Here is a 67,615-nt window from a genome sequence, read left to right as displayed (position 1 = left end):
CCAGCGATTTCTCATTTTTTCAACAAAATTTACAAAACCTTTTTTATAGGGACCACCTCACATTTCAAGTGAGTTTGGAGGGTCAATATAACAGAAAATGCCAAAAAGTGACACGATTCTAAAAACTGCACCCCTCAAGGTGTGCAAAAACACATTCAAGAAGTTTATTAACCCTCTAGGTGCTTCACAAAAACTAAAGCAATGTGGAAGGAAAAAATTAACATTTTACTTTTTTCACAAAAAAATTAATTTGGAACCAATTTTTTTTCACAAGGGTATCAGGAGAAAATGTACCACAAAACTTGTTGTGCAATTCCTCCTGAGTACATCAATATCCCATTTGTGGGGGAAAGCCACTGTTTGGGCACATGGCAGGGTTTAGAAGGGAGAGAGCACCATTTGACTTTTTGAACGCAAAATTGGCTGGAATCAATGGTAGCGCCATGTCGCGTTTGGAGACCCCCTGATGTAACTAAACAGTGCAATCCCCCCAATTCTAACTCCAACCCTAACCCCAACACACCCCAACCTTAATCCCAACCCTAACTATAACCCTAACTTCAACACACCCCTAACCGTAATCCCAACCATAACCACAACCCTAACCCTAGCCCAACCCTATCTTTAGCCCAACCCTAATATTAGCCCAACCCTAACTTTAGCCCAACCCTAACTTTAGCCCAACTCTAACCCTAATGGAAAAATAGAAAATAAATACTTTTTTTAAAATTTATTATTTTTTACCTAACTAAGCGGGTGATAAAGGGGGGTTTGATTTACTATTTTTTTTAATTTGATCACTGTGATAGGATGCGCCTGCCATTTTCTTCCCGGGAGAAGACACCAGTGGGCGGGGACAACACAGGGGGATGCAGGAGGATACAGGGACACCGGGGGTACCAGGGGGCTCGGGGGACCTCATTTCTCTCACCTCTGATGTGCGATCAATCAATTTCCTGAATCCCTAAATGTAATTTTCTTATTATACTGTTATTTATAGGCAAAGGCAGGTCCAGGTATCTATCCAGATAGAAGCGCTTGTCTTGCTCAACTGAGTATGCTCTCGTGTTCTCCTGAGTATCAAAGATGTGGTCTTTGGGGGATATACTGCAGTCCATTGTTTAGATATAGATTGTTCTGCTTTGTGATTGATCAGGAAAAGTGGAACCACTGAGAAAAAGTGGTTTGGGGTCGCTTTCCAATTACTAGCAATCATGGAGAATTCCTTGAAGTTTGGGATCTTTATTATCCGTTAAAGATACCTGCTTTGATATTTGCTCCAGATATCTAAGGGAAAAGTTCTGATGGTACTTTAAAGCGGTAACAATTCGCTATAAAGTGGTGATATATACTGTTTTCTAGGGTCAACCAATGACTCCTGCTTGAAGTAGCTCTTTCTCACAAGAACTTGGTTTGCTTTGGGCAGGCCTGCTACCGCTTCTTTGTGTCTTTACTGTTTTAAAGAAAAGATAGCATGGAAGCTTGACAAAACTACATTAAAGACCAGTAGAATACCATTGTTTTCAAATTTGCTATTATTTTTCAGCCATACCCAGGAATTTTATTTCAATTTGTTTTTGTGACTTTATGTGAATGTTATCTATCATTCAAACTGGCTCCAGTGTTGGGCTCTTCATCCTACTCTTGCCACTGCTAACTCCCTGTACTTATTTGCAAGTCTTCTTACTATGGTAACCTGGAGCACACCCATAATGTCTCTTACTAAAGCCTCCTAAGTCAGCCAAGGTGTCAGAACTCTGCCTGAGTGTTCAGGTAGATAGCATACCTTCCAGTTGAGTACCACCATCTCCCACTAAATTGCCTCCTGACAACTCAGCTGTGCTATACCTGTTGAACACTGTTATATTTTCTAAACGACTCGCCTAACAAACTCAATTTTGCTACAACGAGGGGGCTCTGCTAGATTTACTTAGTGAATCCTCTGATAAACCCAGCTCTGCTACAATTGCTGGACTCTGGACTCTGCTACATTCACAATATGAGTGTCCTGACAATCCCAGTTGTTACATACACTGGACTCTATTGCAGATTCTGACTACACTGGACTCAATAGAGTCCAGTGTAGCCAGAATCTGCATATAACAGCAGGTAGAGGATCTGAGCTCCTATCACTGATGTTAACCTCTAATATTAGCTTCTGAAATGCCGATCAGTCTCTTAATTTAAAGCGTAGATTCCAGGTGTACACCATTAAGAGTGCCCATTGCTGCCATTTCAAGTGTTCACGATTGCTGGATACTGAGGTGTTGTCTGCAGCCTTGTTGATACTTCTGTAAAGCATGCTGTTTCACCAAATGTTGTAACTAACTCCACCGGCATGGCAGTACCATAATTGGAGAGGCAAGTACTGCCATAGGAGAGAAGAGCATTGAGGCTTATTCTTGAATTGAAAGGGCGCAGTTGCTCCCTATGCAAGAGATTAACCACCAAAAGGGGAGAGGTGTCATCAGATCAGAGCAGTCTATAAACTGGTGAATAAGGGTACTGTCACACAGTGCAATTTTGATCGCTACGACGGCACGATTCGTGACGTTACATCGTCGCTCAATTATCGCTCCAACGTCGTAGATTGCGGTCACACTTCGCGATGCACGGCGCTGGAGCGATAATTTCATGACGTATTTGCGATGTAGAAGTCGTATGGGACAGTCGTACGGTCATGTCACACAAGACGATTCAGAGCACATTTTGCATAATCTGTGCGTGACGTTGTTCACTAGGGGCGTGATAGGCCATAGGTTCTGTGCACACAATTGGTTGGAAAATTTGTCACCTAGGCGCTATTGTCCCAGACACCACCTCACAGCTTTTAAAATTTCCTTTTTTCACTTTGTACTTGGACACTTGGTGGACCTGGACGTCGGATTTTGTTTCTCCTAGACCATTCCACGCTTTGCACCGCAGCTTCGAGGTATGTAAAACCGCTTGGGCGTGGTGGATGGAACGCCGTATGGTCGGCATGAGCGCTTCGTTCCGCCGCTGAAGCGAAGCGGATTGTACACTGTTGTGACTGGTTGTGACTGGTGGGCTAGAGCGTGGTAGATGGAACGCTGTATGGTCCACATGAGCACTTCGTTCCGACGCTGAAGCGAAGCGGATGGTACGCTGTTGTGACTGGTGGACTACAGCGTGGTAGATGGAACGCTGTATGGTCCGCATGAGCACTTCGTTCCGACGCTGAAGCGAAGCGGATGCTACTCTGTTGTGACTGGTTGTGACTGGTGGACTACAGCGTGGCAGATGGTACAATGTATGGTCGGCATGAGTGCTTTGTGCGGCTGTTGTACTGAAGCGGGTGGTTGTTTTGGGTTATGGTGGCCTAGGGCGTGGCAGATGGAACAATGTATGGTCGGCATGAGTGCTTTGTGTGGCTGCTGTAGTGAAGCGGGTGGGACACTGGTAAAAGTAGTGTTTAAAGGACTCTTTGTCAAACGCCTAACTTTTTTTAATTTTTTTTTATTTTGTTCCATATGTCAAATCGCGTAGAATTTATCCGGGATTTCATCGAAATCTACCAGTCTTTTCCCTGCCTCTGGAAGATTAAATCTCCAGAGTACTGCAACAGGGAAAAGAGGAAGGAGGGTTATTCTAAGCTCATTGACTTTTACAAGCTCCATGCTCCAGAAGAGCTAGCAAACAAAGCGGTTATAAAGAAGAAAATACAAGCGCTACGCACAGTGTGGAGGAAGGAGCTTAATAAGGTCCTTCACACTACAAAGTCCGGAGCTTCCACCGAAGATGTTTACGTGCCTAAGCTTTGGTACTTTGAAAATATGAATTTTCTAAGGGACCAAGAGGTGCCACGAACATCCACGTGTTTACGCTTGTTGGCACCTGCACCTGTGGAAGAGACTGTAACAGCGAACCTCGTCGAGCAGGACTCTCAAGGGCAACAAGTAAGTACCTCTTTTCACAACAGGTTCACCAATGTGTCGTATAATTACATATAATTTATCTGCATTTTCGGTTTTATCTTTCTGATTATCCCATCAATTTGGAGTTATTACAAAATCATGTACACATAAGTTACCCTGTCGCATTACAGTATTATATCGCAACCTTCATAAGTATCTAATGGCGACCTTCATAAACCATACCATCTAAGCAATATCTAAAATAGTATCGCTTCCTGCTGCAGATAAGTATTCTTGGTGAGATTATTCGGCAATTACAAATACATCAGGTTCCCCTAGCAGTCAGAAGAGTGTAGTTCAAAGTAATAAATAAATGGGAATGTTAAATAATATTACTAAGCTAAAAATCTATTAAAACATTATTGCATGAATACGAATATATAGTTTGGATGCGGTTAGGGTGTTAAGACTTTTGGTTTCCGGGTTAATAACTTCATTTTGTATTCTCCCCAGGAGGACAGTGCACAGGACAGCTCGACGACTGAATTTGTGGAGGCTGCACCTGCCAGGACACAATGGAGGCAAGGTTCTAGGAAACGTAAAACCACCTCAGACGTCTCCCATGAACTGGTGAGCCTGGCAAAACAGGCGTTAACAAACAATAGCAGCCCTGCGTTGCAGGGTTTTGGACACTATATAGTTGACAAACTGGCCAAAATGGACGACCGGCAAAGAACACTAACGGAGCGTCTAATTTTGGAAGCTGTTCACAAGGGTTCAGATGGCAATTTGGACGAGCACACTCGTTTGGTATCTTCCCGGCCAATGCAGCGGGCAGAGTCCTCATATTTCAATCGTTGGTCACAGTCACAGACACCAATACGCCAAAATGTACCCGTGTCCCACCTTGGCCCGTCAACCCCAAACTCCTACCCTTTCCGCTTATAAGGTAAAGTTAACATTGGCGTTGCGTATGGTGCTTACGCGGCGATATATGTGTTTCTTGTGCCCCGTATTTTCAAGATGGGGCCCGCATGGACATGTGTTGCCCTAGCGTTTTGTGACACATGCGTCAGGGTGCAGAGGACGCCGCTTGACGCTGTTTTTTGGTGCCCCTAAAAACATTTAAAAAGTTAATGCATGTGTCACAAAACGCTGCAGAGGTAATGCGTTTACATTTGCATTCTGTGTTGCGTGTGTCCAAAGCTGCACCGCACAACAAAAAAGTAAACATTAGATTTTAAGGTTCAATACATGTACATGTCAAATAAACAGTGTTGACACAACAGCCGTACCCCATGGATGCCCAAGCCACTGAAACACTGAAACAAGGACGATGAGCGCTGCGGCTTGATAACGAGAACGCCAAAAAGGTATTTCTGGAGTCGGCGTCACAATTGTGACGCTGTGCTGAAACGCAGACGCTATAGCGATGTTGATCGCGTGGCATGAGTCAAGGACCTCCTCTGGGCGTGGTTAGGTGGTTAAGCATCTTTGCACTCAAAATGGCGGCGCGACAGCGTTCAGCTCCTCTGGGGCGGCCAGAGATGGCATTTTTTGTACAGAGGATGTATGCCCTGGACTATGAGGGCCTGGAGAGTCGACCTGCGCACCCGAATCTCCACAAGCAGGAGGTGCTGCGCCGCATTGGGCGCATGATGGAGAGGAGGTTTGAGCATCCGACGCAGTGCGCAGCAGCTGCGGAAAAAGTGGGCAGACCTCCGCTATAAGACCCCGCAGCTTCTGGCAGAGTTGCGTGCGGAGCCAAGGCGTGGTAAGTACCAGTATGGGGGAATCGGGAGACGCACGCTGCCGGGAGGTTTGTAATGTGAAACATGCTCTGGTCAGGGGTTCCAGAATCTCCACCGAGATATACAATTTAGTGATTGCCGGGAGGGGGAGAATCAGGAGATGCGCGTTGCCGTGAGGCGCTTCCTTGTTATGCAAAAATACGTGTCTCAGGCCAGGCCGACCATTAAACACCAGAGCCCCCACACAATGCATAGTCTAGCATCACAGGGAAGAGTGATCTCTATTTTCTATATATGTACGTTGATTTGGCGACTAAAAATTTCATTTGGCTCCAAACTTTTGCCGCCAATGATGCCTAGGTATTTTTTGGTAATTCTGGAGCCCTGTACTTTTGGTGTCTACATATTAAGGTTCTTTAATGTTTGTGTAGGGAGACGGCGCCGGCAACAGCCACCAGCACCAGCATCCTCCACCAGCGGCAGCCCACAGCCCGGGACATCACGTATGTTAACCATCATTGATTGCAATTTGCAATTTTATTACTGCATACGGGACATTAGAGGGGAACATTTCTTTTGGCTCCTATTTTTTCCCGCCAATGGTGCATAGGTATTTTTATTAATTCTGGAGCCCTGTACTTTTGGTGTGTAAATATTACCGTTCTTTAATGTTTGTGTAGGGAGAAGGCGCCGGCAACAGCCACCAGCACCAGCAGGCACGCCTTCATCCACCACCCGCGGCAGACCTCAGCCCGGGATATCACGTATGTTAAACATCATTCATTGCAATTTTATTACTGCATACGGGAAATTAGAGGGCAGCTGAAATACTGTATACATTACAGACGCTGTAAGGACCAGTCGCGCTAGCACCCCACCGCAGGCCACAACACCACCCTTCCGCCACTCATCTTCCTCCCCCGGGACGGCGGCATTCTCACCAGAGGCCACCCTTCGTAAGTGACCAAAACTGCGAGCGCTTACCCACAGCGTGTTCAACTGTTAACCATATATGTATTTGCTTCCTTTTAGCTGCGGCAGCTGGTGCACAAACGAGGGGATGGGAGGTGAGCAGCTCTTCCACCTCTTCCGGGGATGACCAACGGGCGTCCCTTCTCCGTAAGTATACAGACAGTGTGAGGGGTTATCGGTGGGATGTCACATTTGACAACGACAAGAACCACAAAAAAAAAAAAAATAAAAAAAAAAAGGGCTCGACCTCTGGGACAGGACCAAATTGAGTGTATAGTAAATCTCGGGGTATGTTCACACATCCCGTATTTGCAGAGTAATCACCGTCCGTTCTCCGACCTCTTCTATCCACAGAATCGACCACCGTGAGAGACCTGCTGGCCAAGCAGAGGCGGCTGGAGGGGACAGCAGCGCGCCTTCAGGGGACAGCAGCGCGCCTGCAGGAGCAGGTTAAAGATCAGGGACGCATGCTGCGCCAACTGCTAGCCCACCGCCGTGGGACAATGTAAATAGTTTTTTGGGTTAAAAAAAAAATAAAAAAAAAAATAAAAAGTTTGTAGTTAAAAACACAGTTATTTTTAGCTTTATTTTGTGTTCTGTTTTAATGTACTAGCGGAGCAGGCCTGGGCCAGCCGAGCCAAGGCACACACAAAAGAGAAAAAAATGTAGACAGCGCAAAAGAGTTTGCAAAACACATCCTAAAGTGCCTCCATCTTGTACGTCCGCTTGCCAGATGCACAAGATGGCTGCCAGAGATGTTTTATACATGGGGGGGGGGGGGCATACCTGCAACCAAATCCCAATCACAACATGGTCAATGCACGTATCATAGAAATCAGTGAGATATATTGGCGGTCAGGCCTGTGTTCTTTTGTGTGATGTCCTTTGTTTCAGTGATAAGGCAGAGGTGCATCTACATACTAAATGAATATTGGCCATTGAGATAATGGAGGATATAGGTGTACACTGTCAAAATCTTGAATGAATAGCCTCTGTCCTGTTTGTGACCCATCATTATCTACATATGTACACAACTCATGTGGGTTTCCATTGTAAGCCAGTGGTCCTGAGATAGACATCATGTCTCTGACCTATGGATATGTATATTGATAAACAATGCCTTGTGTAGGACAGGTTTAACTCAATTAGGGCAGGCTCCAACATGTCCATTCAAAGAACAATGGTTTGCTACCCAAACACCACAGGCCACCACCACCACCTTAAAGTCATTAGACTTTGAAATGCAAAATTGATCGTTTGCCATGACATACTATCCCGTTACAGGAAATGTAGTCACAGGTCACTTTGACGTGATAGTACGTCATATGGGATGACAAGAAACAAGAAGCAAAGCGAAGGTCATAAATGGGGATCACCACACTATGTTTTAAATATGAATTCAGCTTTTATTAGTGAAAATTAACACACATGAAACATGCATTTGGAAAAAACACACCATTAAATGAGGCCGTTCACATACAATACCATGAACGCGTGTCGCCAGACTATGGTGGCCCCTGACGAAGCCACCTTAGTGTGGCGACACACGTTGGGTCTCCGCTTCACCTGCGCTCATGCTATCAGGCTATGCACGGCTAGGGATGGGTTCATGGTATTGTATGTGAACGGCCTCATACAGGGCACCTTGCACTTTGTTCGTATTTAGCCCATGTGGGGAGGTGAATCAGGAGTATCTATCCTGTGCACACCCACTTGGGGTACCCCGTTAGTAAGGGTTGTGTTATATTGGTTGGATTGATAAGTAGAGTGTTAATATATATTAGGGTACATCGTGTTACAACTGTGTTTTCCACTCTGTCCACCCTTAGGGATTATTTATTGGTTTGCCCTGTTACATTTATAGTGCATAGATAGTGATGTTCATATAGGTACCCTTTGATAGGGGATGGCCCTGTTTGGTTTTGGCGCAGGTATTAGCCTCATTATGGGCTGTGTGTATAAGGAACAAGTATGTTACCTTTAATTGTTTTTAATGGTGTGTTTTTTCCAAATGCATGTTTCATGTGTGTTAATTTTCACTAATAAAAGCTGAATTCATATTTAAAACATAGTGTGGTGATCCCCATTTATGACCTTCATTTTGCTTCTTGTTTCTTGTCATACACATTTGTTGGTCAGGGTTATGATCCCACTTTGCAGACCGTGGTGCCCCCTCATACATATATGATTATACGTCATATGGGATTTAACCACTGTATATAAAAAAACCAGCCGTGAATAACGGGAGTAATGCAAAACAATTTTATTAAACAAAAGAGAGTTGCCTATTAAAACAATGTCATTGTGGAGACCAAAAGCATAAAATATCGATTGTTCAGTTTACGCTAAACATACAAGTTTGTTTTTACACGGCGTGATCCTGCCAGGGCACAGCTCCAGAACCATTAAAGTACAGGCAGTATTTTTCTCTACAGTCCCTTGCATCGTCTGCCTGTCTGCCAGATCCCAGCGCTTGAAGACCTGCTAAATTTTCCTCTTGTTCCCGCCATTCCCCGGGCACAATATCTCCGGTTATTGGGTCCACAGAATCTACAAATGAAGGAGGAGAGTAGGAGCTGGTGTCGTGGCGTCTCAGGAAGTTATGCAGCACACAGCATGCCAAAACCACAAAGTCTATAGACGGCAGCTTCAAGTTGATAGCTGTGTGGAGAACTCTAAACCGATTCGCCATAATCCCAAAGGCATTTTCGACCACACGACGGGCCCTAGACAACCGGTAGTTAAAGATTCTCCGCTCCGCTGTGAGTGTTCTCTGCGCAAATGGCTTCAGCAGATGTGGATGAAGAGGGAAAGCTTCATCAGCGATGAAAACATAATTGAGGTTTCCCTTTGTGTCTTCATTTCGTGGCAACTGCAGTTGATTGTTCCTCAAGGCTTCCCCAAATGAAGTGTGGTCAAAAACACCACCATCGGACACTCGACCGTTCATGCCAACATCCACATCCACGAGCTCATAGTTCGCATTCACAAGGGCCATGAGGATCACACTGAAATATCCTTTGTAGTTATAGAAAAAGGATCCTGAGTTGGCTGGTTGCGTGATGCGCACATGCTTGCCATCCAAGGCGCCACCGCAGTTTGGAAACTGCCACAGCAGCTCAAAATCGCAAGAAATCTTCTTCCAGTCATCCGCCGTCTTGGGAAACTGCAAGATAAAAAGGAAACATGTACAAATTAGGAAAAATAAATTAATAAATAGACAGATTGACGCGCAGTATGGAGTAGTGAAACAAAGTGAACAATCCAGAGTATGCAGCCAGCCATTGTATCAGACTGCTTCACTGACTGAGAGGGTTGCTGAACACTATATGGACATAACATAACAGCATTCAAAACCAATAGTAGGAAAAAAATAGTCACCTCCATATAATGCCTTAAGCTCTGCACAATGGCGTCGCATGTCTCCGGAATCAGGACACTCAGTAAAGGCCTGGAAACAGCAGCGGAAAATCGCAAATCTTGAAGAGACCTTCCTGTGGCCAGAAACCGCAGTGTCACCGCCAACCTTTCATCCACGGGCACGGCTGCACGCATCTGCGTATCCCGCCTTTGTATGAGTGGCGTAACAGCAGCAAGTATTAACTTGAAGGATTCCTCTGACATCCGAAGGTAGTTTCGGAAATCCTGAGGGTTGTTATCACGTAACTCTCTTATCAGACCCATGTGTGACAATGTACACCTTTTCAGCAGCCAGCTCCTGGTCCACATGCGACGTTTTCGTTTTGGACGTCTCTTTTGTAACCGTGCTGCCTCAAACACCAGGGCAGCAGCAACAACAGATCTCTCACCGGAAGTCAGCATACGTGCTAAAAAGAAAACAAACATACAATTAATACATGTGCTATTAATACATGTGCTTAAAACACACAAAATGCTTTGACGATTTATCTAAATATAAATGGTGCTACTGGCATTAACTGGGCAGTCCACCACACAACAGCTAGATCTGTAAAAAGATACAATAAGCCACGCTACAACTCACTGCTTGAGACGCTCTGGCCTACCCTACTCTCAATAAGGAACAATCGTCAACGCTCCAGCGCTAAACATGAGGTAAAATCCACGTTGAAGGGTACTATCTGCTACGCTGAAGCGTTGTATATACCTCTTGCGGTAAAATTCTGTAGTTTAAAGTCCAGGGAATCCAGGTGATTTAGGAGTTCTGGTTCAAAGAACGTGCTTCAGAGTACAGCGCTCGACAGCTCCGATCTTATCGGCAGGGAACAAAAGTACTAGAGAAAGAAACGTGCTCCAGAGAGAAAATAATACAGCGCTCGACAGTTCCGGTTTTATTGGCAGGGAACAATGGTAGTACGTCTGGCGAATGAGCGCACAATATTGTACCCTCCAATCAGCACACAGGAGGTGGAGAATTTGACGCTCCTACGTATCACTCCTCTCCACCCATTACATCGTATACAATATCGTGCACACCTATGTCACACGATGCAAACGTGCCGCCACAGCGGGATACTAGACGACGAAAGAAAGTTTCAAACATTCTGCTACGACGTACGATTCTCAGCGGGGGTGTCTGATCGCAGTAGCTGTCAGACACAACGATATCGTAACGATATCGCTAGAACGTCACGAATCGTGCCGTCGTAGCGATCAAAATTGCACTGTGTGACAGTACCCTAAGTGAAAAGAGGAGGGACTGTACGTGGTAGCTATGCAGGCTGCAAACGTGTGCAAAGTGTCAGGCAAGCTAGTGCAGGACATTACTGCCAAGAGAGGTGACTATGGAAGAGTTAGGAGGAGTACTGTGAGTGTGCACTTAGCTGCCTGTTAAGTGACACAGAAACTGTGCCAAAATAAATGAGTGAATTGCCCAAGTGTCAGCCACCATTATGGAAGACGAGCATAACACAGTCTCGAGTATATCAGGTGTATATATATCATATTGAGCTTATCATGTGTATTGAGAGATGATTTTGTGGTAATATGTAAATGAAGAAATGATGAACTGTATGGAGTATAGAAATGGATGAAAATCTCAATCTGATGAACATTGAACTTAAGCGACCTTACGTCATTTCCTGAACATTTCAGACCAGACTTGGCTTTTACATGCCTTCTAATTACTAAATTGTGTATGTCAGCAGGTATGTATGCTTCCACAATATCCTACACATTTGGACACAGTATTACTATAGCTGAACCTCTCCTTGATCACTCAGCAGCTCAAGATAGAGATCTGAAACTCACTAAGCTTTAATCCCTTAATACAATTAGTATGTCTTGTTTTACCTTTCTAGACATCTAATGATTTCATCTTGACCAATTACGTATGTCAACATCTTCAAGAATGTGAGAGATTACGATGTGGCCTACCTGTTATTGAGGTCAACCTATTCTAGCAGTCCTAGCACCCAAATGACCCTAAAGGCCCCGTCTCACATAGCGAGATTGCTAGCGAGATCGCTGCTGAGTCACAAGTTTTGTGACGCAACAGCGACCTCAGTAGCGATCTCGCTATGTGTGACACGTACCAGCGATCAGGCCCCTGCTGCGAGATCGCTGGTCGTGTCGGAATGGCCTGGACCTTTTTTTGGTCGTTGAGGTCCCGCTGGCATCGCTGAATCGGTGTGTGTGACACCGATCCAGCGATGTCTTCACTGGTAACCAGGGTAAACATCGGGTTACTAAGCGCAGGGCCGCGCTTAGTAACCCGATGTTTACCCTGGTTACCAGCGTAAATGTAAAAAATAACAAACAGTACATACTCGCCTTCTGATGTCCGTCAGGTCCCTTGCCGTCTGCTTCCTGCTCTGAGTGCCGCCGTAAAGTGAGAGCACAGCAGTGACGTCACCGCTGCGCTCTGCTCTCACTGTACGGCGGCACACAGTCAGAGCGGGAAGCAGACGCCAAGGGACCTGACGGACATCAGATGGTGAGTATGTACTGTTTTTTTTTTTTGGTAACCAGGGTAAACATCGGGTTACTAAGCGCGGCCCTGCGCTTAGTAACCCGATGTTTACCCTGGTTACCCGGGTGCTGCAGGGGGACTTCGGCATCGTTGAAGACAGTTTCAACGATGCCGAAGTCGTTCCCCTGATCGTTGGTCGCTGGAGAGAGCTGTCTGTGTGACAGCTCCCCAGCGACCACACAGCGACAAAACAGCGACGCTGCAGCGATCAGCATCGTTGTCTGTATCGCTGCAGCGTCGCTGTGTGAGACGGGGCCTTAATGAAGATAGGCTCTCCTGTTCATACCACCATGCTGCCTATGTACTGATAATAATCAGATAGGATTGTTACTGGTGAGAGGACCCCAATGATCCTTCATTTCTGGCATTTCTTTCCACTTGATTTCCCAACGCCCACATTATAGCAGTGACAATTGGTAAGAAGCTACGCTGCATTATGTATCATTTCACATATATTGACTTACTATGTTTAATTTAATGTTAATGCCTAAAATATAAAAATTGAGGTCAGTTCAATCGCTATATAAATCACTGAACGCAACACGACATACCTTGACCCTTCAAGAGCTATATTTTGGCTCCAAAAGTTGCCCATAGAGGAAAGCTCTGAAGACCCACAAATGAAGTAATTCTTTTAATGCAGTGTTCCCCAACTCCGGTCTTCAAGAGCCACCATCAGGTCATGTTTTCAGTATTTCCTTAGTATTGCCCAGGTGATGGAATTATTGCCTGTGCAGGTGATGCAATTAACACCCGTGCAATACCAAGGAAACACTAAAAACATGACCTGTTGGTGGATCTTGAGGACCGGACTTGGGGAACACTGTTTTAGTGTAAAGGGGTTGTCCAGTACTTAGATATTGATGACCTTTCCTAACTATAGGTCATTAATATTAGTTTCCAGGTCCTGTGGAAACCAGATGTACAAAGTACAGAGCTGGAACTGCGCCACACAGTGTAGTGGCAATTCTCAGGTGCTGCAGATCAGATCCTATTGACGGGGGCAGATTCAGATTTTTATAGCAAATGTAATCATTTGAATGTATAGGTTGAAATTTACAGTTAATTCATGATGAAATGTGCATGGGATAATGAATGTGAAACAAAACTTTTTGTCTCTACCTTTTTTTTGTCTCTACCTTGTTAAATGTGAAGGTTCAGCTGTAATATTTTTCTTCAAAAAGCAACCAGCCAAAATATTTCACAAGTTGCTATTATTTCTTGGCATCATTAGTTAGGCCAGTTTCACATGTCAGTGGCTCGGGACGTGTAGTGACAGTTTTCTCACATACCGGAGACACTGACACACGAAGACCCATTCAAATGAACACACGTGCACATGGAGAACAGTGTGCACTCTCCTCCGTGTGCACGTCCCGCCACAGGAGAAACAGCGCTACAGTTAAGCGCTGTCCCCAGCGTGTGGTGCTGAAGCCGGCATTCATCCCTTCTGTCCTGCTCGGCTGAAAGCAGCGCTTGCAGGAGAGAAGGGATGAAAGATCAAGTTTTTTTCTGTTAAAAATAAAGTTTGGGGTCACCTTCCGCGTCCCACCCTCCCCACGCGCACCCGGCCGCTTGCAGAGAAATACCCAGCTCCACCCATAGGGGTGGAGCCGCATATTCATCACTGTAATGAGCGGTACCACGTGACCGCTCACACAGGACAAGCTGCTGGCGCTGAGAGGAGGCATCACGGGAGCTGGGTATTTCGTCTGCAAGTGGGCAGGCGCACGGGGGGTGGGAGGCGGGAGGCGACCCCAAACTTTATTTTTAACAAAAAAAAATACATTGATTTTTCATCTCTTTTCTCCTGCGAGCGCTGCAGGGTACAAGAGATGAATGCCGCCTTCAGCACCACACGCTGGGGACAGCGCTTACTGTAGTGCTGTCTCTCCCTGCACAGTCCGTGTGGTCCTCAGGCGGCACACGGGCGGCACACGGCTGCCGCACGTGTGCCACACTGATGTGCCACGTGAGCACATGGACACACGGACATGGATAACTCCAGTACCGTTTTCTCCGGTACCGGAATTATCTGGACGTGTGAGACTGGCCTTATAGGTAGTGAGAAAATTGATTGATTTTTAAGTTTACTCACCCTCCCTGCTCCAGGGACCTGTTATTGTCTGCAGCACCAACATCACGTCGGCAGTGTTGCAACCAATCAGTCAGCTCAGCAGCTCTAAGCAGCTTGTACCATCAACTTGGGCAATGATGCTGTACTCGTTTATTGGTTGCAGAACTGTCAACATGACATAAGGGATGGAGACAATAACAGACAGCAGATACAGTTGCAGAGACTCAGAGATGGACCAGAGGAGAGTGAGTAAGAAAAGTTTATTTGCTTTTTCTTATTAAAAAAATGCAGCTGGGAACATAGGATTTCCAAAATTAGAAACCCCTTTAAGATTCTTGAATCAAAACCAGCCAATCAGGGCCTAGCAGTCATGGCCTCCTGCTGACCACAGTCTTTTTTTCATCTCTGTAGTGTAACATCAGTGTGATTGTTACCTCTGTACTGAGAAATATTACAATTTGAGAGTCCTCAGTGGTTGACACCTTTTAATGTGTAACTGAAGAGATGGTAACAATCAGCAAGCTTACAAGACTACTCGGGTCTCTTCATCAGGCATACTATAACACAAAATCTGAAGTATCACATATTTATACACAAGAGGGCACAGAATAGTGCAGTAAATAAGACTAGCGACGTGAAGCAGAACTATCAATATGGGAAGCGGAGAAACAGGTCTGGCTGTAAATATTAGTGAAGTTCATAGATAAGGAGTGTAAAAGTTTTACTGCCCTCTGATTGAGGCCTGGTCCATGGTTCTGATGCCCCCACAAGGTCTGATGAACGTATTCCTTAACTGATGTAGAAATACATAAATCTATGTGACACTTTAATGCCTGTTGAGAGTGTGCCACAGGTTGTCAAAAGTTTGTACTCCATGACTCTTCTATCTCTCTGGGATTTAAAGTTTCCATTCAATACTAAATGTCTCTTCAGAGAAGAAGAAGACTAGAACTCTAGTGCCACCTATAAGAAATAGCAATCCTAAAAGTCAATATCGACCCTTTAATAAGCCTTGCTATGTGACTTAGGATAACAGCCAAACCAGAATCTCAATTTGCAGACACTGTTTTGGGGTACTGCCCCTGGTCAGTGCAAAGTGTGAGATCTGTTTTGGCTGGGTGAAAGGCGTCTGACCGGAATCCAAGGAGTAACATGTCAAGCATACAGAGGTGAGGAGACATTTAAGCCGCAATGATCCTTTGGGAAATATGCAAATTGACTATTCAGAGGGAAAGTTCCTCCACCCAGGTGATTGATCACATATTTTAAAACATTAGGAAGCATCATGGATTATGAAATTAAATACGAGAACGCCAAATGGCATGAATGTTAGAACAGATTTAATGTATATTTATGAAAAGAATTATCTTGAAAAACAATAAATGTAAGATATAATTAATGAGTGTTAGTGAATGGTGATCTATTCACGTAATTTCCTGTAGCACTACCATTTAAAACAACACCTAATACTGGGATATCATGCCATGCTATGATTAAGAACATTTGAAACACATCAGTTTTCGCATACACCAGGGAACTGCTTTTTTTTTTTACCATGACTAATTTTGAATTACTTTTCTAATAAATTGTTTTCATATAATATTTTTTCCCGGATCTGTTGCTGGATACACCCACGCCCGGGAACTTTCCAGCTGGAGTTACCCCAGTAATGCAGGTACATAGGAGGAGAAGGAATGCGTCTTTAAAAACAATCATACAAATCATATCCCTTTATCTGTTTAGTTTCCCTTAGGGCATCTGTCAAATTATGGAACCGTTAATTGAAACAAAACAGCCCCAATTCCTGTTGAGCCTCACCACTAAAGTACATAACTTTTTTTTTACTTTTGCTGGTATTTTTTGGTGAAAAAGAGGGGTATTTTAGGGTAATTTCACTTAGTCTCTGACCCATTTCTTTACTGTCAGTTCATCGGGGGGGGTGCGCCGTCAGCTTCATCTGCCTAGGGCACCAAAATACCCTGTCCCGGTAATGGTAGGGAGAACCTTACAATGCAAAGGTCTTTGTATTACCTTTACTAGCAGTTGTTTTATACAATGGGTGTCCTTGTCTTTATGACTGGAGGTGGATTCTGATTTACTCTAAGCTCCACCTCTGTACCCGCTGAAGACTCATGCTGTTTCATTTGACTTCTCACATATCTGGTATTTGGCTTGTTTTCTTCCTAAAACTCGGCTGTAAAATTCTGTTGTCTCTTAACTACCTTTCCAGTTTAATAGCGGTCTATTTCACTTTTAGCGCTGCAATTGTAGCTCTACTTCAAGAACGACAACAGATAATTCTCCGTCTTCAGGCTGCTCCGTCTCTCTGCCCATCTCATACTTACCAAAACTTAGAAAATCACAAGTTTCTGGGTGTACTTTAACAGGACTCCACCATTTTCAGGACAGATCATGGAATTTTCCCAAGAAAATAAAGACTATTGTCAAGTATGCCATCCACTTCGATAATCGACTATCTCTTATGGTAACTGTAAGGCTACTTTCACACTAGCGTCGTTCGACGCACGTCGCAATGCGTCGTTTTGGAGATAAAACGCATCCTGCAAAGTTGTCTGCAGGATGCTTTTTTTCCCCATAGACTTACATTAGCGACGCATTGCGACGTATGGCCACACGTCGCATCCGTCGTGCGACGGATGCGTCGTGTTTTGGCGGACCGTCGGCACAAAAAAAGTTCCATGTAACTTTTTTTGTGAGTCAAGTCCGTCATTTTCGACCATGCATGCACGGCTGAAACTATGCCCCCTCCTCCCCACTCATCACACTGGGCAGCGGATGCGTCGTAAGACTGCATCCGCTGCCCACGTTGTGATTAATTAGCACACTGTCCGTCGGTACGTCGGGCCAATGGTTTGCGACGGCCCGTACCGACGGACTAGTGTGAAATTAGCCTAAGCTACAATATTACAAAGTGATGCAGTATTATTTTTTATCATTGGTGTCTCTGAGTTGTTTAACCCTTTAACGACCGTCGATACGCCATTTACCAGCTGCAGTTAAAGGTACTTAAACCACAGCGCCGTTAATTAACGGCGCTGTCGAAAAAGTGAATAGCGCCCCCCAGAGTCGGATTTTCTCTGGAGTCTCGGTTACCGGGGGTAGCCGGGACCCCAGAGAACATGATTCGGGGTTTTTTTACCGACCCCCGAGTTGCGATTGCCGGTAATTAACCGATTACCGGCGGTCGCAAAAAAAAAAACAAAACCGCGATTTCCCATTTAATTTCTCTGTCCTCCGATGTGATCGCACATCAGAGGACAGAGAAATGGGGTCCCCGATCGCCCCCCGATACTCACCTGTGTCCCCCGGTGCTCCTCGTGGCTCCCGATGGGCGCCGCCATCTTCTTCCAGCCAAAAACTGGTGGGCTCATGCGCAGTGCGCCCGCCGGCCGGCACCAGGGAGATCTTTGGGGTCTCGGCTGCCGGGGGTAGCCGAGAACCCAAAGAACATGATCGGGGTTGGTATTTACCGACCCCTGTTTTGCGATCGCCGGTAATTAACTGTTTACCGGCGACCGCAAAAAAAAAAAAAAAAGAGCGATGTGTAATTCTCTGTCCTCTGATGTGATCGCACATCGGAGGACAGAGAAATAGGGGGATTCGGGGACACCTGTTATACTTACCAGTGTCCCTGGGTCCTCCTGTGTCCCCTCCTGGCCGCCGGCTTCTTTCTTTGGTAAGAAAATGGCGGGCGCATGCGCAGTGCGCCTGCCATGATCTGCCGGCCGGCAGCTAGAGGAGTTGGGGCTAAAATTAGGGTTAGGGTTGGGGCTAAAGTTAGGGTTAGGGTTGGGGCTAAATTTAGGGTTAGGGTTAGGGTTGGGGCTAAAGTTAGGGTTAGGGTTGGGGCTAAATTTAGGGTTAGGGTTGGGGCTAAATTTATGGTTAGGGTTGGGGCTAAATTTAGGGTTAGGGTTGGGGCTAAATTTAGGGTTAGGCTTGGGGTTGAGGCTAAAGTTAGGGTTAGGGTTGGGGCTAAAGTTAGGGCTAGGGTTGGGGCTAATTATAGGACTAGGGTTGCGGCTAAAGTTAGGGTTTGAGTTGGGATTAGGGTTAGGGTTTGGATTAGGGTTGGCATTAGGGTTACTTTTGGGATCACGGTTAGGTTTGGGATTAGGGTTAAGATTAGGGTTGGGATTAGGGTTAGAGGTGTATTGAGATTAGGGTTATGTTGGAGGTTAGGGTTGAGATTAGGATTAGGGGTGTGTTGGATTTAGGGTTATGGTTGTTTTGGGGTTAGGGTTGCGATTATCGTTAGTGTTGTGATTAGGATTATGGATCGGGTTGGGATTAGGGTTAGGAGTGTGTTAGCGTTAAGGTTGGAGTTAGAATTGGGGGGTTTCCACTGTTTAGGTACATCAGGGGGTCTCTAAACGCCACAGCCAATTTTGCGCTCAAAAAGTCAAATGGTGCTCCTCCCTTCTGAGCTCTGCCGTGCGCCCAAACAGTGGTTTACCCCCACATATGGGGCATCAGCATACTCGGGATAAATTGGACAACAACTTTTGGGGTCCAATTTCTCCTGTTACCCTTGTGAAAATAAAACTTGGGGGCTAAAAAATCTTTTTTGTGGAAAAAAAAAATATATTTTATTTTCACGACTCTGCATTATCAAATTCTGTGAAGCACTTGGGCATTCAAAGTTCTCACCACACATCTAGATAAGTTCCTTGGGGGGTCTAGTTTCCAAAATGGGGTCACTTGTGGGGAGTTTCTACTTCTTTGGGTACATCAGGAGCTCTGCAAATTCAACATGATGCCCGCAGACCATCCCATCAAAGTCTGCATTCCAAGCGGCGCTCCATCCCTTCCGAGCCCCGATTGGTGCCCAAACATCAGCGTACTCAGGACAAACTGGTCAACAGATTTTGGTGTCCAATGTATCCTGTTACCCTTGAGAAAATAAAAAATTGCAGGCTAAAAAAATCATTTTTGAGGAAAAAAAAAGTATTTTTTATTTTCACGTCTCTACGTTATAAATTTCTGTGAAGCACTTGGGGGTTTAAAGTTCTCACCACACATCTAGATAAGCTCCTTAAGGGGTCTAGTTTCCAAAATGGGGTCACTTGTGGGGGGTTTCTACTGTTTAGGCACATCAGGGGCTCTCCAAATGCGACATGGTGTCCGATCTCAATTCCAGCCAATTCTACATTGAAAAAGTAAAAAGGCACTCCTTCACTTCCAAGCTCTGCGGTGCGCCCTAACAGTGGTTTACCCCCACATATGGGGTATCGACATACTCAGGAGAAATTGCACAACAACTTTTGGGGTCTAATTTCTTCTGTAACCCTTGTCAAAATAAAAATTTTGGGCACAATGATCCTTTTTTTTTAGAAAAAAAGGCAATTTTTTATTTTCACGACTCTACGTTATAAACTTCCGTGAAGCACCTGGGGGTTTAAAGTGCTCACCACACATCTAGATAAGTTCCTTAAGGGGTCTAGTTTCCAAAATGGGGTCACTTGTGGGGGGTTTCTACTGTTTAGGCACATCAGGGGCTCTCTAAACGCGACATGGTGTCCGATCTCAATTCCAGCCAATTCTACATTGAAAAAGTAAAAAGTCACTCCTTCACTTCCAAGCTCTGCGGTGCGCCCTAACAGTGGTTTACCCCCACATATGGGGTATCGACATACTCAGGAGAAATTGCACAACAACTTTAGTGGTCTAATTTCTCCTGTTACCCTTGTCAAAATAAGAATTTGTGGGCGAAAAGATCATTTTTGTGTAAACAAATGCGATTTTTTATTTTCACGGCTCTACTTTATAAACTTCTGTGAAGCACTTGGGGGCTCAAAGTTCTCACCACACATCTAGATAAGTTCCATAGGGGGTCTAGTTTCCAAAATGGTGTCACTTGTGGGGGGTTTCCACTGTTTAGGCACATCAGGGGCTCTCCAAACGCGACATGGCATCCGATCTCAATTCCAGCCAATTCTGCATTGAAAAAGTCAAACGGCGCTCCTTCTCTTCCAAGCTCTGCGGTGCATCCAAACAGTGGTTTATCAGCGTATTCAGGAGAAATTGCACAACAAAATGTATGGTTAAATTTCTGTTTTTACACTTGTGAAAATAAAAAAAAATGGTTCTGAAGTAAAATGTTTGCAGAAAAAAGTTAAATGTTCATTTTTGCCTTCCACATTGTTTCAGTTCCTGTGAAGCACGTAAAGGGTTAATAAACTTCTTGAATGTGGTTTTGAGCACCTTGAGGGGTGCAGTTTTTAGAATGGTGTCACACCTGGTTATTTTCTATAATATAGACCCCTCAAAATAACTTCAAATGTGATGTGGTCCCTAAAAAAAATGGTGTGGTAAAAATGAGAAATCGCTGGTCAACTTTTAACCCTTATAATTCCCTAACAAAAAAAAAATTTGGTTCCAAAATTGTGCTGATGTAAAGTAGACATGTGGGAAATGTTATTTATTAACTATTCTTTGTGATATATCTCTCTGATTTAAGGGAATAAAAATACAAAGTTTGAAAATTGCAAAACTTTAATAATTTTCGCCATATTTCCGTTTTTTTCATAAAAAATCGCAAGTAATATCGAAAAATTTTACTAGTAACATGAAGTACAATATGTCACGAAAAAACAATCTCAGAATCAGCAGGATCTGTTAAAGCATTCCAGAGTTATAACCTCATAAAGTGAAAGTGGTCAGAATTGTAAAAATTGGCTCGGTCATTAAGTACCAAATTGGCTCTGTCACTAAGGGGTTAAGAATGAAGTTGCACAGTCAGTGTAGGTATACATTTACCATAATTGCTGCATAAGAAAACCCTGTAACAAAATACTTTAGCATAAAGGTGAAAGATATTTTATGAATCTCCTTTACAGGCTCCAGACTTTTTCTATGGGGACTAAAAAAAAAACTAAATCAAAGAAAAAATATAAAAACCCCATTTGACCACACAGATACAGGTCAAAAGATATTTAATTTAAGCAAACATGATTTAACAAATGCAGAACAAAATCTATAATATAATATATATTACTTAAAAGGTTTAAAACTTGCTCCTACATGTTATTTCAACAAATTTGATGCATTTATAAGTGCAAAAAAAAGGAATGAAATTTAACTTTAAAACATTTCTTAGAAAAGACTTAATTATAATAATAAAAAAATTGAACCTAGTCATGAAAATTCTGAACATGGAATACAATATGTACAAACAAAACTCAAATGTAGATCCATATGTAATCCCGTGAACAAATATCCAGAAGCTTTCAATACCTTTCAAAGCTTAGTAATTAGGGATAGTTGTAAAATTAGAAGCAAAAAAATAATTACCTCAATCTCACAATGATGGAGCAACTTAATATAAGAAAAACCTAAAAAAAACCCAACTAAATATTGATAAGTCCAGCTGCTAGAGGCGGAGGGGATCGTTATTTGTAACCAAGAGACATACCACGCTGAACCCATACGATTACTAAATGACAATAAAACATGCAAAATCTATTTTTTTATCCCACCATAAGGTATAAAAAAAACAGAACTGAAAGTTCTAATTGACAATCCACCAGGCAGATCGATTATATTGTGAATTAATTGTCTAACATCAAATCTATCAGAATATTTAGACTATATTCTACAGAAATTTGTGCTAACTCTACCTTACTATATTAAAGATATTAAGCATATTTTACAAATACTAAAACAAATTAAATGGGATCCACATTACATTATGGGAACATTAGATATATCATCGTTATATACAGTCATAAAAATATCAAAAGGGGTGTGAAGTGGTAGATTTTTTCTGAAACTGGGAATGAATGGTTTGAAAATATCGCTGGAACACAGATTTCATAAAAAAAAGCTATAGTTTATTTTAACACATAATTATCTACTTACTAGATGGTGGCCCGATTCTAACGCATCGGGTATTCTAGAATATGTATGTAGTTTATTTATGAAGATTTCAGAATAATGCAATGAATACACAGGATTCGGCAGGCTGGGCGAGACCAATTAGCGAAGAATGGTTCAAATCCCATGCCAATTTTTGCGGCCGGACTGCGTCTGTTGCTGACTGTTTGTGGCCGGCCGCAACCAATCAGTGAAGCCAGGGACAGCTCCAGGTTTTTGAGGGTCCCGGGTGAAAGAGTGTCACAGCCCATGTAGCATTTAACACAGCCCACGTAGTATGCAGCATAGCCATGTAGTATATAGCACAGCTACGTCGTATATAGCACAGCCACGTAGTATATAGAACAGCCACGTAGTATATTGCACAGCCACGTAGTATATTGCACAGTCACGTAGTATATAGCACAGCGCATGCAGTATATAACACAGCCCACGCAGTCTATAACAGCCCACACAGTATATAACACAGCCCACGTAGTATATAGCACAGCCCATGTAGTATATAGCACAGCCACGTAGTATATTGCACAGCCCATGTAGTATATAGCACAGTAACGTAGTATATAACACAGCCCATGCAGTTTATAACACAGCCCACGTAGTATATAACACAGCCCACATAGTATATAGCAATGTCGGCACCATATCCCTGTTAAAAAAACAATTAAAATAAAAAATATTTATATACTCACCTTCTGGCGGCCCCCCGATCCAGCCCAGGCCTTTAGCGATGCTCCTCGCGATGCTCCGTTCACAGTAATGCCTTGCGGCAATAACACGTGATGATGTAGCCGTCTCGAGACCGCTACGTCATATGGGGTCATTGTTGCAATGCATTCTTGAGACCGGAGCGTCGCGAGGAGAGGGAAAGGCTGCCGTGGATGCCGGAAAGTGAGAATATAATTATTTTTTTTTATTTTTATTTTTAACATTATATGTTTTTACTATTGATGCTGCATAGGCATCAATAGTAAAAAGTAAAGCGGTGTTTACATCTCGCCCCAATATCACTGATTAGTCGCGGCCGGCTGGGCGCGACCAAGGATTTCCGTTACAGACGGAAGTTACAGACAAACAGACGGAAGTGGACCTTAGGCAATTATATATATAGATATAATTGCCTTGTAATGTTTTCATTTCCTGTTCTGTCCAGTTGTCACCGTATCCCAGAATTCCAAGCGGAGGAAGTTCACCGACTGCCATATTGGGACACCCAAGTGATAGGTGTTTCAATATGGAAACTGCTGCTGGTACCAGCCTATTGCGAGTACCACCAGTGGGACACCGTCGCACCAAACACACACTCCACTATCTTTCAGTGTTAAAATTAACCTACCCTTAAAATGATAGACTGTTCATGTCTTTGTCAGTGGGCAAACTTACAAAAACAGCAAGGGATTAAGTACGTAATTCCCTCACTGTACATACATTTTTTATAGACTTCAGCATATTTATTGAAGGGGATAATATGGATACTAAAACATTCCTGCGTACATTCCGGGGAGAGCGCCCCCAGAAGTGACATTTCTATAAGAGATTTGAAAGGAGCTTCATGTGTCACTAGCATCCTGCACTCCAATCGGATCACGTAGTTTAGCCACACCACTTTTCTCTCTCCTCCCATTGATGCCAGTTAACATAAAACCCATGACAACCACCTCATAGACACCCCCTCGGAAGAAGCTGGATGTGAAAAGTATGTTGGGGTGAGGAGGGACACTGAGGTCTTCCCACGGCTGTGCTCCATTTCACTACTCTGGCAATATGCTTCATTTACAATCTCTCATGCTATTTTAGCTACTGTCTTGTTGAGTAGTCTATACATATTCTGCAGTCTTAATAGGAGGTCACTGACCTGGATATAAGCCATTATGTTATCCTACCATTTTAGTGCAACGTTTTCCTTAATACTATTTAGGGCATAGCAGCACAGAACACTGTCCCCCATTGTTAGGGTGCTCTGTTTTTCTTATACTATTATCACTAATTCCTTTATGTTTTTACTAATATATAATTGCCAATCGGCTGTGTCACAGCTTTCGGCAAAGGAAGGCCACGAACTGCGCCTCCACAAGTGACCGCTATTCCGTCGGTAGCCGCGGCTCATCTCCCGCCACAGGGAGGTCAGCGGCGATGCCGCCTGGAAGATGAGCAGCGACAGCCACTCATCTCCCGGCTATTTGCATCGGAACTACGCCGACCACCATATTGGAACACCCAAGTTATGGGTATTCCGATATGGCACCCCTCACCTCAGGCAATGAGCGGTGTGAGGTTTGGCGGGGGATTCAAATCCCGCACGGCACCGCTCATTGGATCAGCCGGCGGGTGGCTCAGCCAATAAGCGGCTTTGGAGTGGGATTCAAATCCCCTGCCAAAGTCGTGCGGCACCGCTCATTGGCTGAACCGCCCCTGGCCGCGCAGCTAAATCCCGCGTGGCACCGCTCATTGACTCAGCCGGCAGGGGATTTGAATCTCGCAGCGTTCAGCCAAAGAGCAGTGCCATGTGGCTTTGGCGGGGGATTTGAATCCTGCGCTGCTGATTGGCTGAGGCAAGGGGCGCTCAGCTAATGAGCGGTGCCGCTCGGCTTGGCGGGGGATATGAATCGTGGGATTAAAATCCCCCGCCAAAGCTGCGCAGCACCGCTCATTGGCTGAGCCAACCCTGGCTGCACAGCTTTGGCGGGGGATTCAATTCCCGCATGGCACCACTCATTGGCTCAGCTGGCGGGGGATTTCAATCCTGCGCCGCTCATTGGCTGAGCCGCCCCTGGCCACGCGGCTTTGGTGGGGGATTCAAATCCTGCGTGGCACTGCTCATTGGCTCAGCTGGTGGGGGATTTGAATCCCGCGCCGCTCATTGGCTGAGCCATCCCCTGGCCGTACGGCTTTGGCGGGGATTCAAATTCCACATGTCACCGCTCATTGGCTCAGCCAGCGGATTTGAATCATGTGCCGCTCATCGGCTCAGCTGGTGGGCGGCTCAGCCAATGAGTGGTGCCACGCGCCTTGGCGGCAGATTTGAATCCCATGCGGCACCGCTTATTGGCTCTGCCGGCGGGGGATTTGAATCCCGCGCCGCTCATTGGCTGAGCCGCCCCTGGCCACGCGGCTTTGGCGGGGGATTCAAATCCTGCGTGGCACTGCTCATTGGCTCAGCTGGTGGGGGATTTGAATCCCGCGCCGCTCATTGGCTGAGCCATCCCCTGGCCGTACGGCTTTGGCGGGGATTCAAATTCCACATGTCACCGCTCATTGGCTCAGCCAGCGGATTTGAATCATGTGCCGCTCATCGGCTCAGCTGGTGGGCGGCTCAGCCAATGAGTGGTGCCACGCGCCTTGGCGGCAGATTTGAATCCCATGCGGCACCGCTTATTGGCTCTGCCGGCGGGGGATTTGAATCCCGCGCCGCTCATTGGCTGAGCCGCCCCTGGCCACGCGGCTTTGGCGGGGGATTCAAATCCCATTCGGCACCGTTCATTGGCTCAGCCGGCGGGCGGCTCAGCCAATAAGCGGCTTTGGAGTGGGATTCAAATCCCCTGCCAAAGTCGTGCGGCACCGCTCATTGGCTGAACCGCCCCTGGCCGCGCAGCTAAATCCCGCGTGGCACCGCTCATTGACTCAGCCGGCAGGGGATTTGAATCTCGCAGCATTCAGCCAAAGAGCGGTGCCGTGCGGCTTTGGTGGGGGATTTGAATCCTGCGCTGCTGATTGGCTGAGGCAAGGGGCGCTCAGCTAATGAGCGGTGCCGCTCGGCTTGGCGGGGGATATGAATCGTGGGATTAAAATCCCCCGCCAAAGCTGTGCAGCACCACTCATTGGCTGAGCCAACCCTGGCTGCGCAGCTTTGGTGGGGGATTCAAATCCCGCATGGCACCACTCATTGGCTCAGCTGGCGCGGGATTTCAATCCTGCGCCGCTCATTGGCTGAGCCGCCCCTGGCCACGCGGCTTTGGTGGGGGATTCAAATCCTGCGTGGCACTGCTCATTGGCTCAGCTGGTGGGGGATTTGAATCCCGCGCCGCTCATTGGCTGAGCCATCCCCTGGCCGTACGGCTTTGGTGGGGATTCAAATTCCACATGTCACCGCTCATTGGCTCAGCCAGCGGATTTGAATCATGCGCCGCTCATCGGCTCAGCCGGTGGGCGGCTCAGCCAATGAGTGGTGCCACGCGCCTTGGCGGCATATTTGAATCCCATGCGGCACCGCTTATTGGCTCTGCCGGCGGGGGATTTGAATCCCACGCCGCTCATTGGCTGAGCCGCCCCTGGCCACGCGGCTTTGGTGGGGGATTCAAATCCCATGTGGCACCGCTCATTGGCTCAGACGGCGGGGGATTTGAATCCCGCGATGCTCATTGGCTGAGCCGCCTCTGGCCGTGCGGCACCACTCATTGGCTCAGCCAGCAGGGGATTTGAATCTCGCGCCGCTCATTGGCTGAGCCGCCCCCGGCCGCGCAGCTTTGGCGGGGGTTTCAAATCCCATTCGGCACCGTTCATTGGCTCAGCCGGCGTGGCGTGGGATTTGAATCCCAAGCCGCTCATTGGCTCAGCCGGCGGGCAACTCAGCCAATGAGTGGTGTCACGCGCCTTGGCGGCGGATTTGAATCCTGCATGGCACCGCTCATTGGCTCAGCTGGCAGGGAAGAGGATTTGAATCCCGCGCTGCTCATTGGCTCAGCCGGCGGGCGGCTCAGCCAATGAGCGATGCCGTGTGGCTTTGGCGGGGGATTTGGATCCTGCGCCGCTCAAAGCCGCGCGGCACCACTCATTGGCTGAGCTGCCGCCGGTTGAGCCAATGACTGTCGCGGGATTCAAATCCCCCGCCAAAGCGAGCGGCACCGCTCATTGGCTGAGCCGCCGGCTGAGCCAATGAGCGGTGCTGCATGGCTTTGGATTCAAATCCCACGCGGCACCGCTCATTGGCTCAGCCGGCGGGCGGCTCAGCCAATGAGCGTGCCGCATGGCTTTGGCAGGGGATTTGAATTCCTGCGCAGCTGATTGGCTCAGCCGCCGGCAGCTCAGTCAATGAGCGGTGCCGCACGGCACCGCTCATTGGCTGAGGTATGTTGGAAAGTGCAAATGGTGTGACATGTCCAATGCTCCTGTTAGCACCACTAAGGATACACAGATGTTCATTTTACCGCATTCCTGATGCAATCGCATCGGGCCTATCTTTAGTGTATTAATAAAATTGTATTATTTTTAGCCTCCTATTCTGGTTCTCTTTATTTGGCCTCCTACTATGTCAGTCTGAATACATTATTCAGGGTGCAGCTAGGCCCAGCATTTTTGGCCTTGCAAACTGGGGTATCTGCTCTCATGGGATGCATTTAGCTAGTGCTGGGCAGCCCGCCTTATCTAATAGTATGGGCATCACTAATAGGCTGTAAGCCAGACACTGTGCATTACCTGTGTGTGACCAGCGCCCTATGCAAGCCTGTGCAATCTAATGCTAAGCAATCGCCCCCTCCATGAGTTGGTAGGTTGTGAGTAGTTGCCTCATCAGTATTTTGCACCTGTATTGCCGCCATCATTATTACATGGGTTTGCTGTATCCTGAGTGCACTAGTTCTGAGACCTGGGCAGGTAAGCACTGCAGTCCCTTTGTGCTGTATTAACCTCCAGCAGTCCTGAAGACTCAAAATACCAAGGTACTTCGTAGGGTTATCCAACTCCCTTATAACTAGTAAAATCCAACTTTTATTTAATCTTCATTGAAAGCAAATAAGATATAAAAAAAAAATAGAAACACATTCCTATGCATTTCCAACCCTTACAGGGTTTTTACCATCGTGTTAAAATCTCATAATGGGTTGCAAATGCAAAGGCCATGTGTCTATAATATACATGTTTTTTCACCATATGCATTCAACAAAGATGGAATACAAGTTAGATTTTACTACTTACAGCGAACTTAGATAAACGTCATTCATCCTTTCTAACTACAAATTTGGGAACCATACAAATGCACTAATTGCAGACCACAAGTATATTACTCTGCTGAACAGTGAACAAATTATTTTGATATGACCCAATAGGAAAAAAATCTAAAACGAAGTATGTGGGGATTACGTGCGGCCTCTAACGAGTTCACATGCACATCAGAGCTAATTTTTACAATATCGCAGCCTCTTAGCAAGGTTGTCTTCAGGTCTTAACTGCCCGAAGGATGGCTGCACTGACGCAGAACAGAGAACAATGTTCCCAGAGGGAATTGTAAAAGAATGCAAGATATTGTATGTCACTACTCAAGTCATTTCATGTTATTTGCAGCGATATAGCCGCAGGGAGTGTACAGGTAGTACTCGTCCCCAGGCCCTAGTGCTTGAGGGGTCCCAAAGAGCACATAAAGAGATACCGAGGAAACCCACCACATTTTCCAACGGTCCTCAGTCGGTAAATGTGCTGGGCCACAACTGGGCCTATTTGCATATACTATGGGCCAGTTTCCCATTCACTATTTCACAGGTACATTGAGCATTAGACAGAACTCTGCAGAACCCAGCAGTACAATGCAAATGTATGGGGAGCATAAGAATACCATTCACAGGGTTCAAAACATGTGCCAAGTGGACTGTGGAATTTGTGTAGATTTTACAGAGCAATGGACGAAATCTACAGCAAAGTGTGCATCTAAAAAGAAAACCTATAAATGTATATTCTACACATAAACCCAGGCCACATTGATTTTAGTACAAGTTGTTCAAATCAATATGTAAATATTGCCCCCTAGTGGCGGCTACATGCCACCTAATATACCGAGTTATAAACAAAGTTTATATTAGACGGAGGGGCTTTTCTTAGTCCACTAAAAGCCAGTTATAGTGCTAACTCACATGAGGCTATAACATGGCTATCTGATGTTTTTTTTGATCAAACTCAACACAATGTTACTCTATGGGGCAGCTCAGATCTGCAATTTCTTTTCTCATGCCGATTCGGCAATACACTCAGCTCACACAAGTCTATGGGGGTGTGTGTGTTTGACATATAGGGCTACACTCGGATGTCATCCGAGTGCAGTGCGATTACCACAGACTGACGCAATGGAGAAGATGGGAGAAATTACTCTTTTCTGTGTTCTCTTCAACTGTGATCCAATTCTTGTATGCGACAGAATAAAAGCACAGTGCGTGGACACTCGGATCATACTCTGACAGAGTTTTATCTGACAGTATTTGCACAATCGGCCCAGATTCTCTCGCATGAGAGAATTGACGGCAAAGCCTAGTGCGAAGCCCCAGTCTTGGTCAGTCACAATGTGCCTCACTCCTTCAAATTGAAATTACAACACCAAGAAGGAAAAGTCATGGAATCATGGGAGTCGCAGAAAGGAGAGACACTTTAATGACATGCAAAGGTCAAAAATGGAAATGATTTTCAAAATGATTTTGATTTATTCAGTATACAGTGGGAGCGCCACATGAGAAATACCAGCATTTACACCTTGGCAGGTGATCCATTACCTGCAGTGTCTCCTATCAAGCTCATCTGGGACGTCATTGGCTGCCAAAAGCTGATCCTGATTTCCGTGCCCGCCCAGGTATATTCTTCTGTGTGGTAGTGCATTCAACCACTAGCACACTGAGGCATGCAAGTGTGGTGATTTCTGCACCTGGCACTTGTAACCAAATCAAGAAGGTTTTTTTCTCTACATCATTTACATATCAATATCCAGTTAATGATTGGCCATTTACTCCCTTCCCAGGTTTTAGTATAAGGCCGGGATCACACATAGGCGAGATACGGCAGAGTCTCGCAGGTGAAAACCCAGCTCTGGCGCCGGCACTCCGGAGCGGAGCGTGCAGCTCCATGTATTGCTGTGCGGCTGCACACGCCGCTCCGGAGTGCCGGTGCCAGAGCTGGGTTTTCACCTGCGAGACTCGGCCGTATCTCGTGTATGTGTGATCCAGCCTAAATGTGCTTTTGAAAGCTCTAATTTCTCATTTTGATATTCAAATAATTTTTGCTTTTTCGTTGACACATGGGATTAAGTTTTTGCCATCATTGTAATTTTTTTGTTGACAGTGGAAAATGCAAAAAAGAAAATTGTAAATACTGATCTATTTTTGCCTTTCTGTCCACAAAGGACTGCTAAAAACTTTTCCAAAAATGTTGATTTAAAAAGGGGGACAATTTATATATTGGTCACTTTTTCACTGGCTTAGGGTTTTTATAGGTTCCAGCTGCTCCTGGTTCCTCATAACACCCAGTGATCACATTCAAAGGATCTGGACCTATGTACACACACACTGGATCTGGGCCTATGTACACACTGGATCTGGACCTATGTACACACACACACACGCGCACTGGATCTGGACCTATACACACACACGCGCACTGGATCTGGACCTATATACACACACACGCACTGGATCTGGACCTATGGACACACACACGCACTGGATCTGGACCTATATACACACACACAAGCACTGGATCTGGACCTATACACATGCGCACACACACGCACTGGATCTGGACCTATACACATGCGCACACACACACTGGACCTATGTACACACGCACTGGATCTAGACCTATGTACACACACACTGGATCTGGACCTATGTACACACACACGCACTGGATCTGGACCTATGTACACACACACACACTGGACCTATGTACACACGCACTGGATCTAGACCTATGTACACACACACACGCACTGGATCTATATACACACACAAGCACTGGATCTGGACCTATACACATGCGCGCACACACACACTGGATCTGGACCTATATACACACGCACTGGATCTGGACCTATGTACACACACACGCACTGGATCTGGACCTATGTACACACACACACTGGACCTATGTACACACGCACTGGATCTAGACCTATGTACACACACGCACTGGATCTATATGCACACACGCACTGGATCTGGACCTATGTACACACACAAGCACTGGATCTAGACCTATATACACACACACACGCACTGGATCTGGACCTATATACACACACAAGCACTGGATCTGGACCTATGTACACACTGGATCTGGACCTATGTACACACACACACGCACTGGATCTGGACCTATGTACACACACGCACTGGATCTGGACCTATATAAACACACACACTGGATCTGGACCTACATACACACACACGCACTGGATCTGGACCTATATACACACAAGCACTGGATCTGGACCTATACACATGCGCACACACTGGATCTGGACCTATGTACACAAACGCACTGGATCTGGACCTATGTACACACACACGCATTGGATCTGGACCTATGTACACACACGCATTGGATCTGGACCTATGTACACACACGCACTGGATCTGGACCTGTGTACACACACACACACTGGATCTGGACCTATACACTGTTCCAAATTATTATGCAAATTGGATTTAAGTGTCATAAAGATTTAATTGTTTTGTTTTTCAAATAAACTCGTGGATGGTATTGTGTCTCAGGGCTCAATGGATCACTGAAATCAATCTTAAACACATGTGATAATTGGTTTTCCAGGTGATTCTAATTAAAGGAAAACTACTTAAAAATGATGTTCCACATTATTAAGCAGGTCACAGTTTTCAAGTAACATGGGAAAGAAAAAGGATCTCTCTGCTGCTGAAAAGCATCAAATAGTGCAATGCCTTGGTGAAGGGATGAAAACATTAGAAATTTTCCACAAACATAAGCGTGATCATCGTACTGTTAAGAGATTTGTGGCTATATCTGAGCACAAATGTGTTTGTGCTGATAAAGGCATAATGAGGAAGATTTCTGCCAGGCAAGTTCATTGGATTAAAGGTACCTTCACACTAAGCGACGCTGCAGCGATACAGACAACGATGCCGATCGCTGCAGCGTCGCTGTTTAGTCGTTGTGTGGTCGCTGGAGAGCTGTCACACAGACGGCTCTCCAGCGACCAACGATGCCGAAGTCCCCTGGTAACCAGGGTAAACATCGGGTTACTAAGCGCAGGGCCGCGCTTAGTAACCCGATGTTTACCCTGGTTACCATTGTAAAAGTAAAAAAAAAAACCACATACTCACATTCCGGTGCCAGGCGTCCGCTTCCCTGCACTCCTCCTGCATCCTGTGTCAGCGCCGAACATCTCCGGCATCTCCCACAGAGCAGAGCGGTGACGTCACCACTCTGCTTTACGGCCGGCACTTACACAGGATGCAGGAGGAGTGCAGGGAAGCGGACGCCAGGGGACGTGACAGGCACCGGAATGTGAGTATGTGTTTTTTTTAACTTTTACAATGGTAACCAGGGTAAACATCGGGTTACTAAGCGCGGCCGTGCGCTTAGTAACCCAATGTTTACCCTGGTTACCAGTGAAGACATCGCTGGATCGGTGTCACACACACCGATTCAGCGATGTCAGCGGGAGATCCAGCGACGAAATAAAGTTCTGGACTTTCAGCAACGACCAGCGATCTCACAGCGGGATCCTGATCGCTGCTGTGTGTCAAACACAACGATATCGCTATCCAGGACGCTGCAACGTCACGGATCGCTATCGTTATCGTTGTAAAGTCGCTTAATGTGAAGGTACCTTAAGAGAGCAGCTACTAAAAAGCCATTACAAAGCAGCAAACAGATATTTGAAGCTGCTGGTGCCTCTGGAGTCTCTCGAACCTCAAGGTGTAGGCTCCTTCAAAGGCTTGCTGTGGCACATAAACCTACTATTCGGCCACCCCTAAACAGTGTTCACAAGCAGAAATGGTTGTTTTGGGCCCACACATACATGAAGACTAATTTCCAAACAGTCTTGTTTACTGATAAGTGTTGAGCAACCCTGGATGGTCCAGATGGATGGAGTAGTGGATGGTTGGTGGATGGCCACCATGTCCCAACAAGGCTGCAACGTCAGCGAGGAGGTGGAGGAGTCATGTTTTGGGCCAGAATCATGGGAAACAGCTGGTAAGGCCCTTTTAGGTTCCTGAAGGTGTGAAAATGACCTCTGCAAAGTATATAGAGTTTCTGACTGACAACTTTCTTCTATGGTCTAAAAAGCAGAAACGTGCCTTCAGGAGCAAAATCATCTTCATGCTGACAATGCCCCATCTCATGCTGCAAAGAAAACCTCTGAGTCATTGGCTGCTATGGGCATAAAAGGAGATAAACTCATGGTGTGGCCACCATCTTCCCCTGACCTCAACCCTATAGAGAACCTTTAGAGGATCATCAAGGAAAAGATCTATGAGGGTGGGAGGCAGTTCACATCAAAACAGCAGCTCTGGGAGGCTATTCTGACTTCATGCAAAGAAATACAAGCAGAAACTCTCCAAAAACTCACAAGTTCAATGGATGCAATAATTGTGAAGGTGATATCAAAGAAGGGGTCCTATGTTAACATGTAACTTGGCCTGTTGGGATGTTTTGGCGTTAAATAGATTTTTTTGTTCAGTGAATGTGACCTCCTAATGCTGCAAATTCAACAAATGAGCATTTTCAGTTCTTTAAAACATATCAAATGTTTAGAAATTCTACTGTGCATAATAATTTGGAACAGTGCATTTTGAGTTTTTATTCATTTTGGAGATTATACTGTTATCATTGGGAGGTTTCTTCAATGAAATTCGATGTATAATCTAATGGGTGATGACTTTTATTAGACTGACTGTCATTTGCACCGACCATTTAGGAAAATCTGATAAAAATGTAATTTGCATAATAATTTGGAACATAGTGTACACACACACGCGCACTGGATCTGGACCTATATACACACACACACACACAAGCACTGGATCTGGACCTATATACACACACAAGCACTGGATCTGGACCTATACACATGCGCACACACTGGATCTGGACCTATATACACACACACACTGGACCTATGTACACACGCACTGGATCTAGACCTATGTACACACACGCACTGGATCTATATACACACACACGCACTGGATCTGGACCTATGTACACAGAAGCACTGGATCTGGACCTATGTACATACACACGCACTGGATCTGGACCTATGTACACACGCACTGGATCTAGACCTATGTACACACACGCACTGGATCTATGTACACACAAAAGCACTGGATCTGGACCTATATACACACACACACACACGCACTGGATCTGGACATATACACACACACGCACTGGATCTGGACCTATATACACACAAGCACTGGATCTGGACTTATACACATGCGCACACACACTGGATCTGGACCTATGTACAGGATCTGGACCTATATACACACACAAGCACTGGATCTGGACCTATGTACACACACACGCACTGGATCTGGACCTATGTGCACACACACGCACTGGATCTGGACCTATATAAACACACACACTGGATCTGGACCTATATACACACACACGCACTGGATCTGGACCTATATACACACAAGCACTGGATCTGGACCTATACACATGCGCACACACTGGATCTGGACCTATGTACACACACGCACTGGATCTGGACCTATGTACACACACACGCATTGGATCTGGACCTATGTACACACACACGCACTGGATCTGGACCTATGTACACACACACTGGATCTGTGTACACACACACGCACTGGATCTGTGTGTGTGTACATAGGTCCAGATCCAGTGCGTGTGTGTGTACATAGGTCCAGATCCAATGCGTGTGATCCTATGTACACACACGCACTGGATCTGGACCTATGTACACACACATGGTACTGGATCTGGACCTATATACACACACGCACTGGATCTGGACCTATATACACACACAAGCACTGGATCTGGACCTATACACATGCGCACACACACTGGATCTGGACCTATGTACACACACACGCATTGGATCCGGACCTATGTACACACACTGGATCTGGACCTATGTACACACACACTGGATCTGGACCTGTGTACACACACACGCACTGGACCTGGACCTATGTACACACACATGGCACTGGATCTGGACCTATGTACACACACATGGCACTGGATCTGGACCTATGCACACACACACGCACTGGATCTGGATCTATATACACACACACACACAAGCACTGGATCTGGACCTATATACACACACACTGGATATGGACCTATATACACACACTGGATCTGGACCTATATACACACACACACAAGCACTGGATCTGGACCTATGTACAAACACACACACACAAGTACTGGTTCAGTGCTGTGCATACAGATCTAAGAAGATAAACATAATAAGCCAGGTTTTTCTTCTGTGGGAAATATGGCTGTACATGAAGATGTGAGGGAGGGAAGTTGCTGTCACAATCTTGTCTAGGCTGCACATTTTAGAACATCAGTGCAGGGATAACAGAGGACTGCCTGGACATTTATTGTTGCTGGGCAGGCTAAGTGTAGTTAAAGGGAACCTGTCACCAGGTTAGACAGATATGAGATACGGCCACCACCTTTCAGGGCTGATATAAAATGCTGCATAATACTATATGTCTGCCCTCAGCCCAGCCTGGAAGAGAAGAAAAATAACTTTTACTATACTCATCTCTGGGGCGGTCCAGACCAAGGGGTGTCGCTTCTCTTGGTCCGGCACCTCTCATCTTCTTGCGATGCCATCCTCCATCTTGGTACGTGTGGATGACGGGTCCCTGCATCATCCAGTCTGCTGTGCATCGCGCTCCTGCGCAGCCGCATTTCTCTGCCCTGTTGAGGGCAGAGCAAAGTCCTGCAGTGAGCAGGCACTTGGCCACTCTCACCTTTCCCGGCACCTGCAGAACCTTGCTCTGCCCTCAACAGGGCAGATAAGTATGCCTGCGCAGGAAAGCGATGCCGAGCAGACTGTGTGGATAATGCAGGGACACATCATCCACATGAAGCAAGCAGGAGGGCGGCATCGCAAGAAAATGGGAGGCGCCAGATCAAAAAGAGCGACACCCAACAGACCGCCCCACAGGCGAGTATAATAAAAGTAATTTTTCTTCTCTTACAGGTCGACTGGGGGTTGATATATACAGCGTTATAGAATGCTGTATATCAGCCCTAGAAGGGGGTGGCCGTAACTCATATCAGCCAAACCTAGTAACATGTCAACTAATCATTTTTTTCCATTAGACAATTTTTTTTTCCAGGTGCTGCAATTTCAATGTTGAAAATGTGAGCATTACGCCATGCTATACCCAACACCATCTAATAAATTACTCATCAGTGCAATTTTAGTGATTAGAGACTTTTCCACTTTCCGTTGATATTGAATAAAGAATTGACCCGATTTTCCAAATATTCCTGTGGACGTCACATTTGGGCACAGGTTTTTCACAACACTGATCTGAGTAAAATGCCAGTTTTAATGTACAGTTAGGTCCATAAATATTTGGACAGTGCCAAATCTTCATAATTTGGCCTCTGTAAGCTGCCATTAGGAATTTAAAATGAAACTGAGATACAATTGAAGTGTAGACCTTCAGGTTTATTTAAATAAAGAGGTTGAACAAAAATATCATGTGAAACGTTTAGAAATTGCTACCATTGAAGCAACAGTTGTATTAGGTTTAATACTGAGCTACATTTAATCTGTTTGAGTAAGCTACAGTAGTATATATATGCCTGTCTTTTCTTTTCCTTTTGCCCCTTCCACCCTGTTTTCCCTTACCCTTTACCTCTATTAAATTTATAAAATCAATAAAAATTATTTGAAAGAAATTGCTACCATTTTTCTACAAAGCCTCTTCATTTCAGGGACTCAAAAGTAATTGGACAAATTAACTTTACCATAAATAAAAAGTTCATTCTTAATACTTTATAAAGAATCCTTTGCAGGCAATTACTTCCTGAAGTCTGGAAGCCATGGGTGTCACCAAACACTGAGTTTCCTCCTTTGTGATACTTTGCCAGGACTTTACTGCAGCTGACTTCATTTGTTGCTTATTTGTCGGTCTTTCTGCCTCAAGTTTTGTCTTAACCCCTTCACGCCATGTGCCGTACTAGTACTGCGCTGCCGGCACTGCATTTGTGCCAGCAGCAGTACTAGTACGGCACACCGATCACCGCGGTCTCACGCTGAGCGCCACGGTGATCGGGTGCGGGTGTCAGCTGTATATGACAGCTGACACCCCGCAGCAATGCCCACGATCGGCGCTAGCGCAGATCGTGGGCATTTAACCCCTCTGATCCCGCTGTCAGTAGTGACAGCGGCATAGAGGGGGATCGCGCAGGGACGGGGGCTCCCTGCGCTCTCCCACCGGAGCAACGCGATGAGATCGCGTTGCTCCGGTGATCCGGAAGGAGTCCCCGGATCCAAGATGGCCGCGGGACTCCTTCCGGGTCATGAAATGACCTGGCTAGCCGGCGCCTGCTGAGAGCTGCTGAGAGCAGGCGCCGGAAAGCCTCCTGATCTTGCCTGTCAGATCGTTGATCTGACAGAGTGCTATGCACACTGTCAGATCAACGATCTGATCTAATACAGTGATGTCCCACCCTGGGACAATAGTAGAAAGTAAAAAAAAAAAAAAAAAAAAAAGATAGAATGTATAAAAAAAAAAAATCCCCAAATAAAGGAAAAAAAAAAACATTTCCCAGTAAATCCATTTATTTATGTAAATTAAAAAAAAACAATAAAAGTACACATATTTGGTGTCGCCGCGTCCGTAACGACCCGCTCTATAAAACTATCCCACTAGTTAACCCCTTCAGTGAACACCGCAAAAAGAAAAAAATAAAAAACAAGGCAAAAAACAACGCTTTATTATCATACAGGCGAACAAAAAGTGGAATAACACGCGATCAAAAAGACGGATATAAATAACCATGGTACCGCTGAAAACGTCATCTTGTCCCGCAAAAAAAAAGCCACCATACAGCATCATCAGCAGAAAAATAAAAAAGTTATAGCTCTCAGAATAAAGCGATGCAAAAACAATTATTTTTTTTATATAAAAGTTTTTATTGTGTAAAAGCGCCAAAACATAAAAAAATTATATAAATGAGATATCGCTGTAATCGTACTGACCTGAAGAATAAAGCCGCTTTATCAATTTTACCACACGTGGAACGCTATAAACGCCCCCCTAAAATAATTTCATGAATAGCTGGTTTTTGTTCATTCCGCCTCCCAAAAATTGGAATAAAAAGCGATCAAAAAATGTCATGTGCCCGAAAATGGTACCAATAAAAACGTCAACTCGTCCCGCAAAAAACAAGATCTCACATGACTCTGTGGGTCAAAATATGGATAAATTATAGCTCTCAAAATGTGGTGATGCAAAAACTATTTTTTGCAATAAAAAGCATCTTTTAGTGTGTGACAGCTGCCAATCATAAAAATCCGCCAAAAAAAACGCTATAAAAGTAAATCAAACCCCCATTCATCACCCCCTTAGTTAGGGAAAAATAATAAAATTTTAAAAAATGTATTTATTTCCATTTTCCCATTAGGGTTAGGGCTAGGGTTGGGGTTAGGGTTTCAGTTAGAATTGGGGGGGGTTCCATTGTTTAGGCACATCAGGGGCTCTCCAAACGCGACATGGCGTCCGATCTCAATTCCAGCCAATTCTGCTTTGAAAAACTAAAACAGTGCTCCTTCCCTTCCGAGCTCTGCCGTGCGCCCAAACAGTGGTTCCCCCCCATATACGGGGTATCAGCGTACTCAGCACAAATTGGACAACAACTTTTGTGGTCAAATTTCTCCTGTTACCCTTGGGAAAATAAAAGTGTGGGGGCTAAAATATCATTTTCGTGGAAAAATTTTTTTTTTTTATTTTCACGGCTCTGCGTTATAAACTGTAGTGAAACACTTGTTGGTTCAAAGTTCTCACAACACATCTAGATAAGTTCCTTGGGGGGTCTAGTTTCCAATATGGGGTCACTTGTGGGGGGTTGCTACTGTTTAGGTACATCAGGGACTCTGCAAATGCAACATGATGCCTGCAGACCAATCCATCTAAGTCTGCATTTCAAACGGCGCTCCTTCCCTTCCGAGCTCTGCCGTGCGCCCAAACAGTGGTTCCCCCCCATATATCGGGTATCAGCGTACTCACGACAAATTGGACAATAACTTTTGTGGTCCAATTTCTCCTGTTACCCTTGGGAAAAAAAAATTGCGGGCTAAAACATTATTTTGTGGAAAGAAAAAATGATTTTTTAATTTTCACGGCGCTACATTCTAAACTTTAGTGAAACAATTGGGGGTTAAAAGTGCTCACCACACATCTAGATAAGTTCCTTAGGGGGTCTTCTTTCCAAAATGGGATCACTTGTGGGGGGTTTCTACTGTTTAGGCACGTCAGGTGCTCTCCATACGCGACATGGGTTCCGATCTCAATTCCAGCCAATTTTGCATTGAAAAGTCAAACGGCGCTCCTTCCCTTCCGAGCTCGGCCATGCGCTCAAACAGTGGTTTATCCCCATATATGAAGTATCAGCGTACTCAGGACAAATTGCACAACAACTTTTGGCATCCAATTTATCCTGTTACCCTTGGGAAAATAAAAAATTGGGGGCGAAAAGATCATTTTTTGTGAAAAAAAATATGATTTTTTTTTACGGCTCTACATTATAAACTTCTGTGAAGCACTTGGAGGTTCAAAGTGCTCACCACACATCTAGATTAGTTCCTTAGAGGGTCTACTTTCCAAAATGCTGTCACTTGTGGGGGGTTTCCACTGTTTAGGCACATCAGGGGCTCTCCAAACGCAACATGGTGTCCGATCTCAATTCCAGCAAATTTTGCATTGAAAAGTCAAATGGCGCTCCTTCCCTTCCGAGTTCTGCCATGTGCCCAAACAATGGTTTACCCCCACATATGGGGTATCGGCGTACTCAGGACAAATTGCACAACGACTTTTGTGGCCCAATTTCTCCTGTTACCCTTGGTAAAATAAAACAAATTGGATCTGAACTAAAGATTTTGTGAAAAAAAAGTTAAATGTTCAATTTTTTTTAAACATTCCAAAAATTCCTGTGAAGCACCTGAAGGGTTAATAAACTTTTTGAATGTGGTTTTGAGTACCTTGAGGGGTGCAGTTTTTAGAATGGTGTCACTTTTGGGCATTTTCTGTCATATAGACCCCTCAAAGTCACTTCAAGTGTGAGGTGGTCCGTAAAAAAAATGGTTTTGCAAATTTTGTTGCAAAAATGAGAAATCGCTGGTCAACTTTTAACCCTTATAACTCCCTAACAAAAAAAAATTATGTTTCCAAAATTGTGCTGATGTAAAGCAGACATGTGGGAAATGTTTATTATGTGATATAACTCTCTAATTTAAGGGCATAAAAACGAGAAGTTTGAAAATTGCTACATTTTCATAATCTTCCACAAATTTCTGTTTTTTTCACAAATAAATGCAAGTCATATCGAAGAAGTTTAACCACTATCATAAAGTACAATATGTCACGAGAAAACAAGGTCAGAATCACCAGGATCCGTTGAAGCGTTTCAGAGTTATGACCTCATAAAGTGACAGTGGTCAGAATTGTAAAAATTGGCCCTGTCACTTAGGTGAAAACAGGCTTCGGGGTGAAGGGGTTAAGCAACTGAAATGCTCCTTGATGGGGTTACATTGTCATTGCAGAACATTTCACTTCTTTGTCTTAAATAACTCCTGGATTGTTTTCACAGTAAGTTTTGGGTCATTGCCTATCTGTACTGTGAATGTCGTCCAATCAACCTTGCTGCATTTAGTAGAGACTGAGAAGTATCGCATTGAATACTTCAAAATTCATCCCGCTGCTTCTGTCTTCAGTCACATCATCAATAAACACTAGTGACCCAGTGCACCTGGAAGCCATGTATGACCATGCAATCACACTGCCTCCACCATGTTTTCCAAAGGATGTGGTGTGCTTTGAATCATGAGCTGCTCCAAGCCTTGTCCATACTTTCTTCTCCCCATCATTCTGGTACATGTTAATCTTCATTTCATAAGTTCAAAGATAACTCTTCCGTGTCCAGAGGATGCTCTTCCGTGTCCAGAGGATACTCTTCCATGTCCAGAGGATGCTCTTCCATGTCCAGAGGATACTCTTCCGTGTCCAGAGGATACTCTTCCGTGTCCAGAGGATGCTCTTCCGTGTCCAGAGGATGCTCTTCCATGTCCAGAGGATGCTCTTCCGCGTCCAGAGGATGCCCTTCCGCGTCCAGAGGATGCCCTTCCGCGTCCAGAGGATGCTCTTCCGCGTCCAGAGGATGCTCTTCCGCGTCCAGAGGATGCTCTTCCGTGTCCAGAGGATGCTCTTCCGTGTCCAGAGGATGCTCTTTCAGAACTGTGATGGCTCCTTTAGATATTGTTTTGGCAAAGTCTTCTCTGGCCTTTCTATTCCTTGCGGTGACCACTCTGTGTTTGCCCTCATGAAGTCTTCTCTTTATGGTAGACTTAGATACAGAAACACCGACTTCCTGGAGAGTTTTCTTCACTTGGGTGGAAGTTGTTAAGGGGTTTTCCTTCACCATGGAAATGATTCTGAGATCATCCAACCCTGTTGTCTTCCGTGGACGTCCAGGCCTTTTTGAGTTCCCAAGCTCACCAGTGCGCTCTTTTTTTTGCAGAACGTACGAAACTGTTGATTTGGCCACATCTAACATTTCTGCTATCTGTCTGATGGATTTCTTTTTTCTCAGACTAATGATGGTCTGTTTCACTTCCATTGAGAGTTCCTTTGACCGCATGTTCTGGGTTCACAGCAACAGCTTCCAAATGATAATGTCACACCTGCAGCAATGATGACTGCTAAGAAGTTCTCATCTAGGAAGAAAGGAGTTTGTTAATTGAACATAAAACCACTTTTCAAAGACTGAAAACAAACTGTTACAAAATAAATCAGCAGAAAGGTAAAATATGACATAGTAAAAAAAAGTCAGCTTGTGTTTTCTGCATGCTTCTGCTGTGAACAAAATTCAGGTTTTTGGTACCGAAGTGAATGAGAATTATTCAAGGACTATTCCCATCTCTAAGCTCCTATTCCAGTAAGTTTTAAGTGTAAAAATAATATTAGTAAATACCTCCAATCAGAATTGTAGCATAGTTTATCTGATTCTCTATGTCTCTTTCCTCATGTGTCAGTCATTGCAGGACCTTAGGTATCCATGGTTACGACCACTGATATAGTGACAGTTAGCTAGATGATAGTGGTCATGAACATGGATACCCAACATCCTGCAATGCCTGTACAGGAGGAAAGAGACAGAGAATCAGAAAAACTATACTACATTTGTAATTGAAGCCATTTGCTAATATTATTACACCTACTACAAAGGATCTGGGAATACCCCTTTAAGTCTCATGCTCCTTACTTTTCCCCTTGCAGATGTGAACCTTTAGGCTATGTGCACACGTTGCAGATTTTGCTGCGGATCGGCAGTGGATTGGACGCTGCAGATTGGCAGCAGTTTTCAATGAGTTGACAGTACCATGTAAACGTATGGAAAACGAAATCCACAGTGCACATGCTGTGGAAAATACAGGGCAGAAACGCTGCGTTGTATTTTCCGCAGCATGTCAATTCTTTGTGCAGATTCTGCAGCGGTTTACACCTGCTCCTCAATAGGAATCCACAGGTGTAAAACCGCAGGTGGAATCCGCACAAAAAAACGCAGTAAATCTGGGGTAATCCGCAGTGTGTTTATCTGCGGATTTTGCAAAAACGGTGCAGAAAAATCGGCACACGAATCTGCAACATGTGCACATAGCCTTAAGCTAGTTTCACACTAGCGTTTTGAGGAGCTGCGGAGGGCTGCGGACTTCCTCCGTGAAGCCCCACCCTCGGCCGCACCTCCGCTGCTAGCTCCGCCTACTTCTGCATGCGGCCGGCATGCCGTCTGCGTACCTATCTTTAACAAATCTATCTTGAGAAAGGCTCATTCAGAGCCGAAACGTCGCACGGAGATGTGGGTTGAATAAATCCTGCATATTATCTCAAAGAATATGGAGTGCTGCCTGTTTTTGTGAAACATATGGACTGAAAACAACCAGTGGACAGGTTGTTTGGGGGTCTTGCACCCGATGATAAGTAGAGGATTTGTGCTGTTCCATTTTTTGTACTACTATCTTTAACATTAGGTACGCAGGTTGTGCCGCTGTATGCGGATGCTTCCGCATGCGTCGTTTTGACGATGCGGAAAAAAAAAGAAATTGCTACAAGCTGCGTCCTACGCTGGCCGCTGCATCGTCAAAACGACGCATGCGGAAGCATCCGCATGCAGCAGCACGACCTGCGTACCTAATGTTAAAGATAGGTACGCAGGCCGCATGCCGGCCGCATGCAGAAGTAGGCGTAGCTAGCGGCGGAGGTGCGGCCGAGGGCGGGGCTTCACGGAGGAAGTCCGCAGCTCCTCCAAACGCTAATGTGAAACCGGCCTTAAAGTGTTTTTCTCAAATCTGCAGAATTTGAATTATGTCAGCGTTTTTACCCATTTAGATGAATAGTAAAAAAAAAAAAACCCAAAAGGCTACTTTCACACTAGCGTTTTTTGGCATCCGTCGCAATGCGTCGTTTTGGAGAAAAAACGCATCCTGCAAAAGTGCTTGCAGGATGCGTTTTTTCTCCATTGACTTGCATTAGCGACGCATTGCGATGGATTGCCACACGTCGCATCCGTCGTGCGACGGATGCGTCGTGCTTTGGCGGACCGTCGGAACAAAAAAACGCTACATGTAACGTTTTTTTGTGCCGACGGTCCGCTATTTCCGACCGCACATGCGCGGCCGGAACTCCGCCCCCACCTCCCCACACCTCACAATGGGGCAGCGGATGCGTTGAAAAACTGCAACCGCTGCCCCCGTTGTGCGGCGCTTGCACAGTATGCGTCAGTACGTCAGGCCGACGCAGCGCGACGGCCCCGTACCGACGCTAGTGTGAAAGTAGCCAAACACACAGTTTTACTGCCAACACTGGTTTTTGCTGCCCAAAATATCTACTGCAAATACTGAAAGTGTGCTCATACCCTTAGAGGGTAATGAGTGACCTTATCATGGAAACTTTCTAATTAGTCCTACAGCAAAAGGCCAGTCACCATGCAGGAGTCTAAACTATAGTCTAGAACCAATAAGCATCTCTTGGACTCAGGGTCACTATTAATGCTGGCAACTGCAGCTTCTGTTGTAAAAACAGCAATTTAAAGGGGGTCTCAGAAGCTGGATTGTGCTAACAAGTACTTTAAAGGGAACCTGTCACCATATATAACACTATTAACCTACAGATATGGGGTTATTCTGCAGATTAATAGCATTACTATGCTGTCCGGTGCTTGCACACAGCCGAATGCAGTGAGAAATTGAACTTTATTCTCCTTGCCAGAATTTGGCTTCTGTCATGGGGGCGGCGCTGGTTCAGTGACCGCTCTAAGGCTACTTTCACACTAGCGTCTTGCACTGCACGTCGCTATGCGTCGTTTTGGAGAAAAAAACGCATCCTGCAAAAGTGCTTGCAGGATGCGTTTTTTCTCCATAGACTTTTATTAACGACGCATTGCCACACGTCGCAACCGTCGTGCAACGGTTGCGTCGGACCGTCGCCACCAAAAAACGTTGCTTGTAACTTTTTTGGTGCGTCGTTCCCGTCTTTTCCGACCGCGCATGCGCGGCCGGAACTCCGCCCCTGCACCTCACAATGGGGCAGCGGATGCGTTGAAAAACAGCATCCGTTGCCCCCGTTCTGCGGCGCTTCCACAGCTAGCGTTGGTGCGCCGCCACGTCGCATAGCGACGTGCAGCGCACGACGCTAGTGTGAAAGTAGCCTAAGACTACAGAATGGCCGCTGTAACTGCACCCCCAACTCTGACTGGCTTTACACTGAGGCCATCTGTCAGTCATGGGGGCGGCGCTGGTTCAGTCACTGCTCTGAGACTACAGAATGGCCGCTGTAACTGCGCCCCCATCCCTGACTGACAGTCTCAATGACTGGCCTCAATGTAAAGCCAGTGTCAGTCAGAGTCGGGGGTGCGGTTACAGCGGTCACTCTATTCTCAGAGCGGTGACTGAACCAGCGGCGCCTCCATGACTGAAACAGAATGCTGGCAGGAGAATAAAGTTCATTTTTTCCACCCTGCATTTGGTTGCGTGCAGACACTGGACAGCATAATAACGCTGTTAACCTGCAGATTAACCGCATATCTGCAGGTTAATAGCATTATTTCTGGTGACCGGTTCCTTTAGCTATGCAGGACATTCAGAGTAGGACTGCTAAAGGGAACCAGTCAAAAGTCAAGTGTACTTATATCTTATAATAGTAACTTGAAAAGTATGATGAGCGGCCTCAGTTACAGAATGTCTTCATGTGTAGCATGTCAGACAGGGATAACGTAACATCACAGGCTCTCCAAACTACATACAGACCCACAGTCGTGCTTACCTGACCTCCATGTACATCTTGTTGCCTCTGGGGAATTCCAAAAAGGTAGGGGATACTAGGAAGGAAGTATAAAAAGGTAAGATATTATAACATACCACCACAAGCCTCTAGAAGCACAGAGATTGTGACAATTAGCAGGAATGTTCCCCGTCAGTTATCGCAACTGTCGGCACTTCCTATTTCCTGGTCTCCTCATGTGCCATCAACCAACGGGAACTAAGAAGGTCATATCATATTATTAAATCGAGCAGGTACCAAAAACATATACGCTGCCATAAAGCAAATCCATAATACAGCCATCTGATCACAGTCTAGAAGCCAAGCAGTATGGTGATCTTTGTAGACAATGAAATTGAAAGTTACCTTCCAGTTCTGCACTTCTCTGGCTTTTCCCCGAACCAATGCACTCATGCCTGAAAGATACAAGAGCCCAATCAGCACATTATACAGCACATCCATAGCATTAACCCCTTCATGACCCAGCCTATTTTGACCTTAATGACCTGGCCGTTTTTTGCAATTCTGATCAGTGTCCCTTTATGAGGTAATAACTCAGGAACGCTTCAACGTATCGTAGCGATTCTGAGACTGTTTTTTCGTGACATATTGGGCTTCATGTTAGTGGTAAATTTAGGTCGATAATTTCTGAGTTTATTTGTGAAAAAAATGGAAATTTGGCGAAAATTTCGCAATTTTCACATTTTGAATTTTTATTCTGTTAAACCAGAGAGTTATGTGACACAAAATAGTTAATAAATAACATTTCCCACATGTCTACTTTACATCAGCACAATTTTGGAAACAAATTTTTTTTTTGCTAGGAAGTTATAAGGGTTAAAATTTGACCAGTGATTTCTCATTTTTACAACAAAATTTACAAAACCATTTTTTTTAGGGACCACCTCACATTTGAAGTCAGTTTGAGGGTTCTATATGGCTGAAAATACCCAAAAGTGACACCATTCTAAAAACTGCACCCCTCAAGGTGCTCAAAACCACATTCAAGAAGTTTATTAACCCTTCAGGTGTTTCACAGCAGCAGAAGCAACATGGAAGGAAAAAATGAACATTTAACTTTTTAGTCACAAAAATGATCTTTTAGCAACAATTTTTTTACTTTCCCAAGGGTAAAAGGAGAAACTGGACCACGAACGTTGTTGTCCAATTTGTCCTGAGTACGCTGATACCTCACATGTGGGGGTAAACCACTGTTTGGGTGCACGGCAGGTCTCGGAAGGGAAGGAACGCCATTTGACTTTTTGAATGAAAAATTGGCTCCAATCTTTAGCGGACACCATGTCGCGTTTCGAGAGCCCCCGTGTGCCTAAACATTGGAGCTCCCCCACAAGTGACCCCATTTTGGAAACTAGACCCCCCACAGAACTTATCTAGAAGCATAGTGAGCACTTTAAACCCCCAGGTGCTTCACAAATTGATCCGTAAAGATGAAAAAGTACTTTTTTTTTTTTCACAAAAAAATTATTTTAGCCTCAATTTTTTCATTTTCACATGGGCAACAGGATAAAATGGATCCTAAAATTTGTTGGGCAATTTCTCCTGAGTACACCGATACCTCACATGTGGGGGTAAACCACTGTTTGGGCACATGGTAAGGCTCAGAAGGGAAGGAGCGCCATTTGACTTTTTGAATGAAAAACTATCTCCATCGTTAGCGGACACCATGTCGCATTTGGAAAGCCCCTGTGTGCCTAAACATTGGAGCTCCCCCACAAGTGACCCCATTTTGGAAACTAGACCCCCCAAGGAACTTATCTAGAAGCATACTGAGCACTTTAAACCCTCAGGTGCTTCACAAATTGATCCGTAAAAATGAAAAAGTACTTTTTTTTTTCACACAAAATTTCTTTTAGCCTCAATTTTTTCATTTTCACATGGGCAACAGGAAAACATGGATCCTAAAATTTGTTGGGCAATTTCTCCTGAGTACGCCGATACCTCATATGTGGGGGTAAACCACTGTTTGGGTGCACGGCAAGGCTCGGAAGGGAAGGCGCGCCATTTGACTTTTTGAATGAAAAATTAGCTCCAATCGTTAGCGGACACCATGTCGCGTTTGGAGAGCCCCTGTGTGCCTAAACATTGAAACTCCCCCACAAGTGACCCCATTTTGGAAACTAGACCTCCCAAGGAACTAATCTAGATGTGTGGTGAGCACTTTGAACCCCCAAGTGCTTCACAGAAGTTTATAACGCAGAGCCATGAAAATAAAAAAATAATTTTTCTTTTCTCAAAAATGATTTTTTAGCCCACAATTTTTTATTTTCCCAAGGGTAACTGGAGAAATTGGACCCCAAACGTTGTTCTCCAGTTTCTCCTGAGTACGCTGATACCCCACATGTGGGGGTAAACCACTGTTTGGGCACACGTCGGGGTTCGGAAGGGAAGTAGTGACGTTTTGAAATGCAGACTTTGATGGAATGCTCTGTGTTATGACCCCAATGGCGAGGGTCTCAGAGATATCAGCAAGTCTGCGAAGTACAAAAATCCAGCTCATAGGGCAGTGGTAACTGGGTTGACCATATATCTACTCCTAACGCCAACACTAGAAGTAGCCGGGGAACATGCCTACGTTGGTCGCTAGATGTCTCGCGCCAGCCGGAGGACTAACTACCCCTAGAAGAGGAAAACAAAGACCTCTCTTGCCTCCAGAGAATAGACCCCAAAAGTTGGATACAAGCCCCCCACAAATAATAACGGTGAGGTAAGAGGAAATGACAAACACAGAGATGAACTAGGTTTAGCAAAGAGAGGCCCACTCACTAATAGTAGAATGTAGTAAGATAACTTATATGGTCAACAAAAACCCTAACAAAAATCCACACTGGAGATTCAAGAACCCCCGAACCGTCTAACGGCCCGGGGGGAGAACTCCAGCCTCCCTAGAGCTTCCAGCAAGGATAGGATACAGATTATGAACAAGCTGGACAAAAATACAAAACCAAAACAATAGCAAAAAGCAAGAAAGCAGACTTAGCTTAATCAAGCAGGAACCAGGATCAGTAGACAAGAGCACTACAGATTAGCTCTGATATCAACGTTGCCAGGCATTGAACTGAAGGTCCAGGGAGCTAATATAGCAACACCCCTGACCTAACGACCCAGGTGAGCATACAAGGGATGATAGACATACCCAGAGTAAAAACACTAGTAGCCACTAGAGGGAGCCAAAAGGTAAATTCACAACAGTACCCCCCCCTTAGTGAGGGGTCACCGAACCCTCACCAAGACCACCAGGGCGATCAGGATGAGCGGCGTGAAAGGCGCGAACTAAATCGGCCGCATGCACATCAGAGGCGACCACCCAGGAATTATCCTCCTGACCATAGCCCTTCCACTTGACCAGGTACTGAAGCCTCCGCCTGGAGAGACGAGAATCTAAGATCTTCTCCACCACGTACTCCAACTCGCCCTCAACCAACACCGGAGCAGGAGGCTCAGCAGAAGGAACCACAGGCACAACGTACCGCCGCAACAAGGACCTATGAAATACGTTGTGAATGGCAAACGACACCGGAAGATCCAGGCGAAAGGATACAGGATTAAGGATCTCCAATATCCTGTAAGGACCAATGAATCGAGGCTTAAATTTGGGAGAGGAGACCTTCATAGGAACAAATCGAGAAGACAGCCATACCAAATCCCCAACACGAAGTCGGGGACCCACACCGCGGCGGCGATTGGCAAAACGCTGAGCCTTCTCCTGTGACAACTTCAAGTTGTCCAGCACATGATTCCAGATCCGCTGCAACCTATCCACCACAGAATCCACTCCAGGACAATCAGAAGGCTCCACATGTCCCGAGGAAAAACGAGGATGGAAACCGGAGTTGCAGAAAAATGGCGAAACCAAGGTAGCGGAACTAGCCCGATTATTAAGGGCAAATTCAGCCAACGGCAAGAAGGTCACCCAATCATCCTGATCAGAAGAGACAAAACACCTCAAATACGCCTCCAGAGTCTGATTAGTTTGTTCCGTTTGTCCGTTAGTCTGTGGATGAAAAGCGGACGAAAACGACAAATCAATGCCCATCCTACCACAAAAGGATCGCCAGAACCTGGAAACAAACTGGGATCCTCTGTCCGACACAATATTCTCAGGAATGCCGTGCAAACGAACCACGTTCTGGAAGAACACAGGAACCAGATCAGCAGAGGAAGGCAGCTTAGGCAAAGGAACCAGATGGACCATCTTGGAGAAACGATCACATATCACCCAGATGACAGGCATGCCTTTAGACACCGGGAGATCCGAAATGAAATCCATAGAGATGTGTGTCCAAGGTCTCTTCGGGACAGGCAAGGGCAAGAGCAACCCGCTGGCACGAGAACAGCAAGGCTTAGCTCGAGCACAAGTACCGCAGGACTGCACAAATGACCGCACATCCCTTGACAAGGAAGGCCACCAAAAGGACCTGGCCACAAGATCTCTGGTGCCAAAAATTCCCGGGTGCCCTGCCAACACTGAGGAATGAACCTCGGAAATGACTCTGCTGGTCCATTTAGCAGGCACAAACAATCTGTCAGGTGGACAAGAGTCAGGCCTACCAGCCTGAAATCTCTGCAACACACGTCGCAGATCTGGAGAAATCGCTGACAAGATAACTCCTTCCTTAAGAATACCCTCAGGTTCAGCGACTCCAGGAGCATCAGGCACAAAGCTCCTAGACAGAGCATCGGCCTTCACATTCTTAGAACCTGGTAAATACGAGACAAACAAAGTCAAAACGGGAGAAAAACAATGACCAGCGGGCCTGTCTAGGATTCAGGCGTTTAGCAGACTCGAGATACATCAGATTTTTGTGATCAGTCAAGACCACCACCCGATGTTTAGCACCCTCGAGCCAATGACGCCACTCCTCAAATGCCCATTTCATGGCCAATAACTCCCGATTGCCCACATCATAATTTCGCTCTGCCGGCGAAAACTTCCTAGAGAAAAAGGCACAAGGTCTCATAGTAGAGCAACCAGGGCCTCTCTGCGACAAAACGGCCCCTGCCCCAATCTCCGAAGCATCCACCTCAACCTGAAAGGGAAGTGAGACGTCAGGCTGGCACAAAACAGGCGCCGAAGTAAACCGGCGTTTCAACTCCTGGAAAGCCTCCACGGCAGCAGGAGCCCAGTTAGCTACATCAGAGCCTTTCTTGGTCATATCCGTCAGCGGTTTAACAACGCTAGAGAAATTTGCGATAAAACGACGGTAGAAGTTAGCAAAACCCAAGAACTTCTGAAGACTCTTAACTGACGAGGGTTGAGTCCAATCATGAATAGCTCGGACCTTGACTGGATCCATCTCCACAGCAGAAGGGGAAAAAATGAACCCCAAAAAGGGAACCTTCTGTACACCAAAGAGACACTTTGAGCCTTTTACAAACAAAGAATTTTCACGCAATATCTCAAAAACCATCCTGACCTGCTCCACATGCGAGTCCCAATCATCAGAAAAAAACAGAATATCATCCAGATAAACAATCAAAAATTTATCCAGATACTTCCGGAAAATGTCATGCATGAAGGACTGAAAAACTGAAGGTGTATTAGAGAGCCCAAATGGCATCACCAAGTACTCAAAATGACCTTCGGGCGTATTGAATGCGGTTTTCCATTCATCGCCCTGCCTAATGCGCACAAGGTTGTACGCACCACGAAGGTCTATCTTGGTGAACCACTTGGCACCTTTAATCCGAGCGAACAAATCTGACAACAACGGCAAAGGATACTGAAATTTGACAGTGATCTTATTTAAAAGCCGATAGTCAATACAAGGCCTCAAAGATCCGTCCTTTTTGGCCACAAAAAAGAATCCCGCACCAAGAGGGGAAGAAGAAGGACGGATATGCCCCTTCTCAAGAGACTCCTTGATATATGAACGCATCGCGGTATGTTCAGGTACCGACAGATTAAACAGTCTCCCCTTAGGAAACTTACTGCCAGGGATCAAATCTATTGCACAGTCACATTCCCTATGAGGAGGCAGTGCACTGGACTTAGACTCGCTGAAGACATCCTGATAATCAGACAAATACGCCGGAACTTCCGAAGGCGTAGAAGAAGCAATAGACAAGGGCAGGGAATCTCCATGAATTCCACGGCAGCCCCAACTTGACACTGACATAGCCTTCCAGTCCAAGACTGGATTATGGGTCTGTAACCATGGCAAACCCAAAACAACCAAATCATGCATTTTATGCAGAACAAGAAAACGTATTACCTCCCGATGTTCGGGAGTCATGCACATGGTAACCTGTGTCCAAAACTGCGGTTTATTTTTTGCCAATGGCGTAGAATCAATACCCCTAAGAGGGATAGGATTTTCCAATGGCTCAAGAACAAATCCGCAGCGCTTGGCAAATGACAGATCCATAAGGCTCAGGGCCGCACCTGAGTCCACAAACGCCATGACAGGATACGATGACAGTGAGCAAATCAAAGTTACAGATAGAATAAATTTAGGTTGCAAATTACCAATGACGACCGGACTAACAACCCTAGTAAGACGTTTAGAGCATGCTGAGATAACATGTGTAGAATCACCACAGTAGTAACACAAGCCATTCTGGCGTCTATGAATTTTCCGCTCATTTCTAGTCAGGATTCTATCACATTGCATTAATTCAGGTGCCTGTTCAGACAACACCATGAGGGAATTTGCGGTTTTGCGCTCCCGCAACCGCCGGTCGATTTGAATGGCCAGGGCCATAGAATCATTCAGACCTGTGGGAATGGGAAAACCCACCATCACATTCTTAATGGCTTCAGAAAGACCATTTCTAAAATTTGCAGCCAATGCACACTCGTTCCACTGGGTCAGCACGGACCATTTCCGAAATTTTTGGCAATACACTTCAGCCTCGTCCTGGCCCTGAGACATAGCCAGCAAGGCTTTTTCTGCCTGAATCTCAAGATTGGGTTCCTCATAAAGCAAACCGAGCGCCAGAAAAAACGCATCAATATCAGCCAATGCCGGATCTCCTGGCGCCAGCGAGAAAGCCCAATCCTGAGGGTCGCCCCGTAAAAAAGAAATAACAATTTTCACTTGCTGTGCGGAGTCTCCAGAGGAACAGGGTCTCAGGGACAAAAACAATTTACAATTATTCCTGAAATTTCTAAACTTAAATCGATCTCCGGAAAACAGTTCAGGAATCGGTATCTTAGGTTCTGACATAGGATTTCTGATAACATAATCTTGTATGCCCTGCACACGAGCAGCAAGCTGGTCCACACTTGTAATCAAGGTCTGGACATTCATGTCTGCAGCAATCACAAGCCACTCAGAGGTAAAGGGGAAAAGAAAAAAAAAATGAGAGAGAGAAAAAAAAAACTCAGAACTTTCTTTCTTATAATCCCGCTTCTGCAATGCATTTAACATTTAATACTGGCCTGGCAAACTGTTATGACCCCAATGGCGAGGGTCTCAGAGATATCAGCAAGTCTGCGAAGTACAAAAATCCACACTGGAGATTCAAGAACCCCCGAACCGTCTAACGGCCCGGGGGGAGAACTCCAGCCTCCCTAGAGCTTCCAGCAAGGATAGGATACAGATTATGAACAAGCTGGACAAAAATACAAAACCAAAACAATAGCAAAAAGCAAGAAAGCAGACTTAGCTTAATCAAGCAGGAACCAGGATCAGTAGACAAGAGCACTACAGATTAGCTCTGATATCAACGTTGCCAGGCATTGAACTGAAGGTCCAGGGAGCTAATATAGCAACACCCCTGACCTAACGACCCAGGTGAGCATACAAGGGATGATAGACATACCCAGAGTAAAAACACTAGTAGCCACTAGAGGGAGCCAAAAGGTAAATTCACAACAGCTCTGCGGGCGTCACGTTGCGTTTGCAGAGCCCCTGATGTGCCTAAACAGTAGAAACTCCCCACAACAGTGACCCCATTTTGGAAACTAGACCCCCCAAGGAACTTATCTAGATGCATAGTGAGCACTTTAAACCCCCAAGTGCTTCACAGAAGTTTATATCGCAGAGCCGTGAAAATAATAAATGTGTTTTCTTTCGTCAAAAATATTTTTTTAGCCCAGAATTTTTTAATTTTCCCAAGGGTAACAGGAGAAATTTGATCCCAAGAGTTGTTGTCCAGTTTCTCCTGAGTACGCTGATACCCCATATGTGGGGGTAAACCACTGTTTGGGCACATTCTGCGGCTCGGAAGTGAAGTAGTTTTGGAATGCAGACTTTGATGGAATGGTCTGCGGGCATCATGTTACGTTTGCGGGCATCATGTTACGTTTGCAGAGCCCCTGATGTGCCTAAACCGTAGAAACCCCCCACAAGTGACCCCATTTTGGAAACTAGACCCCCCAAGGAACTTATCTAGATGTGTGGTGAGCACTTTGAACCCCCAAGTGCTTCACAGAAGTTTATAACGCAGAGCTGTGAAAATAAAAAATAATTTTTCATTCCTCTAATATTATGTTTTAGCAAGCAATTTTTTATTTTCGCAAGGGTAACAGGAGAAATTGGACCCCAATAATTGTTGCCCAGTTTGTCGTGAGTATGCTGGTACCCCATATGTGGGGGTAAACCACTGTTTGGGCGCACGTCGGGGCTCGGAAGGGAGGGAGCACCATTTGACTTTTTGAACGCAAGATTGGCTGGAATCAATGGTGGCGCCATGTTGCGTTTGGAGACCCCTGATGTGCCTAAACAGTGGAAACCCCTCAATTTTAACTCCAACACTAACCCCAACACACCCCTAACCCTAATCCCAACTCTAACCATGACCCTAATCACAACCCTAATCCCAACACACCCCTAATCCCAACCCTAACCCTAATTCCAACCCTAATTCTAATCCCAACCCTAACTCTAACCCCAACCCTAACCACAACTTTAACCCCAACACACCCCTAACCATAACCCTAACCACAAGCCTATTCTTAACCCTATTTCCAACCCTAGCCCTAATTCCAACCCTAACTCTAATTCCAACCCTAAGGCTATGTGCCCACGTTACGGATTCGTGTGAGATTTTTCCGCACCATTTTTGAAAAATCCGCAGGTAAAAGGCACTGCGTTTTACCTGCAGATTTACCGCGGATTTCCAGTGTTTTTTGTGTGGATTTCACCTGCGGATTCCTATTATGGAGCATGTGTAAAACGCTGCGGAATCCGCACAAAGAATTGACATGCTGCGGAAAATACAATGCAGCGTTTCCGCGCTGTATTTTCCGCACCATGGGCACAGCGGATTTGGTTTTCCATAGGTTTACATGGTACTGTAAACCTGATGGAACACTGCTACGAATCCGCAGCGGCCAATCCGCTGCGGATCCGCAGCCAAATTCGCACCGTGTGGACATATCCTAATTCTAACGCTAACCCTAGTTCTAACCCTACCCCTAACCCTACCCCTAGTTCTAACCCTAGTGGAAAAAAAATATATTTTCTTTATTTTATTATTGTCCCTACCTATGGGGGTGATAAAGGGGGGGTTCATTTACTATTTTTTTTATTTTGATCACTGATAGGTTTTATCACAGTGATCAAAATGTAGCTGGAAAAAAAAATGTAGCACTGCGCATGCGCCCGCCATTTTGGAAGATGGCAGCGCCCGTGGAGAAGACGGACGGACACCGGGAGGCTCGGTAAGTATGAGGGGGGGGATCGGAGCACGGGGGGGTGATCGGAGCACGGGGGGGGGGGGGGGGGGAATCGGAGCACGGGGGGGAGCGGGCAGGAGGACAGGGGAGCAGACAGGAGGACGGAGGGGAGCACGGGACAGAACCGAGGACTGGGGAGGCGATCGATGGGTATGGGGGGGGGGACAGATTAGGTTTTCCAGCCATGGCCGATGATATTACAGCATCGGCCATGGCTGGATTGTAATATTTCACCAGTTTTCATAGTGAAATATTACAAATCGCTCTGATTGGCTGTTTCACTTTCAACAGCCAATCAGAGCGATCGTAGCCACGGGGGGTGAAGCCACCCCTCCCCTGGGCTGAAGTACCACTCCCCCTGTCCCTGCAGATCGGGTGAAATTGGAGTTAACCCTTTCACCCGATCTGCAGGGACGCGATCATTCCATGATGCCACATAGGCGTCATGGGTCGGGAAGGGGTTAATCACCACATACAGTACAGACCAAAAGTTTAGACACACCTTCACATTTTAAAGATTTTTCTGTATTTTCATGACTATGAAAATTGTACATTCACATTAAAGCCATCAAAACTATGAATTAACACATGTGGAATTATATACTTAACAAAAAAGTGTGAAACAACTGAAATTATGTCTTATATTCTAGGTTCTTCAAAGTAGCCACCTTTTGCTTTGATGACTGCTTTGCACACTCTTGGCATTCTCTTGATGAGCTTCAAGAGGTAGTCACCGGGAATGGTTTTCTCTTCACAGGTGTGCCCTGTCAGGTTTAATAAGTGGGATTTCTTGCCTTATAAATAGTGTTGGGACCATCAGTTGTGTTGTGTAGAAGTCTGGTGGATACACAGCTGATAGTCCTACTGAATAGACTGCTGGAATTTGTAATATGGCAAGAAAAAAGCAGCTAAGTAAAGAAAAACGATTGGCCATCATTACTTTAAGAAATGAAGGTCAGTCAGTCCGAAAAATTGGGAAAACTTTGAAAGTGTCCCCAAGTGCAGTGGCAAAAACCATCAAGTGCTACAAAAAAACTGGCTCACATGAGGCTCGCCCCAGGAAAGGAAGACCAAGAGTCACCTCTGCTTCTGAGGATACGTTTGTCTGAATCACCAGCCTCAGAAATCACAAGTTAACAGCAGCTCAGATTAGAGACCAGGTCAATGCCACACAGAGTTCTAGCAGCAGACACATCTCTACAACAACTGTAAAGAGGACACTTTGTGCAGCAGGCCTTCATGGTATAATAGCTGCTAGGAAACCACTGCTAAGGACAGGCAACAAGCAGAAGAGACATGTTTGGGCTAAAGAACACACGGAATGGACATTAGACCAGTGGAAATCTGTGCTTTGGTCTGATGAGTCCAAATTTGAGATCTTTGGTTCCAACCACCGTGTCTTTGTGCGACGCTGAAAAGGTGAACGGATGGACTCTACATGCCTGGTTCCCACAGTGAAGCATGGAGGAGGAGGCGTGATGGTGTGGGGGTGCTTTTCTGGTGACACTGTTGGGGATTTATTCAAAATTGAAGGCATACTGAACCAGCATGGCTACCACAGCATCTTGCAGCGGCATGCTATTCCATCCGGTTTGCGTTTAGTTGGACCATCATTTATTTTTCAACAGGACAATGACCCCAAACACACCTCCAGGCTGTGTAAGGGCTATTTGACCAAGGAGAGTAATGGGGTGCTACGCCAGATGACCTGACCTCCACAGTCACCAGAACTGAACCCAATCGAGATGGTTTGGGGTGAGCTGGACCGCAGAGTGAAGGCAAAAGGGCCAACAAGTGCTAAGCATCTCTGGGAACTCCTTCAAGATTGTTGAAAGACCATTCCCGGTGACTACCTCTTGAAGCTCATCAAGAGAATGCCTGGAGTGTGCAAAGCAGTCATCAAAGCAAAAGGTGGCGACTTTGAAGAACCTAGAATATAAGACATAATTTCAGTTGTTTCACACTTTTTGTTAAGTATATAATTCCATATGTGTTAATGCATAGTTTAGATGCCTTCAGTGTGAATGTAAAATTTTCATAGTCATGAAAATACAGAAAAATCTTTAAAGAGAAGGTGTGTCCAAACCTTTTGGTCTGTACTGTACATCACATGCTCAGAGAGACCTGTGTCACCACCTGCAGTCTGACGGTAATTCCAGCTATTTATAGGTTATTCTCATCATGGCAGGACACTGGCAGCTGACATGTACAAGAAATATAAGCTATGACCTTACCTTTGGCAACATTAGGTCATGGCAGCCTTATCCTACAATGGACACCTGCAAGAGATTCAGGAGAATTAGTCTACATGCCCTCGGGTGGGAAATGGCTAATAATTAGTGATGAGCGAATATACTCGTTACTCGAGATTTCTCGAGCACGCTCGGGGGTCCTCCGAGTATTTTTTAGTGCTCGGAGATTTTGTTTTTCTTGCTGCAGCTGAATGATTTACATCTCTTAGCCAGGCTAAGTACATGTGGGGATTCCCTAGCAACCAGGCAACCCCCACATGTACTTATGCTGGCTAACAAACGTAAATCATTCAGCTGCGGCAAGAAAAACTAAATCTCCGAGCACTAAAAAATACTCGTAGGACCCCCGAGCGTGCTCGAGAAATCTCAAGTAACGAGTATATTCGCTCATCACTACTAATAATCCCAAGAAAAGCCTCAGTAAGTACAGTGTCCCTCATTATTTCAGACAGGGATAACAAGGCATCATCGGCTTTATACATGACAGGTAAACCAGTGCATTCACCCAGAAGAACTGACGGAGACAGAATACATTGGACACGTGTGGATTGGAACATGTCATATAGGGAATAGGTAGGATGTATAAGGAACGCTATGTGACCACTCCAATTACATATACTATTAAACCCAGATTTTCTGACTCAAATGCATATGCACTTTAACTTCCCTCATTCCCAAGTACCAACTTTATGTGCTTTGAATTTCCCTGGAATTTGTGAAAATATACTTTATTTCCTGATATCATGAAATATGTTTTAATTAACTAATAAATAGTATATTTTATTTATATATTGTTGTCAAATTATGGTATTTTTCTTTATAGGACTATAGATAGAAATACAAGCTACAATCAGACCTAAGTAGCATGTAGGAGTCATTAAAATGAATTCTGCTCAGTATTAAGTTATACAATTAAAGGGAATCTGTCAGCAGGTTTTTGCTACCTCATATGAGAGCAGCCTGATGTAGAGAAAGAGGCCCCGATTCCAACGATGTATCACTTAGTTTACTGGTTGCAGCTGTACTGACACAATCAGCTTTTAGATTTAGCAAAGCAGCAGAGCTGAGAAAGCTGCCCCTGCCCACACCAGGCTCTCTGTATACATTGTCTGGAGACAGTGAGCTGCTTATCACAGGAGGGGTGGAGTCATTCTAGGACTCAGTCCAGCAATTATAAGCTCCAGGTGCTAAACCAATCATTGCAAGTTTACAACAGGATTTGATGAGAGGCATTGCTGAAATCTGTGTTTTAACCCCAACCTCATGATGTCTTCCAATTGCATAGCAAAAACCTACTGACATATTTAATTTAACATAAAATAATAATGTTAATATTGAGCAGAATTAATTGCAGCCTATTGGTTCAGTCGTTTACAACAGTCAGTCTCATGTGGCCCCCTTGGGAAAATTAATTGACAGCCCCGGTATACATAATACTAAGATCTCACTATTTTGGAGGTGAAACGTATCTTAGAACAATGCTTTCCAAGGAAGAATAGGGAACTGGTTTTCCTCAGACAACCCCTTTAATCACCTATCCACAGGACAGGTGTCATACCTTGCTGATCTGTGGGAGTCCAACAGATGGGTCCTGGACTGATCAGCAAATTCAATCACTTAAAATTAAGCAGCAATGCACATGTTCAATCTGAGCTCCACTCTTGCCCTGTGGCACTGCCAAGTTGTCTGCCTTTTCCAGCAGCCCCATTGAGAACGAATGGAGCAGCGGTTGGGCATCCAGCCAGATGTTCCATTTTGTAATGTGAATAAAAATTCCCCAATTTGTCGATCAGTGCAGGTCCCAGCGGACAGATGCTCACAGGTAACTTATCCCAGTGTTTTCTCTGCATACCTCCTTTAAAAGGGACTCTTATCAGCACAGACTAGCTGTTCAAACTAAAGGTACCGTTACACTAAACGACTTACCAACGATCACGACCAGCGATACGACCTGGCCGTGATCGTTGGTAAGTCGTTGTGTGCTAAGAATTTACCTTCATCTTCCCATCTACTTATTTTCCCTCTATCTCCTCCCTTCTCTGGCTCAATGAACCTAGAGCTGTCAAATAATAGGGGGTGGAGACTGAGGAAAAAACAGCAGTTGGGAAAGTGTATTTAAATGATTGGCCATGCCATGAAATACTGAGCGGCGGGACTTTAGTTTGAAAAACATTCTGTGCCGACAAGAGACCCTATAAATGTTTTGAACAGTTATTCTATGCTGACTGAATCCCTTTAACCCCTTACTGACCTCGGACGGGATAGTACGTCTAAGGTCAGCTCCCCTGCTCTGATGCAGGGCTCCGCGGTGAGCCCGCATCAAAGCCGGGACATGTCAGCGGTTTTGAACAGCTGACATGTGCCCGCAATAGCGGCGGGTGAAATCGCGATTCACCCGCCGCTATTAACTAGTTAAATGCCGCTGTCAAACGCAGACAGCGGCATTTAACTACCGCATCCGGCCAAGCGGCCGGAAATGAGCGCATCGCCGACCCCCGTCTCATGATCGAAGGTCGGCGACGCTTCTCCATTGTAACCATAGAGGTCCTTGAGACCTCTATGGTTACTGATCCCGGCAGCTGTGAGCGCCACCCTGTGGTCGGCGCTCATAGCACACCTGATTTTCTACTACATAGCAGCGAACATCAGATCGCTGCTATGTAGCAGAGGCGATCGTGCTGTGCCTGCTTCTAGCCTCCCAAGGAGGCTATTGAGGCATGGCAAAAGTAAAAAAAAAAAGTTAAAAAAAATGTGAAAAAAATAAAAAAATATATAAAAGTTTAAATCACCCTCCTTTCGCCCCAATCAAAATAAATCAATAAAAAAAAAAATAAAAATCAAACCTACACATATTTGGTATCGCAACGTTCAGAATCGCCCGATATATCAATAAAAAAAAAGCATTAACCTGATCGCTAAACGGCGTAACGAGAAAAAAAATCGAAACGCCAGAATTACGTTTTTTTGGTCGCCGCGAAATTGCATTAAAATGCAATAACGGGCGATCAAAAGAATGTATCTGCACCGAAATGGTATCATTAAAAACGTCAGCTCGGAACGCAAAAAATAAGCCCTTAACCGACCCCAGATCATGAAAAATGGAGACGCTAAGAGTATCGAAAAATGGCGCAATTTTTTTTTTTTTTTTTTAGCAAAGTTTGGAATTTTTTTTCACCACTTAGGTAAAAAATAACCTAGACATGTTAGGTGTCTATGAACTCGTACTGATCTGGAGAATCATAATGGCAGGTCAGTTTTAGCATTTAGTGAACCTAGCAAAAAAGCCAAACAAAAAACAAGTGTGGGACTGCACTTTTTTTGCAATTTCACTGCACTTGGAATTTTTTTGCCGTTTTCTAGTACACGACATGCTAAAACCAATGATGTCGTTCAAAAGTACAACTCGTCCCGCAAAAAATAAGCCCTCACATGGCCAAATTGATGGAAAAATAAAAAAGTTAGGGCTCTGGGAAGGAGGGGAGCGAAAAACGAACACAGAAAAATTGAAAATCCCAAGGTCATGAAGGGGTTAAGCCCCTTAAACACATTAGTAGTCAGCCAAACAATTGTAGGGCTGACAGCTATCTCTCCTGACTACCACATACACAGGAGAACTTTGTCAAACGTTCTTGCGCTTCTACTAGAATGCAAACGCCAGGGCTCATCTTCAGAGAACAAGAGGTCCAACCATTGGAATTCCAAAACGCAGGATGCTTCCCTCCCCTAACAAAAATTGAGAGCCGAGTGGCCCCCATACACATGGGTTGGCTGCACAGAAATCACGAACCTCCATGCAGCAACTCCGATCAAGTCATAACTGTAGCGAGACAGCTAGAATGGAGTTTCATTATTTCTGGGCAAAGGGTTACACAAGATTACAGCCTTGATTCATGAAGACTAGTATTTTGCATGCCTGTCTTAATGAAGTGTTAGCAGGAGAGAGGGGTGCTACTTGGTGCATTTTTGTTTTTTAGAATAATAAAAAAATGACACATAACCTTGATGGTTCAGTTTTGATAGGATTCGACTTTTCCTGTAAGTACACAAGTGTAGCCAGCACCATCATTTTGAAACGTGGGCACAGCTTTGCAGGGAGAGGCATGATGGAGCAAAGCAATTTACATGACAAAAGTGGCATAGATTACGACAAACGTATTCCAGTAACCGACACATTTGTTGTAATTCACATCACTTTTGATCAAATTCCACCACAGCCAACAACAGCAAGGAGTTTATATGTTCTCCCCATGTTTGCGTGGGTTTCCTCCAGGTTCTCTGGTTTCTTCCTACACTATAAAGACATACTGATAGGGAATTCAGATTGTGAGCCCCAGTGGGGGCAGTGATGCTGATGTCTGTAAAGCTGCGGAATATGATGGCGTTTTATAAGCAACGCAAATAATAAAAGTCGAATTCAGGCAAAACTGATCAATCAGAAACATGTGTAATTTTTTTAGATTACAAAAGTAATACATTTTATTAATCCAAAAATAAAAAAGAGAATTTGTTGGCCCTATTGAAATACATTAAAAAAAAAAAAAGTGTTAAAAAAAAAAAACAAAAAAAAAAATCACATACAATTTTTGTTGTTCACTTTATTAAAAACTTAAAGGGGTTTTCTCATAAACAAAAGTTCACTTTAATCAGCAGTTCTTGGAATAATAACTTCCACCACTGGTTGTATATAAATAAAATGTTCCTGTGCTGAGATAATCTTATAAATGTGCCCCTGCTGTGTACTGTGCAATGGCTGTGTCTGACCGTACAGGAACATGGTCTGCTCATACCACAGCTCCTGGGTAAGGAAGGACGAAAAACAGTATACAGACAGGACAGCATGGGATCACAGCTGATTCTTTCTGTAAAGATATGTGCCCATGGTCCAGAAGTTGCAGCACTTTGGACGCAGCGTATTCTCGCTGCTGTCTATTGAACACAAGTAAATCCGCATGTGATCACTGAAAGACGCGCCGCATGTCCGTCTCTGCACCTAATCGTATAGTGGACATGGGATTTCTGGAAATCCCATCCACTATGCTGTAACATCGGGCTGCTGCGGGTTTGACGGTGCATAAATACGTAGCATCAGACTCGCAGCAATTACTGATTGTGGGCACATACCGTAAGATAAAAAACTTCCCTGCCTCTATTTAAAACAATGGAAAGAAAGAAAGAAAGAAAGAAAGAAAGAAAGAATCAATCATTCACACTACCATGCTGTCCTGCCTGTATACTCGGCCTCACATTTTGTTTTTTCGCTAAGTCCTGGGATTTCACCTTTAAACACATCCAATTCTGAAACTTATTCCAGGATCTATTGATTATAATTAACTTTCGACTGTGGGAAAACTCCTTTAAGAAATACCGCGCTCAAAATCATTAAGAAGTGTGAAGTTATTGCATTTATAAAGCTGGTGTATTTATGCTCATTAAAAAGTCCTGTAATAGTTATTCCTGGGCCTCATTCACTACTACGACCCCGGGACCCTCACTGCAGACCCTCCATTCCACCCCTGGAATCCCCTCCATCACCTCCTCAGTGAGCGCTCTAGATTGGAGTCACTACCGTGAGCCCCTCACTACGGTGAGCCCCTCAGACTTGTAGTCACCTCCTCAGGGAGCCGTATAGAGTGGAGTGACTGGAAGGCCTCACAGGAGCAACCGAGACAGGACTGCCGCACACTGCCTACGGGGGCTCTGCAGTCAGGAGAGGACAGACCCCCAAAGCCCCTCCAATGCCCACCTGGCTAGGATGGCCCCACACTGCCTACAACGCGTTCCCCACCTCTCCTCCTCGGCTGCCGCTACGCTCAAGACAAAGTCGTAAGGCAAGTTTTTATAGCATGTAAATCGCGTCTGCGGTTATCGCGATACTACACAAAGCCTTTCGGGAACTGTAGTTCTTCGTGGACTAGGACGCATGCTCACTTCTGTAAAGGAGCTCCAAGATTCAATATCATTCTGGTAAGTGATGACATGAGGTAAAGCCGCCTTATTTTTACAACTCTGAATGAATTTGACGAAAATGTAATCGTTTTAATTCCTCTCAAGATAACGGATGATGCTGCAAAATGGCCACTAAGTGGCGCTGTTTAGCGATATATGAGCATCGTCATGCCGCAGAGTAGCCACTAAGTGGCACTGTTTACCTATATCTGGACCTTGTAATGTGGCGGAGTGACCACTAAGTGGCGCGTTTAGTAAACTATAAATGTGGAAAAATGCTGCTGTACATTGTTGCGTTGGGAAACGTCACTTGTGTGACAGGGTCAGCCATGATGAGGTCAGCCATAGCGGGGTCTGCCATGAAGCGAAGTATTGCTGATGGCATGAAGATCCACTAGAGGCTCGAAATGCTGAACCACTGATGTGCAGAGATAATGAGATTTCAGGCTTTGCATATTACTGCGCCATTAAGCCGGCAGTTAATTAGAAATTAAATGGACGATTACCCTCCTATAGAGAGATAAAGGCATAATGGAGTCCAGCATCTGTATCACTGATCCTTTGGTGCTATCTCCCCCAGCCCAATATTAAAGGTAATGTTCCCATCGTTCTCCTCCGATCTCCTTATTTACAAGGAGTAACTTGGAATTTGTGCGGTTTGGGTTTGGCTGCTGGACCGCGGCCACAGTCGCTCTGGAGAAAAGTGTGATGCCATCCTGGTAACCGGCGCTTAGGGTTTTCTTTTTCCATTAATAAATAATTCTTCCTATTTTAGACATAGAAGACGCACTTTGCAGAATGAATAAACCAGGAAGCAGGGCCGGTTTGGCCATTCTGGCAAATGCCAGAAGGGCCTGTCTGGTCATGGGATGCCTGGTTGTTAACAGAATCTGTGTTCTCAAGACACCCACACTGTTAAGAGTTTAGACGGAGCACAAAGCCGGTGACTCCGTCACTTACCTCAGCAGGCCACGGGTATAATTAGAAATATTGATCTTGTAGAAAATCTTCCTTTCCTCCATCCAGGGTAATATTAGTAATATATCCCATCTGGTTCTTGGGGACAGGGACAACATGGGCCTGTGTGATTTCAAATGCCAGGGCTGAATTTCATCCCCAGTCCGTACCTACCAGGAAGGTGCTGTAGATACAGATTTTACAATAAATCTATTTGTAAGCTGCTTTTTGCCAGGCGCACACTTGGTGGTAGTACCGCATCATAAAGCCATAAAATGGCCGCACCACAATGTGACATTCTGGTAACCTGGAAGCCACTGACCCTGCAGTGCTGATTATATGTCCTGTAACTAGACATTCCCATGATGGATTAGCCAGGTAATGACTCCATAGTCCGGCCCTGGCATTTCATTGGGTAAGTTCACACAGGTCCGACGTGCTGACGATTATCTGCTCAGATTTTCTGGAAGAAAAATCCCCAGCGTGTTACAGTATTGTTAGGGTCATGACAAAGAGCAAGAAAAAGATCATGCCCACATATATGGGATAAATCAGTACATAAAAAATACAATACTTTATTGGCAGACATCAAAAAGTACATGAAGGACAAAACACAAAAAAAATATTAAAAACACTTAAAAATTACAAACATGCAGTGCACACCTATAGAAATGTCATGCCCTAATATGGGGGCAATGACAACCCACAGAAAATATCCCCTACAATGAAGAAATCAATATGGTGTTGCTCCTAGGATGCAATCAATCTGAGCCATATTATGCAATATGCATGTTAATATCACAGTATCATATAAACCCAAAATAAGGTGCATGATTCTAGCGCAAAACAGGGAGCAAGTCAGTTAGACAAATGGAGAGAGACAAGTTGAAAGATAAACCCAATCCTCAAACCGATATGCTCTCATACCAACAGTCCAGAAGTTCATTTGTAAATTACCTGCGGTGTTACCATTGGTTATTGCTGCTGCTTCCTCCTGCTGTTCCTTTGCGGTCTCTTGTGTGTCAGAGACCATGTCTGGTATCGCCGCCCCTTCTTCCTTTGATTGGGCTGGTTTTTGGCGACCTCTTCTATTGCACTTTCTTGGTCGCTCATGCCTGAAGATTAAAAAAAATCGCTAGTAGAAGAGTCGCCAAGAATCATTGAGGGGGTTGGTTTCTTTTTGTCCAGGCTACCAAACTTGTTTAGCCATCCATTACCATGATGTGTCCATTTAAAAATCTGCTAATTATCAAAATCCCCTTTATCACGTATAAACTTTCTCTTTTGTATAATATCCTTCTCAAAGGCTTCAATGGTCTCTTTTAAACGTTGTTGGAAAGGTGAAACCACACCTTGTGCATCAAAGGCACTTAATTCAGCTTCCTTCTCCTTGATCTTGTCTTTTAATTTCCCCATAAGACTGCGGTCATGGTCAATTAGCAGATTAATCAGGATAGAGGAACGTTTTAGAAGACCAGCCTCCCAAGTGTTTTTGAAGTCACTATCTGCTTCCCACGCTGGGAAGATCTTAACCCTCAGCCCTCTAGGGACAATGCCCAATTTATTATATTGCTACAAGCTTGTTTTGGTGAGCGATTTGTGGAGACTAACAATCTCTGAGCATAAATTGGTTGCAGACCCATCCTGCACAGTCCCTGTACTCGCAGAGCCAAAAATGTCCTCTACCTGGCCTCTCCATGCCAATTCCCTAGCCTCCAAATTCACGATGAATACAAAATGATAATTTCCTATGTGTAGGAAGTCTACCAAAAAACAATATCAAATTAGTCCAATATAGAATAGTCAAACAATTCTAGCAAATAATCGCGTGCCAACACTCCACAGGAAAATTCAGAGGACAACCCCCTGAAAAGAAAACACACTACAATTGTACAAGGGTGGAGGGCACCACAAATCCCTTCAAGAGAAGAGGGTTCGCCATGGGCTTGGGAATATACATGACAAAGAGCAAGAAAAAGATCATGCCCACATATATGGGAACACCTCTGTACATAAAAAATACAATACTTTATTGGCAGACATCAAAAAGTACATGAAGGACAAAACACAAAAAAATGTTAACAACACTTAAAAATTGCAAACGTGCAATACACACCTATACAAATGTCATGCCCTAATGATGTTCATCCTTCGTAGTCGAAGATGACCATGACTTCATGGTTAGAAGAGAATTAGTAGTTATGGGTCCGGAGGTGGCTGATGAGTCCAATCCGGGCCCTGAAGGTTCGCCCACATACTTGACATAAGGAAGCAGATGTGGCCTGTACACCAGATTCTACTTGTGGCTTGCGTACAGCGCGCTTTCTTTTTGCGTCAAAGATTTTCCTATCTTCAGCTGCACGTGCTCCTGAGGTGATCCTGCCCCACCAACCTGGACGATCCAGGGCAAGCTCTTCCCTTTCATTGGTGTTGACTTCCAGGTTTTTGAGAGACACCTTAAGGCTACGTTCACACGATCCGTTTTTTGCTGCGGATCCGTAGCGGAATTGCAGCTACGGATCCGCAGCCGTTTTCCATGCAGGGTACAGTACAATGTTACCCTATGGAAAACAAAACCCGCTGTGCCGACGATCCTTTTTTTCGCTGGAAAATCCACGCGGATTTGCCAACGGAAAATAGAAGTACCATGTCAATTCTTTCAGCGGATTCCGCTGCGGGTTTCCAACAGCACCAATAGGAAACTGCAGTTGGAAACCCGCAGTGGAATCCGCAGAAGAAAAAGGACACAAATCCGCCGAGAGAAGCACCGCCGTTTTCCACTGCGGATTTCCCCGAAAAAGGCCCGGAAAAATCCGCAGTGAAAAACGGATCGTGTGAACGTAGCCTAAGGCAGTCTTTGTAGCGCTTCTTCTGCCCCCCAACTGCTCGCTTTCCTTGGCACAGTTCTCCGTACAGCAGTTGTTTCGGTAGTCGGCTGTCAGGCACTCTAACCATGTGTCCAGCCCACCTGGTCTGAGACAAGCGGGGATTCCGTGTCTGGACACAAG

At 45.1% G+C, this 67,615-nt stretch overlaps 1 protein-coding gene and 2 non-coding genes across 4 annotated transcripts; all 3 read right to left on the bottom strand.

The window, feature by feature from the left end:
- Positions 1–40,675: 40,675 nt before the first annotated feature.
- Positions 40,676–63,546, bottom strand: LOC143765309 (uncharacterized). Of its 2 annotated transcripts, none has more exons than XM_077251831.1 (5): positions 63,448–63,546; positions 57,687–57,731; positions 46,176–46,225; positions 45,813–45,867; positions 40,676–42,208 (listed from the first exon to the last, which is right to left on the bottom strand). In XM_077251831.1, the coding sequence occupies exon 5, from the start codon at positions 42,130–42,132 to the stop codon at positions 41,386–41,388; it is 747 nt and encodes a 248-aa protein (XP_077107946.1). In that variant the 5' UTR covers positions 42,133–42,208; positions 45,813–45,867; positions 46,176–46,225; positions 57,687–57,731; positions 63,448–63,546; the 3' UTR covers positions 40,676–41,385. The 2 variants fall into 2 exon arrangements, with proteins under 2 accessions (XP_077107946.1, XP_077107947.1); XM_077251832.1 differs by having other exon boundaries at positions 63,490–63,528.
- Positions 45,942–46,012, bottom strand: LOC143770855 (small nucleolar RNA SNORD49). The gene has a single exon (XR_013214763.1). It is a non-coding gene; the product is annotated as a small nucleolar RNA SNORD49 (small nucleolar RNA).
- Positions 57,565–57,637, bottom strand: LOC143770872 (small nucleolar RNA SNORD65). Its single transcript, XR_013214779.1, has one exon. It is a non-coding gene; the product is annotated as a small nucleolar RNA SNORD65 (small nucleolar RNA).
- Positions 63,547–67,615: the final 4,069 nt, after the last annotated feature.

Source organism: Ranitomeya variabilis, chromosome 4, assembly GCF_051348905.1.
Source record: "Ranitomeya variabilis isolate aRanVar5 chromosome 4, aRanVar5.hap1, whole genome shotgun sequence".
Taxonomy (NCBI): domain Eukaryota; kingdom Metazoa; phylum Chordata; class Amphibia; order Anura; family Dendrobatidae; genus Ranitomeya; species Ranitomeya variabilis.
The sequence above is the reverse complement of the archived record's forward strand: the minus strand, read 5'-3'. Positions and strand labels throughout refer to the sequence as shown.

What these genes read in the sequence shown, in the direction of transcription:
- LOC143765309 (XM_077251831.1), bottom strand. Translation starts at nt 42,132, where the DNA reads ATGCGGTCAAAGGAACTCTCAATGGAAGTGAAACAGACCATCATTAGT.